The 60,430-nt window shown below is 39.9% G+C and overlaps 1 protein-coding gene across 1 annotated transcript; it reads right to left on the bottom strand.

Moving 5' to 3' along the window:
* Positions 1–1,296: 1,296 nt before the first annotated feature.
* On the bottom strand, positions 1,297–53,266 carry LOC119721873 (laminin subunit beta-1-like). The gene is made up of 29 exons (XM_038191807.1): positions 52,969–53,266; positions 48,262–48,717; positions 37,437–37,996; positions 36,722–36,985; positions 33,078–33,198; positions 32,107–32,295; positions 30,755–30,934; positions 28,142–28,251; positions 26,449–26,670; positions 25,686–25,844; positions 24,500–24,627; positions 24,004–24,124; positions 22,802–22,994; positions 21,548–21,691; positions 20,535–20,766; positions 19,616–19,779; positions 17,876–18,100; positions 16,521–16,741; positions 15,353–15,449; positions 13,564–13,752; positions 12,081–12,261; positions 11,271–11,455; positions 10,428–10,663; positions 9,129–9,308; positions 8,006–8,237; positions 7,146–7,408; positions 6,058–6,234; positions 4,011–4,167; positions 1,297–2,937 (listed from the first exon to the last, which is right to left on the bottom strand). Exons 2-29 carry the CDS (start codon positions 48,305–48,307, stop codon positions 2,795–2,797), a joined length of 5,319 nt encoding a protein of 1,772 aa, XP_038047735.1. The 5' UTR covers positions 48,308–48,717; positions 52,969–53,266; the 3' UTR covers positions 1,297–2,794.
* Positions 53,267–60,430: the final 7,164 nt, after the last annotated feature.

Below are 60,430 nucleotides of genomic sequence, written 5' to 3'. Positions count from 1 at the left end.
TCATATCCCAAAGTGAAAGCAAACGATACTAGAGCACCTTGTCAAAAACAACATAATTTGATTACATAAGTTTACTAATTGTAAATTGTATTCAAAGGTTAGAATAGGACGACTTGTTCACCGTTGAGCACTGGGATAAATTCACACTCCCTAATGTTTGAATTTGCTTGGGTTAAACAACAAATACATGTATATATAATGACAAAACACAGAGATTGAATTCGCTTCTGACCACCTACCTAGAATCAGAGTTGTAACGAGTCACTGATTTTTGTGACTCGAGTCGAGTCGAGTCATTTTAAAGAAGTGACTCGAGTCGAGTCCAGTCATTAGGTGGAGAAGGTCGAGTCGAGTCGAGTCGAGTCACAGTGTGTAGTCGAGTCGAGTCAAGTATTTAACTCGAGTCAATTCGAATCTCAAATATTTGAACACTATACAATAAATACACAGAGAAAGTCATTTTTGGCTTTTTAATTTTACATTCCGGCTACTTCATTTGGCGACACCACATTTGACTTTTAATGAAAATAAAAAACGGGGTGCCAGCTGATCGCCATTCAACTAATGGGGACACTGATCAAACCATGTATAGATTATTCGCGAACATTCTAACGCGACGTGAACAAAAACCGGCACCGGCGTAAGTCACTGCAAATATTTTTCACCAAGTTTTGCTTTTATATTTGGGACTAGAGTCTTATTAGCCTTCCTCAAGTCGAGTCGAGTCATTCTGATGAGGGACTTGAGTCGAGTCGAGTCATTTGCTCGCAGTGACTCGAGTCGAGTCGAGTCATTTGCCCTTAGGGACTCCAGTCGAGTCGAGTCACCAAAAAATGTGACTCGAGTCGGACTAGAGTCGAGTCATTGACTCGAGTCATTACAACTCTGCCTAGAATATACCAAAGTGTAATGGATACATACAATTCATTGTTAAACATACAAGCATTAAACATGCAAAGCGTTTACTTAAAACCCTAACTCCCTAGGATGATTTACTAGGAACCTTCCTCATCCCTACAAATTCCAACACCCTGTGCTATTAAACTGTGCACTAAACAGCCGGACTCCACCATTAGGGTTTTAAGTATAAGAGGAAATGAATTTTGAACAATTAATGTGTAACCCAAACAAATTTAAGCAAAAGTCAAAAGTAGCCTGACCAATTTCGAATATACTTTGCAGTTAAAAAAATACTCCTGTATTTATGGAGGGGGGATTTCTTATTTGTCAGAAACGATCCACAGTATAACAAAGCAAAGGAATATGTGAATTTTTCCCAGACCAACTTCTCATGTATTCAGAATATTTATACTGCTCATGCAAGTCCATTAAAAAAACAATTAATGTTTAATTACAACTTTGTTAAAAAAAATTCCCCACATACATACAAAATAGTAATCTACACCTCACTATAAAAATACTGCATAACAACTACTATAAATACTGCCCATTGGTTTCAGCCTATTAAACAAGACTAACATGATTGATCTTGCTACCTACAGCAGTATACCTGTCTTCTATGACCTGGTCTATGTCAACACACACATGTATTACTATCTGTGGTGTCTGGTTTTTGCTCTGTGACATTCACAGGATTTTTTTTTGTCCAAACATTTGCACCAGAATACATGGAATATGTAAAAAAAAAAAAAAAAAATCTTTCCTGACTGCCAATCCAAGTTATTGGTCTATCCTGTGTGTGTCTTTGTAGTGCCAATGCCAACAGATACAATTTCGAGGAATCATAAGTGGCATATTGAGGCATACATGAATGAACCTATCGCAATGGTTGTATTTCTCAAATGCAAGCAGATCTCCAAGAATATTTTCTTCACAAAGGCCAAATCTGAACGTCATGAAGACAAAGCCAAGGGATAATAAACAACAGGCATACTGCATGCACGTCACGGATTGTAATTGTAATAATATCAATAGTTAAAAAAACAAAACAAAGGCAGCTTCAGTTGTCTTTACACGATAGTAACAATATCAAACAACTAACGGGTTACATAAATACAATAAAAATGAGTACAGAAAATAGAAAACTATCCACTCACACCACTTTAAGAGTGATTAACAGCCAGAGCTAGAACTGTTGGGTAGTTGTTTATATACAACGGCGTAGTTCAGCAGATATAGAGTACAATGATCACTAGATGGCAGTGTTACTAGCAAGGTTGTGCAATGAGATATCTGATGAATTAGATCTAACACGATCAACATGCAGATAAATAAAAAGCAGGGTAAGTTACTTTTTTTGTGCATGACTTTGTGCACTCTCTTAAAGAAGATGGCCAAGTTTCCTTCAAACAGTACTGCAATGAAAGAGTTAGTGCAGAGTTTCTTTCCTGAAATGTCCTCTCTTACGAACCGCGGCTGAAACCCAATTCGCATGCGGTTTGTTACTGAGGTGAACAAGCAATTTTTAATGGAAGACTCCCAATGGAAGACATTAAAAAGCAACAGTTCATTAAATTTATGACTATTCTTCGTTTCAGATTCTTTGACTCAAAAGAGCGCTAATGTAAAGGTGATAAATTGAAAGTTTTGAATTCAAAAAGGGCCAAAGTGACGATCTGCCCACCAGCCCTGCCTACTAGCAAGAGGGTTACAATGGGGTTTTATCATTGCCTCAGTGACAAAAAAAGCTCTCTCTGTAACTGTTCTCGCTGTTTGTTTGTTTGTGTCTGGAACAAGTACCAGATGTTTAATGTTCAATTGTGTTTATGTGAAAGAAGCAAACCAAGTGGTGGGAAGAATCTGAACCGAGACCATGAAAGGCAGTTTGCCTTGACTAGGTTCCCTTGCATGTTCGGTAATATTCCGAGCGTTCTTGGATATGTTGTAGTAAGCCCATCATCCTCATGTTAAGGGCCTCAATCTCTGCTGATAGATCCACCATCGTGTTCTGGTTCAGCTCAAAGACACCTTGCATCCCTGCAGAAGTAACAAAATGAAATCTTTGAAAATGACCTAACTTCTATCTGAACAACCTGGGGAACTGGCACACACTGAAAACCACTGCACTGTGAACAAGTGATCCAAGATAGCTCTACCATGTTTACTGTGAGCCATTGCAAAAACTCACGCCTGAAAAAACAGACATGAATCATTGACATATGAATGCCCATTCTTGGTAAAGCTTGAAATAGAGATACGATTTTTTTTTTAAATGTAGGCTTGTTCCCTTTTTTGTTTAAAATAAATAAGACTAAAATATGTACTGCACAAGTTTAAGATTGTGATTTTGCCTCTGAATGTGATTTGAGAAGAGGTAACAATTTGAGAAATGCATAACCAAAACCTTACCAAGCAGGTTTTTTTATTTCACCTTCTTCACAAACTTCAAATGGGCATAGTTTGCCAAGGATAGTTCATTTATCAATTATTGACTGCTGTGATGGGGGATATGACGTTTTGAAAACCCGAGGGGCGCATAGCACCCGAGGTGAAGCTATGCGCCCCGAGGGTGTTGAAAACGTCATATCCCACATCACAGCAGTCAACAATTGTTTTGTTATACCTCTGTCTTGGATTCTTTGGATTTTGATGTAAAAATCACGAAAACAAACGGCAGTAAACACAACAATCATGATAATCTAACGGCAACTCACATGCATGTCGCGTGCTCAGCTGATCGTCTGGCTAGTTCGCTGTTCCCAATCATGCGTGAAAACATGGTGGAAATAGCATGGGTACCAACGATACAAGCGTTTCACACCATACATACCGTACGTACAAAGTCATAGCACACTCCCTGTGGGATATTGTGTATTTGATATCCCATATGGAGTGTGCCATGACTTTTTATAAACACAACACGGGATCTTTCTAGGCCAATGAAAATACAGTATTCAAGACAGAGGTATAACAATTCCAAATATTACACTGTCACTGTTAAGTGTCTGTTTTAACAGAATGCAAGACATTGAGGGTCCCATTTCTAAGCCACACAGCACCATCAACAGATTATGCAAAAAGTAATGGCAAGATTCTTAGTGACGACTTACTGTTGAGATCCTCCAGCTGACTACTGACTCTCTCCTGGAATTCTACGGCCTCATCCTTCAGCATCTCTGCTTTAGCCTTAGCATCGCTGGCCTCCTTGGATTTGGTCATGACTTGGTCCGATGTCTGGTTGAATTTGGTTTCCAGCTCACCAACACTCTATCGTCAGCAGTGGATTGAACATGAGAACAAGTTCAGTTTCATTTTGATGTTAATAAAACAAACTTATTTTCGTATATATTTCAAGCACACCCCTTGTCCATCCCGGCAGAGTCCCTTGCAGACTCAAGCTAATCCCCTTCAGTAAACCAACTTATCCAATCTTGTACCTCAGCTACCCCTCACCTTTCCCACTTCATACCTCTTTTCTATAAGCTCAGATGACCCAGAGTGTACCAAACACATTTTTACTCTTTACCCCCCCCCCATATCCCCACTCACACATTTTCATATCAAATTTTACCCTTTTCCACCCATACTTAGGGGTCATTCAAAATTTTTGATATTTTTAAATTTAGATTTTTGTTCCAAATTGTTTTGACCCACCCACCCACCCACCCAATTTTCAATCTTAAAATATTGATTTTCCATTCAATAAGAAACGTAATGAATGTCCAGTTCAGTGACGGCGGAATGCAGCTGCAGTCCTCAGTCCGTAGTCAGTACCTTTGCAACAACACGGCCCACTGGCATTCCCGTACGTATAGGGAATCAACCTTGAAACACACGTAAAACTAGTCCATTATAAACGGTAATAATAAGTATCAGCTCGCTCTAAAAAGGCGTAAAAAGTTGTAATGACCCCATTATTCATGAAGATTATTCAGAAATTTCCGTCGTTTTTGATAGAAAAATAATTAAACTCTTAGCTCGCGCTTTCCAGACATGTGAGAGCTGCCATGTCCATTGCAAGCAGATATACCATGAGCATCCAGGCAGGTTGCCTAAGTAGTCTTGAACACAAGTAGGTTGTCGCGATTCGTAACCGACACTCGTGGCGGGTATTAAGGCAAAATGAACCTGGTATCCCGCTCCATTTGTACAGCGCACTGATTGTACGCATGCATGCCATAAGTCTAACTTCACTGGTCCCCATGCATAAGGTGCTCCGATGGACGTATACACAATACACGGTCCATTGTACATGTACCGGATGCATACTGTACCTGTACGGTACAGGCAAAGGGTTTACGAATCAGTCGGAACGCAGAGAGTTGAATTGGCAAGTCAAAAGAGCTATTTTCTATCTTTTTAATTGAAAAAAGTGAATTTCGATTAACAAAAAATTCAATAAATAAATTTGACCCACCCGTCCACATTTTCGATAAATTTTTTTAAAAACATCGACAATTTGAATGGCCCCTTATCCCTATTCCCAACTACATCAGATACCTTTTAAGCCTGTTTTATAGCCAAACCGATCCCTTGTTTACCTCAAGTTTACCTCACATGTACCTCATTTCATCCCCTTGTACACTCCTTAATAACCCATATGCGTAACCCCATCAGATAACCCTTTTTTTGCACCTGACCTCCTTGTGTACCCCAAGTTGTTACACAATTCTGTAAGCCCAGCTGTGGCTCCCTTCTGTAACCCAACTGGAACCCCCTTCTGTACCCCAAGTTGTTACCTGATTCTTTAACCCCAGCTGTGACCCCTTATGTAATCCCAGATGTGACCCAGTTCTGTACCCCAGCTGTAACCCCAAGCTGTGGCCCCCTTTTGTAACCCCATTCTGTAACCCAAGCTGTGACCACCTTCTGTACCCCAAGTTGTTACCCGATTCTTTAACCCCAGCTGTGACCCCCTTATGTAATCCCAGATGTGACCCAGTTCTGTACCCCCAGCTGTAACCCCAAGCTGTGACCCCCTTTTGTAACCCCATTCTGTAACCCAAGCTGTGACCACCTTCTGTACCCCAAGTTGTTACCTGATTCTTTAACCCCAGCTGTGACCCCTTTATGTAATCCCAGCTGTGACCCAGTTCTGTACCCCAAGCTGTGACCCCTTTCTATAACCCCAGCTGTGACCCCCTTCTCTCCACTGACCTGCACAGCTTGATCAGCATCAGCATCAGCATTATTAGCAAACTCGGAGGCTTCCCTGATTTTCTCTTCATTATCTGTGAATTTGCCTTGGACTCTCCTCAGTTGTTCCTCCATCTGGGTCAGTTTCTCTTCCAGCACATCAGCCTTATCAATGGCAGCAGTAGCCTCCGACTCAATCTGCAATAAAAAAAAAAACCCCAAATGCAGTCAACAAATAGAAACGAATGCAGTGACAATAAACAAGTTTATTTTATAAGATGCACATGTGACTTCAAGCCCAGTTGGTACTTCTCACAAATGCCCATAGTAACTTTGCAATCCAATAAACCTGTGACCCAATTTCACTAAGTTAGTGGCAAGCCCTTATAGCTACATTGTAATGGGGAAATGTGTCATGTGCCAGCTTTTAAAATATAATATGGACAAAGAAAATCACTATAATTGTCAATAGTTTTTGATTCCACCTAAAGATAACGGGTCACACACTGCAACTAGCTTAAAATGCAGTGCTTTCAATCAACATGAATACTCATTTTGGTCATTATTTGTCCCTTATTTAAAATAATCGGGGGAAAGGGCTATCCTTTAGTGGGGTGCTGTGGTTCAATGGTTACGGTGTTCGACTCGTGTGCCGTGGTACATGGGTTCGAATCCTGACTGTGGGAACATGGTGCTTGTGCTCTTGAGCAAGGCACTTTACCATTATTGCTTCGTCCTTCGGATGGGACGTAAAGCCGTAGGTCCCGTGTGCTGTGTATATGCACGTTAAAGAACCCAGTAACACTTATCGCTAAGAGAAGGGGTTTGCCCCGGTGTTTCTGGCAGTGGCTGCAATATGCGCCGCAGCACCTTGTAAACCCTTACACATGTTATAAGGCGCTACATAATGGGTCTCATATTTCTCATAAACTTTATTTACCTTTCTTTAACATGTTTAATAATAGACATATCTCCAGCGCCTTGAGTACCTAATAGTTGGTAGATACGTGCGCTGTATAAGACTCTGATATTAAGATTGCTACCATGCATAACAACTGTATCGTTACACTGCAGCCTCAATCAGTCAGGAATATAGACTTTGAACCAACCTGTAAAATGTTGTCATTGGCATCATTGATGTTGCCTGTGGCTTGATCGATAGCCTCGCTGGCTGTGTCCTGAGCTTGGGCAGCCTCGTCTAGTGCAGCCACTACACTCTCAGCCGATGCCAAGACGTCATCCGCAACCTCCCTGGCCTTATCTGCTCTCTCCTTGAGGCGTCTCACCATGTCCAGATCCTCCGCTGTGTCATTCAGGATCTGGTCAATGTTCTCAAGGGTGGCTACTGTGTCCTCAATCTGCTTGGCAAGATCTGCAAAGTCCATGCGAAGGGATTCAATTGCTTAACATTGAATCCTTTTGTAAATCCAGGTTCATTTTCCTGCCTAAAATCAACGTTGGAGAATACTTTTGTAGATGTTGGACTACAAAGCATTTGTCACGCGAGATCATTCCAGCTGATATGAAAAAAATGCCACCTATTATGGAAAGTGTTCCTATTTCCGTCTTCAACATAGACACTTATGACAATAACAAAAGGTGGATCCTAAAATATTTCTTGAATAGCTGTGGAAAGCTAAACAATGACAACAAATTTTTTAAAAACGTGAAAATATTTAGCAAGGCATTTATTATACAGATCAGATTGAACAGCAAGTTCCATGACTCAATCCTTACTTTACTATTGTTATAACTGTGACCATCTAACCGTATACATCCTTTTTGGTGGGAGAGGGAGAATAAAATAGCTTCCTTTTTTGCCTGCATTTATGTCAGTAATTTGTTTTTGCCTGGAAATACGGCGGAAATAGCCAATATTGAATTGCCTGCATTTGTTAAGATATTTTGTTTTATTCATCATTTTATTGATAATTTCATCTGGACATATAACAAACAAATACTTGCTGACCCTGTATTTCCTCGGGAGTGGATGAGATCTGTGTATCCAGAGCCATCCTGGCCACTTGCTGGATCTCAGCCGGAGTCACTCGCTTCTTATCGATGAAATCATTGATGGCTTGCAGTAAGCCAGTCAGGTTGGTTTGTGCACCTTGGGCATCATCTCTAGCCATAGCCGCTGCATCGTAGGCCATCTTGGCTAGGTCTAAGGCTTCCATGGCCTCCTGCTGCACACCGCCCATCTACAATCAAATAACACGGACAAATTTGTCAAACAAATGACACTATCTTGCATTTATTTTTTTCCAAAATTCAATAATTTATAACAATGAAACGTTAAAATTCATAGCCTATGGCTGTTTTTGGAGCTTCACAAATAAAATTATGACATAAAATTTACAACATAAAAATCTAGAATTATCTTTCATAATTATGCTAATATTGTGATTCACTTTCGCCAATTTCCTTGGTTATTATAACATTTTATAAACACAAAACTTACGTAGCTTGATCTGAGATAAAACTTAAAATTCTGAAGGCCAGAATGACAAAACTGGCCAAGTGAGATCTCGACAGCAGTTAACAATCTTGCATAATTTCAAGTTATCCAAAAACTTTTTATAAGAGTTAAACACTGACTTTGTGTGCAGCATCTTGCGTCATTCCGATTGTCTCTAACCAGTGGACTCTGTCCACAAGCACTCCTTCAGGGTTTACAAGGAATTACATGAGATTCTTACAGGCACTGCCCTTGTAAGACATTACAGGTTTTGTGCACAACTGGAATAAATGTTGAAATTAACAATGCACCATGCACTGCACCAACTATTAAAAAACTCTCATGCACAGAGCCCACAGGTCAGTCATATGGGTCTCTCTCAAATAGGTCTCTCATACAAGTCTCTCTCACTTCTTACAGATTGCCACGTGCATCGGCATTTACGCGTCAAATTTTCGTGACGCACGTAGGCTGCGCCTTATTTTTAAGGAATTTTAAGTAACACACGAGCGTGTTTAGAACATTTTGCACACTGTGTGCACACACACCTGATGGCGTTGAACACGCAGCTGTAATTTTCCTAGAAAGAAGGCATCCTACGAGAGCTATCCATTGATTCAGCCATTCTACTCACCTCTGCTAGAGTGCCATCTGCCTGCTCTTTCTTCTTCTGGAATTTGTCGTTAGCCTGAGTCGCTCGGTCCAAGGCCACCTCAGACATTGAGATAGAGCCCTCACAGCCCAGACCTCCACAGAAGTCGCAACCAGCCCCACCGCATCCCCCACTGCAGGTGTCACCACGTCCACCACACACCTACAACAGAACAAGCACAAAACCATTACAAATATCCGTTTCTGATTCTGTAAGCAAAACATCAGAACATAAGCTGTACGCAAAAAGTCATTGCATGAAAGCTTATGATGCAATATTCCTGTTCAAAAAAATGAGAACGATGATGAGACAATTTTTAAACACAGCAACCACCATTACGCCATTCAATCACAACTTTAGTTGAGAATCAAGATTATTTTAGTTTTTAGAGGAGATAGTTAGGAAAACTGAAGATCATCTTTAAATTAAAATGCCTTCAAACCAAACTTGTTCCGCCAGTTGAGTACGGGCTGCATCCTGAATATTTTGGCGATTGCTAGTGTACAAATATTGAGTGGCTCAGCGTGGAATTTTTCCAGTTCACTCGGCTTCGCCTCGTGAAATGGAAAAGTCCAGATTTTACCTTGCGATAATATTCCTCCCATTTCACAATTTAAAGCTACTCAATATTTGTTTTATATAACTGACATATAGATCCTTGTCATTTGATATATTTGAACTTTTATTTCAATAAAAACTAGAGGAAAATGTATTTCTCTCTTCCAACCACCCCTTTACGAAAATGTTTGAACCCAACGCTGTAGTGCTGGCTCTTTGGAACAATACGCACTACGCGCAACGCTGAACGCGCACACCAGCATGCATTTGCACACAAATACCGAGTCATGGAACAAGAATGATCCTAACTGTTCAATAGTATTTCCCATTCCCCATGGGTGGATAGTACTTTTTGAGCCGCGGCGTGAATGGGAGCAAAAACGAATGTCACGTGATGCGAGTTCCACCAATCAAATGACAAGGATCTGTATGTCGGTTATATAACACAAGTTTGTGAGAAGTGACTTCAGCTGCTTCACATAGGCATATGTGTAATTACATGCTGTAGCCAAGTAATTTGAACACAGCCATATTCCTCAACCTGATTGACTAAATCCTCAATAACTGATCATTTAAATTCAGCTTACTTTCCCATTCAGTTCCCCTAGCCTCGTCATCTACCTCCAAATCCATTCCTGAATTTCAGTTTACTAACTTCTGAATTAATTCTCCCTAGCTGTCCATTCAAATCCCACTGCCCATTCAACTTCAAATTCTCCTTACCTGTTCATTCAGTTCTCCCAGCCTAGCCTCCAATCCAGTCAGTTGATTATCAACTCCTCGCAGCCTGTCTTGATATTCCTGTTGTTTCTGGGCCAGTTCTCTCTCCCTCTCTTGCATGATTCTCTCCACCTCATCCCTGATGACGCTGGATTCAGAGACCACTCCGTCAGCTGCGTTGACTTTTGCCTGGGCAGCTTGGGACTTATTGCGGCTTTCTAAGATACTCTTGAAGGCCCCTGCAGTTACAGTAACAAGTTTGAAATCATCATTTGGTTTGATCTAATATTTCCATTATTTTACTTTTGATTATTTGTCGGATCCCACAAGGTCATAACTATTTTTGTTCAGCTATGAACATATGATTCTGGGATTAATGTTTGAAGGTACTCAAGGTTCGGTGTTCATTTTCATTTGAATACAATACAAATTGTCAGAATAAATAGCACTCCACACTAATGACGTCAATTTTCCTCTGCGCTGTACTTGCGCATACCTCAGATGCTAGACAAACTTTCAAACAATCACGCGCGCACGTGCATGCACATCTGGCCGCATACATCCACATAGAATTGGTGTTGCAAGCGTGCGCGTAATCTTCACACAAGAAGTTTGTACAGCATGCGTGTCTGAGATCCGGGTACTTGCTTCTATTTTTATCCTTTCTGCTGAGTGCTATTGCGAAAAAGATATTAAAAACATCCAGATTCCTTCCATCCAGAGGTTGACACAGTGAGGTCACTAATAAGTGGAAGTTTGCACTGACACTACATGACACTCTTGTAAATTCTTTTCACATTCTGTCTCTGCAAGACTCCATTTATCTCAATTGTTTCGCCCACTCACCTTCCACGTTGGAGGATTCTATGATGACAATCTCATCCTTGAGATCTTCAGCATCTAGTTTCAGATCTAACACCTCAGCTTCCAAGGCATCTAGCTCACGGTTAGCTCGGAAGTTTTCGACTCCTGTTTGTCCGAGATCTTTGTTCACAGTGTCCAGCTTCCGTGCAAGGTCATCCAGATCGGCCCTGGACATATAAATATACTCAATAAATTGGGTTGTGTCCTTTAATTAGCACTACATACTCAGTGCTGGCTGTGAGTCCTCAAAAATTTACAAGCTTATTGGAGTGGGACTCGAACCCACAAACTCCCATCAGGAGGCCATCAAGTAGTCTGAGTATCACCTGTTGTCCACGAAGCCCAGTCTCCGGTCTGATATATATCTTAGCATGCAAATTTATGCGACCCTGCGCGCCAGCCAATCGGAGTCAACTTTACTAAACCGTGACGTCATTTCATTCTGAAATCTGGACTAAACTTTTGATTGGTCAATACAACAACGTCAAGACAACAACGACATAGATCTATAAAAACTAGACAAGCTTAGGGCGGCGTACACGTATCAAGTAACATAATAAAGAGTGCGTGACAGCAGCCTTTCAATTTACAGCATATTATTGTCGTGTCTAGGTGATGTCTATGATGCAACAACGGGTGAATGACCGAAGACCCGATATAGAAAGTGCCTGCTGATTGGTCAAAATATAGAGGTCAGGAGGTGATTGTCTTGCAGAATTAATCAGCGAATCTGATCAGATATCACAGACTAGTCAACAAGTAGCAATCTTGGACAATTCTTGCTCAACCTACCTGACTTGATCCAGGTCATTATGCAGCGCGTCCACGTCATCTTCAGACACGCTAGGGTCAGTCAGCAGTGACTCCACCTGCTGTAGTTTACCCTCCAGACGATTGAACTCATCATCATAGGCAGCTGTGGCTCCTGTTGATTTGATATTACGAGCTCGCTCCAGCAGTTCCTCAGTTTGCACTGTAAACATCATAATTATTTCAACTTCATGAACAACAAACACATGTAAAATGTCAAAGTTAGATTCTTTGCAACTCCGCAAAAATAAACTTACATCTACAGCAGCTTTTGTACCAAAAATACCTTAGTTTTTCAATATTCAACTACAATTCTGCCTAGACAGGCAACCAAGTTCAGGAATATTGTTCCCAAACTTTGCAACTATCATTTTCTGATTTCTATCTATACCTTTGATTCTGCAAATCCATGTACAATTACTTGCATCCAATTTTTTGACAATTCGTCAATAACCCTCAAAGGAGCTTTTTTCTTCATTCTTTTTCAGGAACATACCTGTTTGGCCTCAGGATCAGTAATCCTGAGAATTTGTTGAAGTGGAAAGAATTTAACAAAGACTAATGAATAAACTTCAAACAAACAAACAAACCAACACTAACTGATAAAAAGAAGTGGCTTTCTGGAGGCATACCATTACTTTGCAAAATATTTGACCTACATCAGGGCATAAACACTCTGGTAACCTGAAGTTATAGACAGCGGTACCCAATATTAACTGCTGTTGGATTATGGATACACTTTTGTAGTCATATCAAGTGAAATTAGTGCAACATTTAACCCTTTCATGCCCACATTGTTTATTGACAAAGCTCTCCCAAGGACCAAATTGTTTGCTCAGTCATGCGGAAATCACTAGAGCGTGAACAAAATGAGCACGAGTCAAAAACTCACTTTTTTCAACGCAGATTTTCATTGCCAAGGAGTGATTAAAATCATAAATGTTGTGTGTAAAGTTTGTTCCTTGAACCTTACTCTTTTATGTGATGTAAAAATGAAGTCCATACGTGCAAATATAAGAAAGTTATGCCTTTTTGTTCATCTGGTCCCAATTATCAAACTGCAAGCCATTTCACCACATGACCAAATGGCACTCCATACCTCAAATTGTGCGTGGATACTTCTGAAGCACTTTTCTCATTTTTTTGTATGGTAACACTATGAATAAACCACACCAATAGAAAGATCCGAAAACACTCTTTCAGCTGGTATATAGTTGATGTATGGGCGGCCAAACATATCAACATGCCGCCTTTCTGAAAAGTAGTAAATATATCTGTGTTGAGGGTGTTTTGTGTGTGGTTTCCTGGTCGACTAAAGTCGCCCATGGGAACCAGCAGGGGGCTACTTCTTGTCGACAAAAGTCGCCCATGGTAAGGAAAGGGTTAAGGGGGAAAAAACGGTTGGTCAAAAAAAAAAATCCATTTATCCTTAATGATTTCTTTCCAAGGATAGTTTGTGTTTTACCTCTGAGAGCATTGATAATTTCATCCCAGTCATCAAAGCATTCTCCACAGGGTTCACAGTTAGGCACCTCGCCTGTGGTACCATGAGCGCATCTATCACAGTACTTGCCAGTCACCCCTGGCCGACACACACAGGATCCATCACCGTTACACTGGAGGCTTTCTGACCCTTGAGCGTCACACTGACATCCTGTGTAATCAAAAGGTCAAACGTTTAAGGATCCATGCAATGAAGTGTTCTTAGGAAAATATTTTGAGCAAGTTTCTACTCTTCTTAAATGTGTGCAAAATCTTTGACATCCCTTTCTGGTTACTTTATTGCAAAGTGCACTTCTTTAGACATTTAAAATTCGCCATGCTTTTCTGGACAACTGTTGGCGCTGTTGCTGTGATGTCATTTCAGGAAGACATTGTTCAATTTATGCGTTTTCTGTTAAAACTGTGAACCCAAAAATTTGCTCATTGAAAACATCTGTGAGAAAAGTTTGCTCATTGGCTTACTGCCATGTATGGACACAACAACGAATCACCAAAGAAAAGAAAATCTGCAACAGCAAAGTATCCAAAATTCTGGCAACTTTTGGTGCTGAAATAGCTGTAACATTGAGGTTTCTGCCTGAAATGACATCACAATTTTTTTCACCAAAATACCCTTGAAAATGGCAAAATGAAAATTGAAACTAGGGTTAATGAGACACAAAGGTGCACTTTCTAGGATTGCATTAAAAAATATTACATGGGCCCTTTAAAGGTTGTTTGGCAATCAAGGGAATCCACTTTACAGGGCGAGTCCAAAAAACGAAACCCAAATGTTGGGACCATTGTTTTAGAGAAGTTCTGCATGTAGCACTTTCAAAATCTAGGATATGAAAGCCCAATTCATAAACTTTCTTTTAATACGAGTATCATTCAAATCGCTCATGTACTTTTCAAGTTAAGGAGTTTTAAACACAACCACCGTTTTAAAGTTCTGTCCACAGATCACAAAAAAGTGTGTGTTCTTTCAGCAAAACGAAAACAATTCACACACATCCTTATGTGATTTGTTTTCGTTTTGCTGAAAGAACACTGAACTTTTTGTGATCCGTGGACAGAACCTTAAAACGGCGGTTGTGTTTAAAACTCCGTAATTTGAAAAGTACATGAGTGATTTGACTGATTTTTGTACTAAAAGAAAGCTTGTGAAATGGGCTTTCGTATCCTAGATTTTGAAAGTGCTACATGCAGAACTTCCCTAACACAATGGTCCTGACATTTGGGTTTCATTTTTTTTTACTCACCCTGTATATGCATGCTCCTCAGTTCTAATACTCCACGTGTCAGGTTACAAATAAACTTACACCCATCCATTGGTAGGCATTTACAAAGTCTGTGTATAAGTACCTTCTCATAGGTAACAAGAAGAAGGAAAAAAGTCAATGCAGAGCACTACTCTGGTGACTGAAGAAATAAGAACACTATCTCCTCAGTATAGGCCACACGTCACCCTCTTAATTCACACACAGAGCCCATAAACAAAGTAATGCTCTTTGCTTTCAAAGGGCTTAGCTTTATTCTGTAGGGCTACTAAGCAACTACATCTTCTGATTGGTACTTCATTTAATAAACGTGCTGGGCAAGAATCAGCTGGGAACCAGCTAACAGATGTACAAATCAAACAGATTGCTTTTCAAAAGTCCAATATATCTGTGCTCACAAAGGTTGTGTGTTTAGATGTTCCGAAAATCAGCCCCAATTTCAAATGCCTTAAGTACAGCCCTTGAGAGAATATTCATCTGAGTTTGACTTACGTTCACATCCAACCAACGGATCACCAAAGAAGAGACTTTCACATTCACAGCAGGTACGGCCACCAAAGCCAGGTTGGCATGTGCACTGGCCGGTGAACTGAAGACAAAGAGACCAAAAAAAAAATGGAAGCGATTGTTTCTTATATTTTACAGGATTACAGATTTAATAATTTGGCCAACTGTGCTCTGGTTCATGCAAACAAGTGCTGTTTACTACCTTGTAAGCAGGGGTGAGATTGGGGGGAAATGAAAATCCATGAGATAATTGGCAGAGGGTCTATTTGCCTAAAGGTACCGCTTAAAATACCAGTTTTTGTGATTTGGGATTTACAAAAACCTTTTAACTTGATATTAGTTTTTTGGTCAAATCTCAGGAATTCTGGAAAATTGTAACAACTTTCACCACCGTGTAAGATCTGCAAAATGTGAAATGACTTCACAAAGAATTCACATGTATTTTACAACAGCATTAGCAAGGACTTCAGTGGTCTAAAAATGGATGTGTGATGTCACCTGTCAAGCAAGGACTACAGAATGGGGTTCTGAACCAAGCAAGGCATGGTGTCCATGAGCAAGATACTCTACCACAGTATGAACTGCCAGTATGTGCACAAATTTACCCTCAGCTATACAAAGTGCAAGACATTCCTATTACTGAAGGACACTGAAATACAATTTGTGTTGTGGGCTCAGGCTCATGTACATTCTTTTTACGGAAAAACGTTTCGGACTTTGGTTGAAACTACTGTCACGCATGTTTCACACACTATGCAGGCATAATCCAATACAGACATGTGATGGCTCCAGTGAGTCGGTCACAGGAATATCTACAGATTCAGCACAGAGTCTATTCAATGGTCATCCATGAATACAGTGTTGCCGACTTAGGCTGAATGCAGTTCACAACATACTCACTGGAAACCGAGAAACAATTTTTGGACCAAAGAAAACCAATCCTGTCATTTCAAGGTTTAAAAAAAGGCTTGCAACTGGGAATTTAGAAAAAAACGAGGAAAATTCCAAACCATACAAAACTTTGTACAGTATTTTTCAATTTGTAATGGCATTCATGAGAAGTAAAAAAAACGAGGAAACCAGCTGATCCGAGAAAAAGTTGCATGCCTGTAAAACCGGTAAAACGTTGTGGCGGCTTTTATTTGTTTCTTACCTCATTACACTGTGTAGAAAGGGAGCCATATTGACAGCAATCACAGGCCTCACACCCTGCACCACTAGCTAGCTTCCAATGGTCTGGGGCACACTGGTCACAGGTCTGTCCAACAACGTTAGGCAGGCATGGGCACTTGCCAGTCACACGGTCACACACGCCACAGTTGTTGTTCAGATCACAGATACTCAGATCAGTACCAAGGAAATTACAGTCACAAGCTAGGAAAATCAAAAACAGCTCCATTATTTGTGACAAAAAAATTTAAATTCAGTTTTGAGAAAAGGTCAAATTAATCTTTGGGAACATTTAACTCTTTCAGTGCCAAACTCGTACATGTACGAGGTATATTTGTAAGTACAAAAGCGCCAACCTCGTACATGTACGAGGTAATGTTCGTGCTTAAAATCGCCAAACCTCGTACATGTACGAGGTAGAGTAAACATGTTATCAAAAGGGGGCGCTCTCGCTCTTTCTAATGGTACCATTTTCATGCATGTACGACCTGTATTTATTTTTATATTTGAGTTCTTGTTGAGGGCGTCACACTGAGTTTCGACTTGTTGACAAAATGGCGGCGCCCATAAACCGAACTCGCGTGTTATCTCCAGAGAAAATCAGTGTATTTTTTCGCCGATTTGGAGAGGGAAAGGGATTACTTTTCTGATGCAGAATAATCCATGGATATTTCAGAACTGGATGGTGAGTCAGAAGACGAACATTGGGATACCGATACAATTGATAATGATGGTGCTAAAAGTGACAATCATGACAATATTTATGATAATGAACAGAGTTTGTATGAGGAGGGGTATCAGACGCGACACACGTATATTCTACAAAAGTGCAGAATTCCCCTGTGTTCAGGAGAGTGTTTCAGGGTTTATTACTAGGTGCATGACTAATATTGACTTTTGAAGGTAACAAGAATAAACCAGAGAGCAAGATACAATAAGTTTGGTGATTACAACTTATTTACTTTTTTTTTATAGAATTTTGAATAATAAAAAAAAAAGCTCGAAGTTGGGCACTTCAGGTTTAAACTTTTGAAATGTCGCGGGCACTGAAAGAGTTAATAATTTACAAGAATTGGAATGACGTTGTAAAATGATCATTGTATTAGGAGTTCTGTGTTCTTGGTTTTTCTAATAGACTGGCATTTTGTTTAAACCAATCAAAATTTTTAAATATTCCATTATTGAAAAACTTATGTTCTGTATTAATTGACAAGTCTTCCTGAAATTAAAAAATAAACTAAGTTGAACTGAAAAATAAAAAGCATTTTGTTATTAAGAATGTACTCTTGCAAGACTAGGAATAAACGATTGATCATGGTTTAATTAATGTTGACTTACGTCTGCAGGTTCGCAGTAAGGCATCGCCATAGTAATTTGGTGCGCATTCATCACAATTGAATCCAGCCGTATCATACAGACAACGCAAGCACTGGCCTGTAGTTGCATCACAGTTGCCCGGTGTGAGTGGGTTGGTGTTGCCATTGCAATTACACAAGTTACAACTACCCCCAGGTACTGACGGGTAACCATAGTAGTTGTTGTCACACTGGTCACAACGTATGCCTGATGGGAAACAAAAGTATGTTTACCTTTTGTGTGGAATGTAAGGTAAAGGTAAAGGGGGCAAACCTGTGTTCACAGGAACGGAGTGCTCTTCTCTCTTTCGAAGCGATTGGGCCAGACTCGAGTCAATGAAATGCTGCTGTGGGGGGATCGCCACACCTCCTCCACAGCGAGTCTGTTACCTTCCCAGCATTGAATAATGCCGGTACCCATTTAACACCTGGGTTGAGAGGAGTAATTGAGGTAAAGCGCCTTACTCAAGGGCACAACACGCATGGTCACAGCAGGGCTCAAACCCACAATCTCACGATCATGAATCCTATGCTCTACCATTAGACCACCGTTAGACCACCGTTAGACCACATGTAAATGTCCATGAATGTGGAAAAAGTGACAATTACTTGAAATTTTGATACATATACCTTTGATGTTATTTTGTATCTTTAATGTCTTTAAATTAATCCTTTGTACAAAACACTTACCCAACTCGATTATATTTAAGAGTCTTTGGTTCAACTATGAACAGTTTGCATTTGAAAACCTACATGTATAACAAAATGGCGTGTGACACAGGAAGTGAAAAAAATTTTGTATGTTTTTCTCTTCAAGTGAATTTAAACATAAATCTGTATGAAAAAATGCGTTAAAAGTTAAATTATTAAACCATCAGCATCTCCGCAAAAAAATATGAAATTTTGTCCACACAGTAATCGACCTGACATTTAGGGCAATACAGTGAGTAAACAGGCCAGATGGATTTGGGCAGTGCACTCATAAGCTTGGCAGTTTTAGGGTAGCACAGTGAGTATAAGGCTGGGTGTTTGTGGCAGTGTAGTGAGTATTAGGCCAGGTGGCTTTAAATACGCTGGGTGATTTAGGGATGTACAGTAAGGAACAGTCTACATGGTTTTAAACAGTTGAAAGACATAGTCCATCATTTGTAATTTGTGCATTTTGTTCGTTTGAAGCAACAAAAGTGTTCAAAATCTAATGAAGGATACTGAACAACTAACCTGATGAAGTTTCAGCTCAGCTTCAGCTGTATATTCCGAGAAAAACAGCATTCTAGGATCTCAATTTCAAATCAAAAGTTGCTAAATCATGTTTTGAATTGTTTTGAATTGCAGCTTTACACGATGTCGCGCACTGATCCGACGAATTATAGCAACCGCGCGCGCCTGTGCCTCGTGCCAATGCTTGCGCGCGCTGCGCCGAATAACAAAACGATCTTTCGTTGATTTCTTCAAAATGAGAGCTTGCCAGAAAGAATAATTTCACAGGGAGTTTAGTCCCCTTATTATCTTTCAACCAGTATGTTTTTCAACAATAATTACGCCAGTTACTTTTTGGGATAGCTGCAAATGATGGACTCCAGCTTTAATATGAAGGGTTTTTTTTTGCAGTACAGTGAGTTATAAACTTAGGAAGTACAGTAATGTAGACAAGTGCATTTTTGGTGATACAGTAATGAACCGGTTTGGGGGCAGTAAAGTAACTGAGAAGGTTCAGACCTACCTGTGTATCCTTCCTCACAGATACAGACCACAGTCTGAATGGTCTGATCAATGTAGCAGGTATCAGCAAACTGATGACCACTGCCTTCACCTCCAGGGCACATACAGGGCTGACAAGGCAGATTGGAGGTCAGGGTAGGATCACCGTAATAACCATCTTCACACCTGCACACAACATCACACAAACCGAAATATATCAAGAAGTCAAACTCATTTGAACAGTATTCAAGATATCACTTTTAAAGAGGTTGTGGAATGCTCGAAGACATTTCCGTCATTTTTCGGGTATATGTAGCCTAAGGTGTGATGAAATAAAAACGACTATTGTTTCTGTCATGAAATGAGTACGAAAGGTACTTTTGAGAGCTGTTTTTCAAGTCCTGTCATGCCTGTTTCGACCCGAACGTGCAATTTGTGTAAAAGTCGTCCTTGCGGGCAGCAAACAAAACACAGTAAATCGTGATGTAATAAACAGGACTCCCGAAGCAGAGTAGCATAAACGAGTCCTGTTTATTACGTCACGATTTACTGTGTTTTGTTTGCTACCCGCAACGACGACTTTTACACAAATTGCACGTTCGGGTCGAAACAGGACCTGAAAAATAGCTCTCAAAAGTACCCTTTGTACTCATTTCATGACAGAAACAATAGTCGTTTTTATTTCATCACACCTTAGGCTACATATACCCCAAAAATGACGGAAATGTCTTCGAGCATTCCACAACCTCTTTAACAAACTGCTTGTTACTGACACTGAATTTTGGCAATATGATTCACTAGCCCTGTGCAAAGCTTGTAAGATGTGTTTCTAGTTATCAAAAAACAGAATGGTTAACATGAGCGTTAGTCTCTGTTAGATGTGAAGAAGTTTTCTAGATATCTATGGCAGTTGATCTTTTTTTTGAAATGGAGGATTTTACCTTTCGCAGTAATGGCCGACAGTGGAATCCTGGCAATCTTCACATGATCCTGTACGACTGTTGCAGGTAGGGGCGTGGCCGTTACACTCACAGCGTAGGCAGTTGGGGAAATTCCAGAAGCCAGGAGCACACTGATCACAGGCTCGGCCGTAAGTGTTAGGTATGCAGGCACACTGGCCATTGAAGGGATCACAGAAGTTGTCGAGTGAGCCACGCCCATCACATTCACAGGCTATGGGAGAGGGTTGGAAAAGGACTGTTCTCAAATGGTTCATGGAGTCTTGTTACACCGTGCCAGAGATTTGGATGCTATAAAGCATTTTGGTTTCACATGCTACATTTAATAATTGTTGACTGCTGTGATGTGGCACATGGCATTTTGAACTAAGCCAAGGGTGCTACATGCGCCCAAAGGGGGTTAAGAACGACAAATCCAAAATCACAGCAGTCAACCATCATTTTGTTATACCGTGCCATGAACTACAAAAGTAGTAAATTACATCACCACATCATATGTATGCACACTACATACATGTGTGCGTGCAAGGTAGCTTAATATATGAAGTGTTGCAACACAATGTATATGAGGTAATATACATGTATATACAATGTGGTGTATATGAGGTAAACCGTCATTTTAATAGACTAGAAAAGTGACTGTTTTAAACCAATGAAATTACAGTATCCAAGACATGATATAACAATTGATGGTATGGCATCACAGAGGGTATCAAATTCAAGAAAACGTAGTTGATGACACACTGAAAACATCAGAAATAATTTTTTATTTTGTTTGCTTGATGCATTAAATAACTGTTCTAATGGAGAAATGTCTTTATGAACTTGATAAAAAATCTTCCTTGGTCGACAATGGTTTGTGATAAATTATATAATAAACAAAGCCATCTGCTCCTCGGTAATAATAATTAATTGATGTAGAGTGGCTTGCTCGAGGACACACACATTGTGATTCCTTGTGGAGTTCTCACCATGCACTACATACATGTACTCACCTGAGCATCCATTGGGTCCAAAGCCGTAGGTCCCTGGAGCGCATTGGTCACAGCGACGACCTATGACATTGGCCTTGCATTCACACTGACCACCAAACTCATCACAGATTGAGCTCTTAGAGCCAATGGGATCACAGTCACAAGCTGAAAAAGAAAGAGGGTTTGAAAGAACACTAAACTATTGTGAGATCTTTACTTGTAATCCTTACAGAATACAATGCCTGTCTAAAGCCCCTGTCACACAGTAGCGAACAGAGCTAACTTATGCCTAATGTACTGAACATTTTTTTCGAAATTTGGCAAAGTCCAGATATGCTCAAATTCTCGGTAAAAATCTTCTTTTTTTTTAGCAAACTCCTGACGTATAAGACGAATGCCCAACAAATGAGGAACGAATGCAAAGCGTATAACTAGCGTCCATAGTAACGAATGACAACACATGCGTAGCCTCCATCCAATGAATGCTGAACGTACGCAACGAATGGCCAACGTATGCCTAGCGTGCTGCGGCCGGTCACATGACGTGTCTCTGCTAACCCATAAATACGCTCTCCAAGTCCCCGTTGTCACATTCGTTAGCCATTCGTTGATGACAAACTTTACGTATACATTGGGCATTGGCTATATGACAAAGATCATTGGGTTGGACATATTATGTCCGAACAGCAGACAACGAAGCAACCTACACCCAACGTGCGAAACATTCACACAGCGAATGCTCAGCGTATTGATCACTACGTTGTCGCCCGCTCAAAATTTTGAACATGTTAAACAATTTTCCTACACCCCAGCGCACCGCTGCGAACCCCTACGAACCGCTAACGAATACAACTTATGCCAAACGTGTCTTGAACGAATGACAACTTACACAAACGTACACCCAAATTTCCAAAAAACGTCAGGCACACGTTAGCTCTATTCGCAACAGTGTGACAGGGCCTTATATAAGGTCTTGTGTCCCGTGTATATGATTTCATTTTAAATTGTGTAGCTTTCTTCTAATCAGTCCTGGATACAGACCTTTTGCTACATCACAACTGTACTTTTTTGCCAACAGTTGCATAAATTGGTCATACGAAATGGTGCTCAATGTTTGTAAACAAAGAGAGGTCTATACATTAACTCATGTGGTTACTGTAATCATACAATACGCTATCCCAATAGGTAAACATAATATCCCCGTGTGGTACAGTGCTTTGAACAAAGGCACTAACATCAATCCCACTCCATAATAAGAGCTGTAGAGTAGCTTACCCATGGCACCGTCAAACATCAACGCTGACATACTGAACATGAGTTCTCTGCAGATATCAGAGAGAGGAGCATGAATGGCTGATAGGTGGGCCTCACCACAGCGATAATACTCCCACTGCTCACGCCGGTTCTCCTTGATGTTATCACTGCCGCTGAACATGTCAAAGTTGGTGTTTCGCGGGATGAGTACCACCTACAGGGAACCAGTCAACATGAAATTCGGTTGGTAATTGAAGTAGTTTAAGCATTCCCTTTGGTCAACCATGTGGGCCTCATGATAAAAGATATTTAAAGCTTCTGAATGTTTACTAAAAATATTTCAAATGTTTGGGTTATTTCACATTTCTGGCTTACAAAAAATCCATGTCTTTACACGTACAGAGAAATGTTGATGAACCCTGTTTGTTTACACCAGACGTTGGCAGCTATTTTTTTTGTAAAGCATATAAAGCTATATTTGGTAAAGCAGCCATCAAAGCAATCAAATGAGCCAAAGTTGTCATCATCAGATTAACGCAACCTTTAATGCATATCAAGCACACAGGGTACTTTCATTGGTCGCCATGAAAACACTCAAAAGAGACACCAAGTGATTGGCCCAATGAGGCGACCAATCCAGGTGACCAATTAAAGCGCCCTGTGATTGGTCTGTCTGATGCTAGCCATGAGCTCGTCTGGTACCCTGTTTCCACTGTCCTTCTGAATCCAATATTTTTAGGGGACCCAGGAAACAGTCTAGCCAGGAGCCATGCACAAGTCAATTGTTCCTGAATTCAATATGGTAGCCTCAAAATGGCGAGTGCAACAAGGATATTTCCGAATTGAAGGTGAAATTTCTCTTTTCTTCCCAAAGGAATGTGAACATAACCACCATCATTTGTATTTTCAGGGGCGCATAAGGCAGTTTGAAGACTGTTTTTTGGGTGAAATCTGAAGATTTTGATTGGGGGTACGAGTGAAAATGGTAAAAAAAAAATTATTGGTAAATGCGATAGGGCTATAAATCTCGGACTCTACTATCGCCCGACCATGTCCAATTGCTAAAAAAGGCAATTCGTAGAGTCCTAGTTACTCAGACTAAGCCTAGTGCAGATCCATAACTATTCAGAACAGCAGAGTTTATTACAACAAAGTTTTACATGTACAATACCATTTTGTATCAGCATGATGGCTGTCTGCACATTTTGTCAATCAATCCTTACCGAATCTAGCAGAATCTGGGCATTGGGGTTGGATACTCCGCCTCCAAAGCTGTTGAAATCCACATCAATCAGGTACATCTTGCCTTTCTCAAGACAGAAGGTGGAGGCCAGAAGGCGATATCTGACATTAAAAGGGAAAGAAAAATAATAATACAAAGATAATCAGGCAATTCTATACAGACAGAGCAAATCCATTTTTGGTCCGACATACATGGTAAAGGTTGGAAAATATGCGCAGTCTGAACGTAAATTCATGTAATAGATCCACAATTAATTTGAATTGTAACGTGATCACATTTGGAGCATCATCGCAATTGCCTAACCTCCAGACAGATTCTTGCTCCCATTCTTTCAAAATCTTTCACATAATGGGGGAATGAAGAACATGCTTATAATAAATCTCACGTTACCCTCAAATCTAGCTAAAACCTCTTTTACTGAGCTATGCTGAGCTATCTCTCTCCCAACCTGACGTTATATATCACCGGTTCCTTACCTATTGCCTGATGGTAAACTGGTGGCCAGCAAGTCATCCTGGGGGATAGTGTTACCACAAATACTCTGTGTAGGAATCTCGCCTGGACGCGTCAAACTGATACGAACATCTTCCCAAGTCCCTGCAACCTGAAGACGGATCATTGGAAAATCTTCATGATCAGTTTAAACAAAAGCGACAATATCCATGCCACCCGCTTAAAAATATCAACATGTATATTATCTTATTCTTTATTTTTCTTTTACCATAACAAATTAACCAAAGCCCTCATGAATACGACCTCCAATCAATGTAATATTATCTGTTGATTCGTGTGGATCTGCATAATAAGTCCTTTAGTTCAAGCTGTTGGATTCCGATGATTATGCAGGCTTCACACTTGTTGGATTCCGTAAGATGCTTGCAAGAAAGCAGGGGTTAGGGAAGCTTAGGGGTTAGGGTGAAGGGATCTTGGGCTTTACCAGTGAATAGTGAGTACAATGACTCTTAAAGGGCCTTTCACATTATATGCGCTCTCATAGGAGACCTTACGGCAACCAAAAACATTCAATAAATTTGACAATTGCAGCAAGGACGCAAGAAAATGACAATTTTCTGTATAAAGTGGCCAGAAAATAGCTCAAGCTACGCTCATACTGTGCTCATCCAGTGCTTACGATGCGCTCAACTCGTTCTCTATGCGCCCCTGTCAAGCCCAATTACTCGATCTAGTCGCTGCCGCTGCGCTGCCACTGCGCTCACACTACGCTCGCTGTTGATACGTCCTAGTAGCTCGCGTCGCGCTCTCTATCCGACCAAAATATGCTCACGTGACGTCACTTGTGCTGTATAAATACCACGACAAAACGGTCAATCCGCAGTCCAGTTTCAAATTTATTCGAGTAGTTTATCGCAGTCGAATTACTTTCTCATGGAGACAGCATCGACTGCCGTGAGGTGTTGCGATTGTTTTGAGCATGTTCAAAAATTTCTGCGCTCATTGGAGACCATATGGACCCTCTGGCGCCCATCTGGCGACCTATGTAGTTGTCGCTGCGATCTAGTAGCTGTTGTTGCACCCCAGCCATTTTTCAAGGACACAGTGAGAGCGCATATATGATTGCAGACAGTCTGACAGGGCCTTCAACGACCAATCAAACCTCTGACCATTAACAAATGATCCTAAAAAATACTGATGTTGATTTACCAATGGTTCATAGCGTAGTACAATCTCATAATCACCAGACACAGGGATGTTGTCAACCACAATTTGGATTTGGCCGCCTTCACTGATGCGCAGGAATCCAGAACCAGTCCAACTGATGTAGGAGTTCTCATCACGGATTCGAGTTTCAAGTTGCACAGACTAAATACATGGATAAATAAAAAGCTCTATCAAGCAGATTTTTAGGCAGATAAAAGAACTTTTGGAATCAGATATGGAGGCAAATTTTTTTTTGTGTGTAAACTGTTAGCAATAATGACTTTGAACAAACACTACGGAACTGCCAATTGTCCTTCAATGTCTTATTTTTTGTCTACTCCAAGTTGTCTTGTTGTATGGTCTCAAAGCTAGATTTTTTTTTATCCAACTTTAAAAGGAGAAACATAGATTTAGTGCACCAAATTCCTCAACAAGTTGTGCTTTGGAAATATTGGAGAATTATTTCAGCTGAAGGGCACACACAATTCTTCTCAGCAAGTCTTTCTGATACGCAAGCCTAAGTTGGGGACAAACTTCATGGTTCTACTTCCTGTACGCCAAGAACCTTTGCCGACTTTGACATAAACGTTTGTACTATAAATGTTGAGCATATCTTGTAAGTTAGCATCAAAATTTTGCATCCTTAAATTCTGCGCTTACAAGTCAGCATTCAATTTATATGCTGGCATTTTGTGTTACAAACACAAAATTATACAATAAGCAGAGTCATGAAATTCAGGGCATGAAGGCGGGAACAATGACTTACATCAATCGTCAGGACTCTGGACAGCTCCGCTTCATACATGAAGTAATCCATGAAGGTATAGAAGTAGCCAGACTCCACCTGGTTGCACTGCCTGCCGGTGATATGAGGTCGGCAATAGCACTGCCCAGTCTCACGGTTACAGCTACTGTTATAGGAACCGCCAGGATCACAGTAACAGTACTTGCAACCATAGACCTCCTCACTCAGTCCATAGTAACCATCCTGTAACAACACAACATACAGAGGGTTAGAATAGGTCTCATTACACAACAGGGAAATAAGTGAATGCTCTCCATTCTCGGAGGGTGACTGAGCAAATAGAAACCTCCAATTACAGAGGTTGCACCAAAGATCTACAAAGTAACTGGTCAATTCAGCTGGGTTTTTTTACTAAGAGAATAAATGTGTGCTTGGGAGGTGTTAAACACTATGTTTAAGACCGGTTGGAGTCTGGAATGCTGATATTATCGGTATTCCGGACTCCAACCAGTCTTAAACATAGTGTTTAATATCGACCAAGCACATATTTATTCCCATTGATAAATACCCTTTTGATCAAAATATCAAAACTTTTTGGGCCCAAAAGTCAAAACAAGTCAAAAATTAAAAATTCCCAATGATTTTGTTCTACAATTTTACTTTCTGTTTTTCGAAGCGCACCTCTATATAATGGAGAGTCCAGATCGCGAGTAAGACACAAACAACTCCTTTTATGGGGATTGGCGCTAACTGTGGCAAGTGCGTTGTGAATTTAAGGACTTTGAAATACTGACTCACTGGTAGTATTGCGCATGCTTACGGGATTCCAAAGCACTGAATTTCATAGGAGTCCAAATTTCACGTGACACTGCAAAAGTGTTTAAGACCAGCCAGCCATGTCTTTATCATCTGTTTAAGACCGGCCACATAACGGGCTCTAGATAAACTGTCTTAAGTTTTTATGAATATATTTTATATTTTGCTAACCAAGACACTGTGCAGAGCGATTTTTCTTTCTAAACAACTTTACAGACTTATATCCAGAAAACAATCCAAATTCTGAATGCAGTACTTTTTCTCAGTGATTGCTCTAACACTGTTGCACTCATCTGTAAATTTCCGGTACTTTCTCAATACTTGAAAAGATACAATTATATCACCGACAGTTCATAAAAATGAAAACATATACATTGTATGTATTTAGAAAACATGACCATTTCTGTCTAATACTAAAGTTTCAAGGAGAGTTACCCCTTCTCCTCAGGCCCATAACAGAGTTTGTGCCAAAAGTAGTGCCACATGTAAGCAAAGGTTGTTTATGCTGCAGCGAATGATATCAACTGATTTGCTTTTTAATTCTTCCTGCCTTTTCAGACAGAAATCTCGTACAGGAAGGTACGTCAATTCCGAATTCAAACAGTACCAGACAATTAAAAAAGGTTTGTTATGCTTTGTGGTCATGTCTCATTCTATAAAAAAAAAAAAAAAACCTAAAAGGATGTGTGCAATACCACCAATGGTAAGGGCAATTTCACATTAACACTTTCGTTTACGAAGATTCCTGCATAAAACAGTGTATGGCTGATATCCCGGATCAATTACACAACGAAAAATATCAGCAAAATGTCAGCAAAAATATCAATGAAATAGCAAGCAGGCACAAGGTTAAGTTAACCACAATAAAACACTAAATTTAGCACTGATTTCTACTCACATAACACCGATCACAGTTTCTTCCAGTGACGTATCGCTTACAGATGCAGTTGCCTGTCTGTTTGTCACAGCCTCTATTACCTTCTGTGCCCAGGGTGTTGCAAGTACACGCTATAAACAAACAAATTATATGGGAAAATGTATTCAGTCGACCAGAAGAAAAGATTTATGATTGTAAAAGCTGCCATTGGATGAGTTCCAGGCCTTTAAACATGAACAGCACAATGCAACTCATTAAAGTTTGTTCAGACCTCTTATTTCATTCATTTGGCAGGCTTTACAAAGTGAGTGACTTCCAAATCCAGATAGCTGTCTTCATGGAAATTGTTAAACATTGTACATAAATTGTTCAACAGATGTGGGTTTTTCAATGGACAGTTCAAACCACAGAGGAAGTGGGTTTAAAAGTGTGCTATTCATACAACAGAAATGTTGCTCATACATGTACATGCACATGTACATCTAAGCATACATGTACATGTAGGTTTAGGAGATCTTTTCGAAAATCCCTTTTAATATTTTTCCATCTCAAGCTAAGCATACACGAAATCTCTCCCTAGCCAAATAAATAAATTCCACAGTCCTGCCCTTGGCTTGACAATGCTACGGGTCAGCTAGGATGGGTGCCAATGACATCACACCATGGCTACTGCTTGTTATGATACCTCAGCTGCTGACCATATGAGTAAGGTCAAAGGTCATACAAGGCCACATGCCATTTTCACTCCCAAACTTTTAATTAACCCTAACCCACTTAACTCCTCCAAAATTCTCCTGGCGGTTTTGGAGGATTCTAGAGGATTGAGGATGAATGGTGATTGAATCAAATGAGGATTCTGGAGGATTGAGGATGAATGGTGATTGAAGCACATGAGGATTTTGGAGGATTGAGGATGAATGGTGATTGAAGCACAAGAGGATTTTGGAGGATTGAGGATGAATGCATTTTGAGGCAGGACTGTCTGATGATTTTGAAGGATTTGGCGTTGGTTATCCTTCATTTAAACACGAGTGCAAAGTTTTGGGATGAGGAGGATTTTGGAGGATTGAGGATGAATGCATTTTATCGCAGGACTGTCTGACAATTTTGAAAAATTTAGGTGGAGTTGCAAAATTTTGGAAAATTTTGGAGGATTTTGGAGGATAAATTGAGGATGGTTGTAAGCAACAAGGGCCTAGGGGGTTAGGGTTAACCTTTTACTTAATTATTAGATTCATTGTTTTGTAATTTTTTTGTAAATGAATTTTTTTTCAATAAACCAAATCCAGAGAAGAGTTTACAAGGTCTTTTCGAATTAAAAAAATATTAAACAAAAGAATGGGAAAGTCATGTAATGTCACGATCCACTGTCACACCACTCCAAATTGAATTCACACTTGAACCGGGTGTACATTTAGAATAAACAATATTAATAAATACTGAAAAATGAATACAAACAAGATATCAGTACAAACAAAAGGGTCCACAAACTAATGCCGACGAAATGAATTACAAAGTTAAACATAATTCCATAGAGTCCAAATTCAAATTAAAAACATATCTCGGAACGTGTCAACATTAACATGGACTTATTAGTCTCACTGATTATATGACATTTCATAGTCATTATCAACATGCAGAGTAGAAATTAAAGGGAAAATACAACATTTGCATACATCGAAAAATAAAACTACCAAGTTTTTACGAAATACACAACAGGATGTTGGTAAATGACAGTCTAAAGCATCCTGTAAAATTATGGCACCTGGTGTGAAGTCAGTTTCAAGAAAATGGTTATTTTGTATATATTTCCAACGGTGGTCGGCCGACCACCGTTGGAAAAACCTAACTATTTTTCAACTACTGTTCCAAATGTACCATTATTTTTTCAGTCCAAATTTTGTTTGCTATTGGTTGCATGTTCTGAATGGGTGCAGGCCAGCTAGACTGGTTCCCTTATCGTACAATTTTCCGGCATCTATAAATTAATCCATTTAATCTTCAGTGGGGTCAGGGAACCAGACTACTCGAACATTTTTGTTTTTCTTAGTTTTTCCAGCATTTTCCAACACAAAACTTCAAACATGTCAGTGTAACAATAATTTGATATATTATACTAACCCCTCAAATAGTTCATTTCTGAAAATTAAAGCAAATGCCAATGATGTACATTCCCTTTAACTATAAAGTGACACTTAGCAGTTATTTGTATTAAACACCCATAAGGGCAAAAAAAAAAGTCTCCGGTTTCTGGTATGGAGCTTGCCCAAAAAGTGGTGCGGCGACGCGGCTTTTTTTTTTTTTTAACTGATTTTTTTGCTTCAAATGTCGGCTGATGACTGCAAATGGTGCCCGACTAAACTTAGTGCAAATATATGGGAGTCCAGAGAGGTCACATAAAGCTTATTCTCGACCATAACCCAATCTAAAAACACGTTAAAATTGTGCAGCAGCAGGATTCCAGTCAAACCAGTGAGTTTGGCGGTTTTGAGACATCATCTTTCATTGAAAAAAAAGCTTTTTCATTTTGCCGACGCGCATGGCTACGGCGACGCGCGCGCATACCAGAAACCGGAGACTTTTTTTTTTTGGCCTAAGCATTTTCTAAGGATTTTATAATGACTAAATGTTTACCTTGACATCCATCGGGGTTCTCAGCTCTGAGGCTCCAGTATCCATTTTGGCAGGTATCACAGCGTACTCCCGTGGTATAGCGCTTACAGATACAGCGACCAGCTATCAGGTTGTTAGCAGGGTCTGTGTGACTCTCACACTCACCACCATTCTCTGAACCAGCTGGGTCACAGTCACATGCTAAGGGATGGGAATATCACCAACAAAGTTCATCTTGAAAGTAAGCGCAGGACTTAAGGCCGAGTTTTAAGGAACATGACAATTTTCTCATTACATGTACATGCACTTCCGCTTAGTCAGTCAGGCATGGGTCAACTGGGGCTTAAATTGCTACAGCCTTCCTGCCTTAAAATATGCCATCTTATATCAATAGTTTCAGCCATTTTTACACCAGCGCTATTTTAGAGATTTTATCCTCAATTTAGCCTATTTTCTGGGAAGCATCTACATTGTATGCTTTATCATAGCAGCCCTTCCACTGCTGTCGATACAAATACAACATAATCATTCTGTATGGCAAATCCTTGTTACAGTAAAACATGGTCAAGTTGTAACATAGGGGCCAGAAGGTTTTCCTCAAGGCACAAATAAGTGGTAAAACAAATAAATGTTTGAAATTGAAGTGCGTGTACATACATTAAGCATTTAGGAAATAAAGTGCTTTTCAGTATGTAAGTCACATAGGAGTAAATACATCCTATCAGCACGGCCTGATGTTCTTCTTCGTATGACGACATTGGATCATATACATGTAGTGACTACAAGGTATCATTAGTCACATTCCAAACTTCTCAGATTACATATTTTCTTACTGAACCAGCACACGGTCAGCCGCTGAATTACATGTATGAGAAGGCATATCAACAAAATGAGAACTGGTCCACAAATATTTGCAAGCTGACAAATCTTTTTTTTCCTGTATTTTGAGTTTAATACATTTCTGAATGCACAAGTTCGTTTTTAACAATAAAATATGGCGTTCTTGTATAATGTACATTTTATTACAAGTACACTTTAAAGACCACAGTGATAAGTCTCAACACATCTTTTCACCTGATTGTATTAAAAGTGAACTGAAAGGTCCAATCACTGTTATTGTACGACATCATATATGTATGCAATTTAATGAGACAGAGCAATGAAGCATGGGACAAATACATCAACACCAATTCTCTCTGATCAACTATTTCTTGCATTAAACGCAGTGTTTGCATTTCACACAGGTACATTTGACGTCTGGTCTACTCCTGTTGAACATGTTGAAAGCCAAAGCCTACTGGCTTTAGCACGATGGCAAATATCACGGATCACAGTGAGTAGTTTCCCATTTGAAATTGATTCAGGATACTTACGGACACAGATGTTAGGATCCCGTATGTCCCTGTCAGGGTTCATGTAGAAGAATGGCTTGCACTGCTCACAGTTCCTCCCCATGGTGTTGTGCTGGCAATCATCACAGACCCCACCGCTGGCACCGTTGGTGATCTCAAAGACGGCAGCGTCAAAATGGCAACGATTGGTGTGGCTGTTACAATTGCAGCCTAGCACCAGGAGAAATGGGATGGACAATGGTTAAAATGGTTGGTTTGCTCCGAATACATAATATACATGTACAAAGATCTAGTCGGAGTGTGGATAGTAATACATGTAGGTGGATTAAGACATCACAAGCACAAGGCCCAATTATGGTCAGACATACATGTAAACCAGGACATTTTCAAACCGTATACCAAAACAGCTTTGTTCAATCAAAGTTTTTTACTGCAAGTGTAATAGAGAACTCAAACTTTCGATCAAGCAGGGTGGTGTCTAAATTCATCCTGTGTGTACAATACAAACTCAATTTTTGGAACAAGGTATCAAACTGCAAAAATACCAAATACCTGAAGTTAGAGGTCAGAGGTTTTAATTGGAAACCCAGAATGGGATTGAACCCAAATCAAGATAGACAATGAATTTGTCTCAAGAATGGCCCTTAGTACTTAGCCAAAAGCAATCTGATTGAGGAAAATCTGATGTTCCATTGGAAGAATACTACAAAAATTTGTTCAGGTTTTCAAAATCACTAATGAGAAAAATATTTTTGTGCAGCTGAAATTTTTGTACAAATTGTGGTACAATACTGTCTTTCTTTCAATTTGAAAATTTTGCACAGCGGTTCAAACTTTTGCATGAAATTGACTTTTGTCATGCATGACGAATCAGACTGATTTTTCTCAGAATGTTTTAAGCAACAAATGAGCTTGGGTTTCAGGGTTAGATACAAATAATGAATAAAACTAGCCTGGGTGCAAACAGAACGACAAGGCACAGACAAACTTACGTTTACACTCATTGGGTTGTGCATGCGTAGCTGGCCGCCAGGGCTGGTCATTGTAGAATTCTTGGCATCTCTCACAGTTGTTCCCCTCTGTGTTGTGACCGCAGAGACATTTCCCTTGGACCTGAAGGAAAAGGATCAGATAGCTATGTAAGAGCTGTGGGATAATGCTTCACCTGAATGGACACAGTATCAATGATCCAAGTTATCACCAAGTACATGTTTTTTTATTCAGGCTAAAGAAATACTCCACATGGTCCTCCAAAAGCGAACTCTGGCTTTGTTTTTGGGGCCTCTACATATTTGCCCCCAAAATGTCTCTTGATTAAAAAAATATGCAGGATAATATGAAATAAGGTATTATAAATAACATGTTAAGAATATATTCTTGAATTTAAAAAGAGAGATTTCCACCCCAAAAATTTGAAATACATGTAACATAAGCTTATTCAAATTTCAAATCTTGTTTGATTTTGATTTGAAGGTCCTGTAAATCAGGGAAACATTCTAATGCAACACAGGACAAGCTCAGGACGTAAGTCCATCCCACCAGTTTCTCAATTTTCTTTTTTCATCAATTTGTGATGCCATCTTCACAACCATCTAGGGTGATCATGAAACTGTGCATACAGCATGTGTTTCAGAGCATTATTTTACTGCCCACATACTGTGTAACCAGAATGACCTAGCCATGGCCAAGTTTGTATACATTGAACTGTCAGTGTGTTTTGACAACAGAGGGATGCCAGATTTGGGGTAAGAATATTCTACAAGATATTTAGAATGACTGGCATATTTGCCAGTACACAGGCATTTGGATAAAATCAATCAAGTGGCGTAACTTACACATATCAAATGGTGATTAACAGTTGCCCCAAATCTTGAATTTTTTAGCAACACAGCAAAATATCAGAGCACTGCTACATATACATGTATGCATACTGTACAATTTCTGCTTAAAGCTGCAGTCCATCATTTGCAGCTATCCAAAAAGTAACTGACGTAATTATTGTTGAAAAACATACTTGGTTGAAAGACAGTCAGGGAACTTGGCTCCCTGTGAAATTAATTTGTTATAGCACGCTGTCATTTTGAAGAAATCAACGAAAGAAGGCTTTAGACGCATCGATGGAAATTTTCGTTAGTAGTTCGTTTTTTTTTTATTCCACGATGCGTGCACAAGCGTTGACACGACAAACACGCAAATATGTGCTACCGGTAGCTGTCAACACATGCTACATGGTAAGAGATGGTAACAACACACAGGATGATTGCTTACATGTACATGTATACCATCAAGTTTTAATTGTGTACCTACATGTACATTGTACTTTGATTGACAGAAACCAGATCATTTCATACATGTAATTACTACATGTATCAGGGCATGCTGGAGTAATTTACAGAATAGGCTGGTAAACCATTTTTGGGATCCCAGCAGAGAGAATACATGTAGTTCTGAAGCAGAAGAGAAGTCTGGTGAATGTTGATGTTTAATAGGAGACTGGAAAGCCACAGCATCTATAATGACTGGGATTTACAATTTATGTACCAGTATTACGCATATTTTTCAAAGGAAAAACTGAAACAGACTTCAGTTCAACTGCATCTCGCTGTTTGAAAGACATGAATGGCACTCTACCAAATGAGCTATCTAGACGCCATAAATCTATGTTTGAAGCTTGTCCTACAATGTATTTTCATTCTTCTTTTTGACTTAAATGTACCGGTATGTTCAATTGTGTAAGCCATAAAGAGAGCTCATACCTGTACATGAAATATGTCAAACAAAACTACCCTTTCAACTTATCAAACCTTCAAGGCAACATTATTTTCAGGAGAGGAAGTGGGTGAGAATCCTGACAGGAAATTTCTTTTAAATATGTGGAATTAGAAGTTCAAGAATGCACCAATCCTGTTTCCATTATTACCACTACATTTTTGTAAAAGTCAACGTCAACCCACCAAGACATTTGTAAATATTTTTATAACATGTGTAAATCGTACAGAAAAACAACCTGATATCAGTATCAGGCCCATATACACTCAACACAATATCAGATACACGTGTAAAATTGGTGGTCTTTCAGCCAAAAGTTAAATCAGCCATGCAACTGGAAAGCCACAAAAACAGAGGAAACTCCAAGACTACAGACACTTTGTGCAGACTTTTTCAATTTTTAATTTCAGACAAGAATTTAAAATAAAGAGCAGGAAATCAGCTGATCAAAGGATTGGATGCATGCCCCTATAGGCCTAACTGCGGTAATATGTGAAATACAAGTTATAACAATTGTATTAACCTTAAAGGGTTTTTGATTCATTTTTTGCATAGATTCAGCAATCAGGCCTCTCAATTCCCAGTTGAGTTCTTAGCATGTAGAAACTTAATACATTGCTCTATGAGTGAATTCCAGCATTCTTCAGATCAATGATATCTATTTACATCAGCCTGTCAATAGAGTGTAAATCTCAAGCGTTGCAGGAGAAAAAAAACCCCTAAAATCAGGTCACTGTAGGAGACGTGCAATAAATCAGATATATTGCAGTTTACCTACAGGCACCAGTGATATGGGAATATTTGACATACTGAAGGCTTGTGTCCCCTCAGTAACACTACAGATAGGCCTCACATGTGAATGTAGAGTTGTATATAAGTCATACAGTTAATCTTTGTCAATCTTTCTACTCTATTCAACTTTTTGGCGATTGTTAAGCACTATATTTTTTAAAGTAGCACTATTGCAACAAAATTGCAACAATATTACATGTACAACACTATTGCAACTAAACCTGCTACTCAAGATTGCAGGTCAGGAGCCACCTAAGTTACTCATCTCCATCATTCTTAATTTGACTGCTCTAAATGGGAGCTTTGGTTGACTGAGGTTGCCGAATGCTAAAACCAAGAACTCAACAGATGTATTTTGATCAGTGGTCACATGGCATGTATTGTTTCTGACAAGCACAGCTGAAACTACAAAACAAACAAATTGGAGGTCTGCAAACAACCTACAGGAAAATTGGTCCTGCACAAGCCACACCATCCAGGATGAACCCCAAAATTTGAAAAACCTCTGTTGCAGTAGTGAGAATCTAACACTGCTTTTGGTTTGGACCTGGGTTTGAGAGGTTCTACCCAGGCACAAAATCCAAAATCTAGAGTTACATTTGTAACTCGTAAACAAACCTGTGCAAACGGGGAAAGTATATTTTGCTTATTTGTGTGTGAAAGGGTAGGCCTACAGTTCTGCTCATGGTAGACCATAATTCAGCCTTCGGGCTGCCATGTGTGTTTAAAATGAAATAAATAAACCATAAATAATAATAATTGATTTCAACATGCGTAACTCTGAGAATCGAGCATCAGAGTGAAGAGTTCTGCGGATTGCAGGGGAGTATCCTGATTAATCTAATTGTCACTATTACCCCTAATCCCTCATGATCCTGAACACTAAATCCACAAAGGTTTTGGAGGATTTTTAATGATTTAGGATTTGAATAATTGACAAAGACAGAGCCCAGGCTCACAGGCCCCTTGAAGTTGAAGTATGAAGAATTCCCCATCGGTTATTGCATGGTGAAGGATTTTGGAGTGTACAGGAAGGCTCCTGGCTAAAGTACACCTTATTACCACGACAACTCACCATTCCTTCCTTGAAGGTTACTCCCTCTGCTGGGACGCAGCTGGTAGCGTGCCCGTAGCAGTGACAGCTTCCCCTGACCACCATGTCATAGATAGCATAGTAGTACTTCTCTCGGATCTCTTCCCGGTTGTCCAGCTCGATGTCACCTAGGGTGTGGAGCTCGGTGAAGTTGATCCGCAGATTAGTGATCTTGATCATGTCCTGTACATCATCACTGTATGGATTGTCAATGCGGATGTTGGGTGGCAGGACACGGAAGATAACCTGGGGGAAAAAGAAATTAGAATTAGAATTATAATCACAACAGAATGCATGATCACGGTTTTATCAAAAGGACCTTTCACACTGTCCAAAATCTCCATGTTAAATCCAGGTCCAGCATGTAGAGTGCGAGAACCCCTTTTTACACTACATGTACATACGTGTATGTACAATGTAGCAAGAATCAAACGCAGCTTCTACACAGATCCTGGCACTCTACATTAAATCCAACCCTGGTCGGTACCGGGGTTGAGAGGCTCTACCAGGGTAGAAAATCCAAAATCTACAGCCATCCCAGGGTGAATGTGAACAGTATGCCTTTGTCTACCTGTATCTGATAAGATTGGGTTTTGCTTTACATGTATGTGGACCAATTGATTTCTACATGGGTAGAGGACACAGTAGTGTGAAAACGCCTTATGCGAGGAGGAAGTCCCAACTATTTTCTACATACCTCTCCTTCAGTGGATGGTTCCACAGCTGAGTACCGGTTCTCACAAATGACATCATTAATGTTATATAACGGAGCTGTAGAGATACCAGGAAAAGACTCCTCACAGTCATAGGCAAAGTACCGATAAACGCTCCAAGTCCGACCAAAGTCAGCGGACCTCTCAATGACAAGAGCCCTGGGCCTGAAGGTCTTGAAGGTCATAATCAGATGGGTGAAGTGGAAGATGGCCTCCAGGTCAAAGCGAAGTGAAACTCCCTGCACGCCATTCTCGGACTGCCACCACATCTTCTTACGATCCTCGCCCTGGAAGGTGGTGACAATGTTCTCAATCTGGTGGCTGAGTTCATTCACGCCTTTCTCATAGGGGGTCCGTGAGTCGCAGTAAAAGCACTTTTTAACATCCTGCAGATGGCTGACGATGCAGTAGCGTTCCACCCTTCTGGAGCCACATGTGGAGCTGGTGGAGAGTCTGTCTTCGCGGCCAATGAGCAGGTTACCAGTGTAGCAACTGCCTTCTTCACATGACGATGCTGGTACCTGCTGCCCAACTACAGCTGACACTGTAAGCAACAAACACAACCATAATATGTATTATAAAACAATCAGCAAGCAACACTCAACTGACAACTACAAATATACTGAACAAGACCCATGCTATGGGTAAGACCCCTGCTTGTATATCATGAATGTGTTTGTCATTCAGAATGCTACTTCAGTATGGGCCAAGTTGCCAACTGATGTTTTTACATACTTTTGTACATTCAAGCCTCAGCTTGGTTTCCCAGCTTACAGTATAGAAACTGTTGCAACATCACAGAATATTCCTACAGGGTAAAGCACATGCAGCACAGAAGAACAAGTAATCAAAATATTGTATTGTACATGTACATTGTAAGCACTGAGTTGTGTAAATCGAGGACACACATGTGCAACGTCATTCGTATATCGAGGTCAGAAACCAAATTGAGGACTCCTCAGTTGGAAAACGTGTACAAAACCAATGAGAGCTGTTGTGAAAATGTACAAACAAGGAAAAAGGAAGAGGAACAAAAGAAAATCCTTGATTTACACCATAAACAAATGTGGGTGTATGGGTTTATGTGTCACTCTTAAAGGTTTTACGTGCAGTACATGTAATACTGAACATGTATACATGTACCTTCATAATTTTTTTAAAATGTTTTCTTAAATGCTAAAACAAGTTGTTATCATTGATATAATGGACAATTGAAACATTAAAAATACACACAAATTTACACATTATACAAATATAAATTCATAACCATGCCTTGCAATTATTCAATTATCTTGTTTTTGTTGTTAAGCATAAAATTATATACAACCTATTCAGGATTTTTGGTTGACCCTTCTAAATACAGGTAGGTCAAACCAAACTTAACAATATGAAGCATGATTCATAAACAACAAATCGCAAGCAACCCCCCAACAAAAGTGGCCCCAAAAAGTTAACTCTGTTGTGTTGTTTGTGTGTTTAAATACTCGCCTGAGGTGCGACTTAACACAGCAGAACCTTACACAGTATCTGTGAATATATCTCTCAGCATTTAGACTTCCCAGGGTGTACAGTTTACAGTTACTGCTCCAGTTTTTTTGTTATTCATCATTATAAAGGTTGTTCATGGGGTGCTGTGTGTGGATAAAACTCCCCTCAATAGAATAACTCCCTGGATGTGCTGTGTTCAGCTCAGTGGTCGATGTTTATACATCAGAGATTCTATTGTCCTGCATTGATTCTGGTGTTTGCAATGGTTAAACATCCCTTTGTGGGATAATAATAAAAACCGAGTTGTAAAAACTCCTGGAAAGAATGTAGGAAGTTACTTCACTGCAGGGGCCAGTGTATGGGATACATGTACATGTACATGTACATGTAGGTATGGGATAGGTTTGGGATGAATGGGGCAGCAGACAGTTGGACGATTTCAAACACTATCAAGGAATGTCGGCCTATAGATTTTTAGGCTGGAAAGGCAACATGGAATGTTGACTAGGATAAATTACATACATTGTACATATCACAAGGAAAATGCTGGCAATAGTAATGGGAGGTATTGTAGTGTACAAAACAAGAACTGTACATAATGGGAAGTCAAAAATGTTACAAAATACTCCAACACAAGCTGAGGGCACCTGCTTGGGATTCTTTGTTCAGCCGTATACATCATGTACAATTTGCATGCAAAGGGAACATGAGGGGGCCATCAGTGAAAACTACTGTACATGTTATCCTTGTTCTACGGGCTCCGTGCACCAATAAAAGAGGGCGCGTTTTTACCACTTTTGAAAGCTCCATGGACGGACAACGTGAGGGTCCAGTACTGTAAGCACCAAGTAGACAAGACTTCCTGAATGTGCCAAAGCTATTAGCCACAGCGTCTTTGCATGAGCAACAGGCGTCGCCGGCGCATATACACTCTAATTTAACTTGCGATGGTCTCCCAGACTAATCCATGCCCCCAATAATTTTGGATCATTCAAAATACGCGGTGGATGGACCAGGAACCAGTCTAGGTCTCCCCCAACTCTCCTTTTCTGGTTTTTGAAGGAGTACCGTACATGTACTTGTGCACGGAGCCCATTGGGTGCAGCTCATTATGGAAAACTGGTTTCAGAAAATACACTGGTTGGTAATAATATTTATAGTGACAACACTTGCACGGTGCCCTGAGGTTAGGTAATGGTGTGAAACCATGTGATGGTGTGACGGTAAATATGTTTCTCGCATTTACCACAAATCATAACAAAAAGTATACAACTTTTTTTTTTTTCAATACAACCAAATGAAAGCTGATCATCAAATGAAACTATGCTTAACCTACATGTAAGATGCAAAACCTTTGAGCAATCTTTTATCAATTAAAATCTTGAATTTTCACTGCAATCAACTTGTACCGACCTTATAAAGTACATGTAAATTCAGAACAGCTCCCACGATTTGATTTCATGCATGAGCTGCATGGCTTTCATCTCAAAATAGCTCAGGGTTAGGGGACAGGCATCTGACCAGAAACTGATACATGTATGACAGACAGAGGGCCTGTCTGTGGCAAAGGTATGCACATGTACTGTACGTTGTAGTTGTGTAGTCCAATGATTTGATATCCTACAGCAAACATGATGGATTCGTAATGTGATCCTGAAGACAAGATTCATGTTCCAGATATGATCATTAATGTTTCAGATATGAATGACCTTACACAAATGCTCACCAAACCTAACCCTCTCAGATTCCTACAAGAGTCATTTAGAGCTGGGAATAGAGGTTCTGGATGATTCTGCAGGATTCAGGAAGGTACAGCTCAGCAAATACAAAAGACCTGATACCCTTTGAAAGTTTCTTTACAAAGATCACGCCATCAGTTTCCTACACAGTGCCAGATACAGGGAGGTTCCTGGCCAAAATGCAAGAGTTAGGGTTACTAAATCAGTGCAGGCTAAACACATGGGGGCCATGCAATGGTATTTATATCCACACACCAACCTACATGTACATGTAGCATCAAAACTTGACCACGTATTAACTTGTGTTACCTGGCCCAATGTCCCAGGTCTTTGAAGTTCAGTTCATAATTCTTAAAAGAAGAACTTTCTTCATGGAATTTTCTATGCTTTAAGTACAGTCGACTCTCGTTAAAGGTACATGTATAGTCCATCATTTGTAATTTGTGCAATTTTGTTCGTTTGAAGCCACAAAAGTGTGTAATTTGTGCATTTTTGTTCTTTGAAGCTACAAAAGTGTTAAAAATCTAAAGAAGGGTACTGAACAACTAACCTGATGAAGTTGCAGCTCAGCTTTAGCTCTATATTTTGAGATAAACAACATTCTATGATCTCCATTTCAAATCAAAACTTGCTGAATCATGTTTTGAATTGGGCCTGAATTCAGCGTCCGAGACACGTTCTCACTGAGCCGAATGCAGCTACGCGATGTCGCGCACTGATCCGGCGAATTATAGCAGCCGCGCGCGTGTGCGTCGTGTCAACGCTTGTGCGCGCTTCGCCGAATAAAAAAACGAACTACTAACGTAAATTTCCAACGGTGCGTCTCAAGACGCACCGTTGGAAAGGCCTTCTTTCGTTGATTTCTTCAAAACGACAGCTTGCTACTAGAGAGAATAATTTCACAGAGAGTTAAGTCCCCTTACTATCTTTCAAACGAGTATGTTTGTCAACAATAATTACGTCAGTTATTTTTTGGATAGTTGCAAATGATGGACTATAGCTTTAATAAAAACTCGTTCGGACCTAGCCAAATTGTTTGTTAATATCAGAATTTTTTTTGTAACAGGAACGTCAGTCCCATTCATTGTGCACATAAACGCACAGTCGGGACCAAGTCTTTATGTTTGCTATAACCAGAATTTGTATTAACAGTGTTTGTACTAACGATCGAGAGTCGACTGTATTTGTGACTATTCCTTTTGACATTTTCCACTTTGTGTGTATTTTTTCTAATACCTCAGACATTATAAAAACAAGCATCGAATATTTCAATAAATATCAAATTTAACTATCAGAAAGGAAAGAGGAGAAACAAAAATAAGCAGTTCACAGATATGACTTCCTCAGTGGTTTCCGTTAATAGATACCATGGCCTTCTGACCAGACACTTCCACATTGGTGAAGGCCATTTAATTACACATTGTGTCAGTGCTAAATTGACCACATGACCAATTGGATAAGAACAGGAGCCCTTTCTTTGAGTATGGTAAAACAATCTCCTGTCATTGACTCTGCACCTCTGTTGTACCTATACATGTACAAATGTATTTAGTCGGTAGTCTTTTGGAAGTCCTCTAAAAAAAAGTTTTTGACATGGTGTTTTTCTTTACTAACATTGATGGGCTCTATTCGTGAAATAAAAAGATACATGTAGTAACCTGACCTGAGGGAAATTAAAATTTACAGATACACTGTGCATTTGCTGGCTCAAAAGTGAACTTACCAGTAGATGTTCACACAGTGGGAATCAGTGAACCGTACACGGTACACTGAAGAAGGTACATACGTGTACATGTACATGTAGGGTTTAGCCAAACAAGGGCTAATGGGAACCCACATTTCATCCCAGAAAAGGTTGGAAAACTTGTTATCTTGTCTGCATGTGACAGGGCACCTCAAAGGTGTATGAAGCTCACACGCTTGTAACCATCATTGCATTTCGCCAGCCGATAGTCCACTTTTTTTGGGTACCTTTGACTGATTGACTTACTGACTGACTGTTATTTATAATTCATAAATACCCAAGACCATTTATGCATTCCTATTGGTCGAGAGACCGTCACAGGGCCGGTCTTAAACAGATGATGAAGACATGGCTAGCTGGTATTGAACACTTTTCCAGTGTCACATGAAATTTGGACTCCCATGAAATCCGGTGCCTTTTACGTTTCATTGGTTGAACGTCCAAATTCCCCACGTACATGTATGCATGCGCAATACTACTGTACTTCAGTGAATCATTATTTCATAGTCCGATATTCACACTACACCAGCCCAGCTGCGTTTTGCGCGACATCGCGCAGTACACGCGACCATGGAGGTGGAATGCGTGACGCGCACGCAATTGTCAGAGGGGTGTTTCGTAAAACATGAAGTAAAATTGTTGAACAAAATGGTTTATAACGTCTAGTTTTTTACTTGTTTTGATTTTTGGACGGAAAAGATTTGGTTTTTTGACCAAACAGGTATTTATGAATGGGAATAAATAGGCCTATGTCTTCTGTCGGTATTAAACACTCTGTTTAAAACCGGTGTGAGTCTGGATGGGTGATAATTACCCTCGGCTTCGCCTTGGGAAATTATCCTCGGCTTCGCCTTGGGAAATTATCACCCATCCAGACTCACACCGGTTTTAAACAGAGTGTTATAATACATGTACCTCCTGAACACACATTTATTCCCTTATTGAATTTGTTGGCTGGTGAAGAGAGTCGGCAGTGCTTTTGTATATGGTTACCCTGTACATGTAATACTGACTAAAACTGGTCCAATCTAGACGCATGGATAGATTTCCAGTGAATAGCCAATTTGCCCTCCTAAATCAATGGACTAGAATATGTTGTGGTGTCTGGCACCACCAGCCTTACTAGGATTGCCTTGTCTTGTTTCAATCTGCCATTGCCAAAGAATGTGTGTACGGTTCGTACCACATGTAAATGTATGAACATTTCAAGAACCAAGTCAGAGAAGCTGATTCCGTTGCTTAATTTTGTCAGGGAAGCAACACTTCCAGACCCCCTGAGTATGGTGAGCATTCACACAAGTGTTCCCATGCCTTCCATATCAGGTGTGCACAATATGACCTTTATCACAAAGCGATTTCATTCCAATAAATTCCACAATACAGACAGGAAATGATAACAGTAGGAATTGCTTTGTTGGAGACAAAAATCCTGATCTGCGCTTCATGACGGAGAAAGGGGGCCCGGTCACAATACAACAGCCATCTTTTTTGATAAATGAAATGAAGTATATCAAATCAGTACTATTTGGATGAGAATTGATTTTAAAAAAAAAATTGCTACTTGGATATTTGGTTGCTGATTCCAATATTTGAATATATACAGTATATTCGTCACAGTGTTACAAGTTTGCTGGTATAAAGGCTTGCCTTGAATCAAGGTCCGATACGATCAAAATTTAAGGAAAGTGATGAACATCAAACTTGCAAGGAAATACACAAAATGTACAACAAGAATAATGTATGATGTACACACACAAAAGCTCAAAGAGAAAGTTTGCTTAATCTGTCAGAGGAGAGTTTGCAGATCTTATTTGGAATAAAGATTACAGACCAAAACACACATGTAGGAGATGTGGACAATTTAACATTCATGCGGGAGATTAAAAGCAGCATTATAGGCAAATGCACTCAATGACCAAAACCAGAGTATTGTTTATTTCCATCATGGAAGAAGGAATAGGGCAAACCCATGTACATGTATACAGTGTGTGGTGTACCAGTATGTGAAAAAAAACTTAACCCCATCCGAGAAACAGACCATACCAATGTGTGAGAACCTACAGGTACAGACATGTAATGTAGTATTTCACCATCAAAACTGAAATTAAATTTGATATGCATGGCATGTCCTTCTCTTAACTGGTAGTTTACTGTTCCCAGATTGTGCCAAATTATGCCTGACAATTCAACGTGTGAACTTAAAGGGACTGCACCTCTTATATTGTACTTCTTACACTTGCAAAACATGATTTTGAATGAAACTTCTTATGTTTTATAAAGAAACCAAAGATTTTATGGTACAAAATGTAAAAGTACATGTACTTGTATATCAACACAAATTTAATTCAGCCAAATACCAATCCTTGTTGATGTACAGCACCAATTTCCAGTTATGGTCATCTTGTCGGTGTATTTTAATTTTGAAATGCTTCATGTTCATCCAATCATCCCAGATCCAAAATCTTTGTTTATGAAACTGATGCCAATTTGCAGTCTTCAGCAGTCCCCCTTCATTTGACTTGAAATGAACTGAGCAGTGAGATTTCCCAAGCACTTGAGAGAGCCTGGAGACAGCCCTTTAACACGAGAGTTTCGACTGGTAACCTTTGGTTGACCTCAGTGGCTCCCGCACCCTATCAAGACGCCAATTCCAATGATGCAAGCTGATCGCTGGGAGAGGTCTGTGGGAATTCTTACACACATAGGTTTTGGCATATAAAAAAAAAAAGTAAACATATTTGAACTGGTTCAATGTAAAGTTTCTATAACTTTCGTATTTCTCTCACTTACAGTACGAAACTTGGCTTGTAAGGTTAACCTACATGGTACATGTAAATGTACTTGTTATATTTTTCTTGTTCAAAGTGTTTACACTACAACAAAGGAAAAGATACTCCACATACAAATTTATTTTCCCTACACTGCAGAAAGACAGTTAAGTTTCTGTACATTTGGTGTTTCAGATTTTTAGTACTTTCCAAATACTGACAAACTACCAAGAAAGGCTGATACATACATGTACATGTTCGTGTTCATGTATGACCGTACGGCGTAAGGCGTAAGGTCACATCCAACTGAATCCATAGATCTTAAAATCAAGTGATTATTGGTCCATAGATCTTAAAATCAAGTGATTTTTGGTTATTGGATTCAGCAGCTTTATTCAACAAAACAGTTTTTCTGAAGTTGATAAATTCTGCTGATATTAGAAAGGTGGTTAGATGTTCCTGTATATTGTGACCGACATAAAACTGCATTATTGTAGTTCAATTAATTTCTTAGAAGTTTTTCTCAAACTTTTCACCACAAATTTGTATTCACACAAGACAAGCAGATTCATATGCCTTAAGTGCCATTTACTTCTGCAATGCATTAGCAGATGCAATTTTCACCCAAATCATTCCATTCATTTGACAAAAAACCACATTTGCACTGACCTCACAAGGACACATCATGGGTAACAGTGCAACACCCCAAGCCATTTCCTGCATGTGAAACTAATTAATTCAATTAAGTAGTACCACAGGCAAGGCAGGTACATGTTATTATGTACATTGTAGATTGACCCACAAGATCCCCTAGGGCACGCTTTTGTTTTCAGTAGTATAGAAAGCACCAAACATTTTGAATGTTTTCCTTCAATTCACCAATGACTCTGCACCTTTTGAAGTTTTTCCCCCTTCAATTTTTTTACACTGACAAGCAAACAAAAAATTAACAGGATTGCATACTATACATGTGCATATGTTTTGCATGTATGTTTTAAATAACAAGAGAGTCAGATTGCACAGTGATATGTGTCCAGGCTTCCACCTCAGAGTCTGTGACGCAGGTGAATTGGGTTTTCAGTCACTACCAGATTCTTTGGGCTCCCCAATAAATCTCAGGTATTGCTTTCCACCTACGGTACATGCAAGGGGGTGTTCCCCCCCCCCCCCCCCTCCCCGAAAAGCAAAACCCAAAAAAAAACACCCCAAAAAAGAAGAAAAAAATAAGAGAAAATGAAAAGACAAAGAGGCACAAAGTCATATCGGTGTACATTAAAATGGGTTGGGGGAGGAAGCAAATTGTCCATGGCGTGCCCCCCTCTAAAACTGATAAATCGAGAATATGTTGAGAAATACAGCAATTTTCTGGGGGAAAATATGTTTTGCCCCCCTCTAGAAAAAATCCTGGCGACGCCCATGGCCATTTACACCTTTGAGAAATCCCTTCAAAAAGAAAAACAAACAAAAAGCCAAGCAAACACATTAAACAAAACAAAGCAAACAAAAAAATTCGTAACAAATGATGTGTTCATTACACATTACCAGGCTCAGACAAAAGTAATTATGTACAGTAGTCAACATCTCCCACACAAAATACCAGAGCATCACCGTCCCCCACCCCCTCCAAGAGTACAGAAAGCTGCACTTACAATGTACACATGTACAATGTAGTAAACAACATAAGTTAGCAATAGGATTTCAGCCCAGTTGCCGAGTTGTACTTGTAGAACAAGACCTGAAAGTATGACATCACACTTTTGGAATTCATTCCAGACCACAACTGTTTGGCAACCAGCTTTTCTGGCTGGATAGTACAGTGACAGTGTATAGCCTACCGGGTACCTCAGTTCAGGGACAGGTTTTAAATGTATGTGGTGTCCCACAAACCACAATTCTTACACTGTTGTGTTTACCAAGGAGCTCTAAATAAAAGATAGTCTAAACAAAGTGTACATGTACCAGATCAGATTGCTGCTCCATGGAGCACTGGCAAAACAAAAACAATTCTTCTACTAGGTACTGACCTGTATACCATTTCAGACAAATGATCAAAACAAAAATTGTAAAGAGAAAACTGAAGCACAAGTTTACACATGTCCAAAACAATAAAAAAAAATTTGCTTTAACAGTGAAAATACAAATTGCTGTTTTTCATGTCAATGGATGGACTTAAACAGTTCAGACGTTTCCTTATTTAGTTCTCTAAATATCCAAGCTTTTGTCTTCTCACAAATTTGTTTTTTTAGTTTAACAGCATACATACATGTATGTGTAGTTTAAATTAATTGCTGCATCATAGACATTTTATTCAAATGTCATATAATTCTGGATGACAATTAAGTTCACTGCCGTACTGGCAGTCAAAATCTAACTTGCCAAAATAGAATAGTTTGTATTTGAATACTGTTTTTAAACAACTCTTGTTTATGTACAAAATGTACATCACACGTCATATTCCAGACAGGGCTCTGGAGTGCTCTGAAATGTGCAAAACTAAATCAGGCCCACTTTACTCGCAGTTTAGCCAGCAAATTTCTCCAAAAATTCCACTGGAGCAAAGAAGATGTCCTCAGTATGTCACCAACCAAGTTTGCAGACTGAATTCAATTTTTAAAGGAGACTTTTCTTCAATATTTTGCACATGAGAGGGAAGTCAAGTGATTTCAAAATGGGGCTAAATACTAGACTGGTACATGTCCAACCATGGTCCAACTATTTGAAAAGACTGTTCTCTTCATTCAGTGTGGTGGCTTGACTATGGCGAAATGTGTAGTAAATTGAGACTAGTGCCCGCTTCATGCCACATGTTTCTTAAACATTTTTGGCATGGTTGATTGATGCAGTACTGAAGCTGTATTGGATTGGTTGTTTTAGGTGCCAGTCTAGTTTCTTGTTTTACATGTTTTCAATACCTTAAGTTTTGGGACTCTCATACACAGTATTGAGAGTCCCAAATTTTCGGACTAGTCATATATTTATGGACTTACTAACAAGGTAAGATATTAATATGCAAACAAATCAGTATAACGACTACACATGCAGTTAACTTTGGTCTATAATGGCTACTCACCAATGGTTAGCAAGAACACAGCACATAATCCTGTCCAGTGATGCATTTTTATTGAGTCCAGTAAAATCCCATCAACTAACGGAAATGTGCCCGGCTGACTGCAATGCACCACTGAATCCAATTCCCTGCCCTTTGAAAGAAATTTGGCAATAACTTCCGCTCAAGTGGATTCCAGGGTGATGAATGGGGCTAGCAGAGCATGTGGAGAAAGCTTGTCAAAAACAGGCTCAGCCACTCCACGAATCACAGTTCTCTTTGGGTGATGGCTAAAAACCTACTCCTGTCCACTCACTAATCCACAATGACAAGCCCACTGGCCAGGGCAGGCACGTTGTCTCAGCTACCTAGGTTCCTTTTTTTGTCGCTGACCTCGGTTCAACCTGTCGCAAGTTCACCGGTCCAGTGTCTTTTCCTGGTTCCAAGAGCTAGGTTCTGACAACTGCCTAACCACAAGGGCTGTGAAAAGATAGAGACACAACCAGAGTGAATGTCAATAAATGCAGTCTGAGGAATATCCTGTCATTTGTAAGAGGAAAATGTCTGGTTTTTACCGACTGTTTAGTTAATCTTTGTTGATAAGACAATGGAGCAAAACTTTTTTTGGTGTGCTAATTGAGAGAACACACAAGCAGAACACTGTACCGGGGTATCAGAAAAACATCAATCTCCTAACAAAAAAAACCAAAAAAACACGAATTTAATGATACATGTGCTTCATTACAGACAAAAATTCCCTCAGTCCCCCCCCCCCAAAAAAAATTAATCCTGGAAACAAATTTCAAGTAAAGAGGCTGTACAATGAACAGAGGTAACCAATGTGTAGGCCTACATGTACATGCTGGATGCCTAGCTACCGGTAAGTGTATGCACTATCATTTCTTTTGGGGGGGGGGGGCAAAAACCACCCAGTGACTCAATTCTCCAATTTCATAAAGCATCAATTGCTAACTTGGATCCTACATTATCCTCCATAGTCGAAATCATGGTATAGTGTATGCCCTCATACCATTGCCCTCAACCCTTCAAAATCCTCCACTTGTGCAAAATAGATTTAGGAGGAATTAGGAAGGATAGAGTTAATAATGTTGTGAAGTATACTGTTTTTCCATTCAAAGTAGTGCTCTGCCCCCCCCCCCCCAAGGATTATAGTTTCTTGCAGTAAGCAATGACTCGATTAACCATGATTGAGACGACACATCTAGTGTGACAACTCTACTACTTGCGCAGAAGTGATTAAACTGTCATTGCCGAACATCCTGTCTAGAGATTACGTGTAGGTCTTTGCCGGTTGCAAATACATATCACAAGACATAGGGGGCCTACTGTAGCCATAGTACTGAAAACCAGGTGTTTTTTTGTCCACCATATTGAAACAAATCAAGATTGATGAAAGAACCGCCGCTTTTGTGTGAATATTAAGAAGCAAATTTCACCAGAAGGACTCACAGCAGAGTTGTAATTATAATTTAAAAATGTGATGCTTGGGCGAGTAAACCTGCACGCCGAATATCAGGCCAAATGATTCAAACGAAAACATTCCATCAAAAACGCTGTTAGTGGTCCAAAGAGTGCTTACATGTAGGATTATAGACCCAAAAGTGGCCCGACTGGCAAAATATATTACAAAAAAATTCCAATTTATTTGAAAAATTGCAGCTACTCCTCCTGGATTTCATAGTGCATCATAAAACAGCCATCTTGCTTCAAGCCCATTTCCCGAAATACAACCGGCGCACGAGTGGTTGTGGTAATCAGAAGCTACCATGAGCTTCAAATTGCTTCGCGTCGGAATGGTCAGACCCCTTCATGTTTTGGGCTGGCAACAAGATCAAACTGCTAGCATTGTGTTGTACATAACTTAGTTGGCTCCACATGCACAGGTTTTTTTGTGTGTGTACATATTTGAGTAGCATCATGGACATGATGGAGGGAGGAATACCCAAGATTCCTCTTTTTATCTTTATCAACCTGATTGGATTCTAATTTTGAGTGGAGCCTTTGCTGAATAAATGACCAATCTGTTGTGTTTGGTGTTTACTTGATACATTCATTAAAAAATGAAAATATCGGCCCTAAAAGTGAAAACCTAGCACCTAACTCATACGACCCGTCCCAGCTCTATTGGTGAATCTCCCACATCATGAGCCTAGAGCAGGGTACAGAGCCTTACGCGGCCCGCCTACGGGCAATTTACATGCTGGGGCCATAACCCAGGCGTGTCATGCTTCATGTGTGCAAGCGAATGTTGCCTTATGCGGCCTGCAAGAAGGGGGATTCTTTTCATCATATTTGCAAATTTGGAACGATTCCACCCTTCTTTGTTTGATGCATAATACGCTAGTACATGTATGTCAAGAAGTACCAGACAGAGTTCGGCGCTGGTGTTGCCGTGTTTACAGGGGTAGTCCAGTAAATTGGCCACATTTATCAATGGGTCTAAAGTGAGAGGTCAAGTTTTGGCAAAATATTTCACTTTTGATTGCGCTTTTTCAGTTTCCATAAATTGAGATGCTAGCCACAACTTTACAAAGGCCTTTTTCGAGGGTGATTTGGAAAGAATGTTGCATTCTGATGCCTCTTCTGTCATCACATTATCTCAATGAAGTTCAGTCATTGCAAAGTTTTTGATAAGACATGAAGGTGGGACTGAGAAACATTTCCAATTTTGTCAGAAAATACTCCGAAAATGCTCTTTACTCTCTATAGACTTTGTACACAGCCAAAGAAGTGGCGTCTGGGGCTGTATTCACAAAACGACTTAAGTCATCAAAACGTAAGCACCCCACTTAAATATGCAACTTAGACGAGTCTTAATATTTAAGCAGTATTCATGAAACATTTGAAATAAGTGCCCCTCTTATTTTTGTGACTTAAATCTAAGTCTGGTCAGACCCCGTCTCAAGTCAAGTCAAGTGGGGCACTAGGGTGTCATGGCGGCTATATTTCTGTCATTTGCTTTGTAATTTTTAGGCACAAAATTTGACTTTCTAGGGGCTAAAGGAAATCTTGTCAATTTCGAATTATTGTGAAAAGAAGCCAAGTTGAAGCTAATGTGTGACAGCCCTAGGATTGCAGTTCGTCGGCATTCAAAGGATATTTTCGATCACTTTGTTGATATTTAGGCGGGGCGGCGAGGGTGCAATTGGTGACCAATGGCATGCACTGTAACCACAGTGACTGGCGACTATAAACTAAAACTAACTGTCTTACCTTCCAGCATGTATGAGAGAATGCTAATAAATCAACATAACAATTTGTTTTACACTTGATACTAAATAAACGTTGGGAAATAACTGCAAGCACCATACGATGTGCATGACAAACTCATTGGACTTGGAAACTGCATCGCTGAATATCACACACGCATGATTATGTTAAGGAAATATGCACACATCTGGATCTGTATCATATAGTCAGCAAAGCATACCAGGGGAAAACATCTCACCAACTTAAAGAGAAGACAATGAGAAGAAATTATAGTTTTAGAGGTGCGAGGAAAAGCCCAGAAGATATTCTGGGGAAAACCCACGGATTCGGGTAGGGACTGAAAACCCAATCCACATATTGGCCCAGGCCAGATTCCAACCCAGGTCACAGCGCGGTGAAAGGCGAGGAAAGAACCGCTACGCCAACCTGACTCCCTGGATTGAACTGCGGCCAAGTAGGAATCGTTTATGACGTAAATGTGTTGTGCGTGAGCAAGAGTGATCGCTTAAGTTAAGTTGAGCACTAAGATAAGTGGGGTGCTTCTAGATCTTTCGTGAAAACCAAATTAAGCGCCCCACTTAAGTTGGCAGGGTGCTCAGATTTAAGTGTGACTTAAATATTTTCTTAAGTTTGAGTTTGTGAATACGGCCCATTACAAATAGTGGAGTCTTATTTCACATACAATGTAGTACGTGCTGTACGTCATACGTCCACGAGACTGCACATGCACAACTGCTGCGTACATTGTGTATGGAGGTCAAACCTTTCACGCTCCGGGCTCGGTAACTAAAGAAAATCAAACAATGGCCACTTCAGATTGTGTTTAAAGAATTCTTTCTGATTCGTCTCATGCCAATTTAATTGTCTAACTCTCCAAAAAAACACCCGCTTCCATGAAATCTTTAACTTCATGTGAGTTATGTGAATTGCCATGTTGTAGGCATGCACATGCGAGCATGGTGCCAGCATTGTGACCGACACGCTGTTAATGAACATTCTCAACGTTCTTCTCCAGCACCTGGTGACTTTTGCCACTTGAGAACGAGGTAGTTCAGGTCCTAACGAAGATAGTGGATGTTAATTTTATTGTTTTTAATTAAACTTAAACACCCGCTAGGCGCTAGAAGCAAATGAATGTACGGCATACACAGTATTGAGAATGAGAGTCCCAAATTTTCAGACTAGGTATCCCTACGCACGTGCAAAAGATAAACGTGCATGCTGCGAAAGTCATGTTCCATGGAACGACAAATAATCTGGATGTAGAAGTGACTTAGTAAAGTTGAATACATATATATTCATTTTGAGACTCGCACCCTAGACTAGTAGATGCATCCTAGTAAGTACTACTACCGGTAGGGGTGGTGCACCCAACATGCCACCTGAACAGGAGATCCAACAAAACAGGTAGGCCAGGGGAAAAATTGACAACTGTGATGGGTTGACTCTCAAAATATATAGAAATTAATTCATTATTATTATAAATACAGAATGCCTTACCAAATACAGCTGTGAACTGTGTGACTTCAATCGGCAAATTGTGCGACAACTGCTAATAAAAATCAGCAAAGTTTCAGCACTACCGCCTGAGTGAGCGGTGTCAACTAGCTGCACTGTACAGCACTGCTGGGCTATCCCTCCCGCGCCGCTGATCCCTAGTACAGTGCAGTGTGTATGCGCATACAGTGTATGGTACGTACGCGTGGTCCGAAGAATCTAGCTTGGAATACAGTCATTACAGCTGCATTGTTATACAGGGTCCGTTCTATTTTATGGCAGGAATGTTACACAAGGCTGGTCACCATGCTATTTGCACCAGGCCAGCGCACAAAAAAATACCGGAAGTCAGAAGAAAAGGACTGTGCCAAACTTTATATGGGGGTGTTTTTTATGTGCCCGAAAGTTTGTGCGAAAATGTACACAATGAAGCAACAGAGGGGGTAGTTGTAAATTAAGGTCCGATCACAGATCAGAATTAGTGGAGCTGCTAAGCGAAAAATCGTGCACTTTGTGGTAAAAGCATGAAATTTGGCATGTGGGGTCAAAATGGGCTAAAGATCGGGACCCATCCTGGATCTTGCCCATTTTGTGGGCGGAGCTTGATTTTTCAAAAAATGGGGTGCAAACAATACAAACTCATGAAAACTGTATTTAACATCAAATTTCTTTGTTTTTTAACGCTTTGAAATAAACTTAAACATAAAATAAGACATTCTAGCATTCTAACACCTGTTAATTTTCCACCCATTTTGTGGGCGTGGTCTAAATGGTAAAAGAGGCGGTATATATTAGCAGTTTGGTCCTAATATGGAAAACGTCATTCAGTTTGGTGGTAAAATTCTGAAAATTGGCATGTCCAATTGAAATGGGCGAACATAATTTTTTGAGGTGAACGCATCTTGGATCTTGCCCATTTGGGGGGCGGAGCTTGATTTTTCAAAAAGGGGAGTGCAAAAAAAGAAAACTCAGAAAACTGTATTTACATCCACTTTGTAAATTCTAACATTCTAACGTGTTATTTTCACCCTTTTGCGGGTGTGGCCTAAATATGTCAAGAGGCGGTACATTAGAGCAGCTTGATTCGAACGAGGGAAAATCATCATTTTTGCTGGTAAAAACACAACTTTTCTATCGGTTAACTATGTTTACCATACACTGTAAAGATAAGTTTAAACGGTTGCAAGACTAATTGTTGCCCTTTAGGGGTGGAGCTACATTTTAAAGTAGGCGGCTATATAAAAAAATCATATCTAAATTGTTATGATTGTCTACAAGTAACTTACACAGGGTGAGTCAAAAAAAGGAAACCCAAATGGCAGGACAATTTTTTTTAATGAAGTTCTGCATGTAGCACCTTCAAAATCAAGATATGAAAGCCCAATTTATAAGCTTTGTTTTAGTACAAGAGTCATTCAAATCACTTATGTACTTTGCAAGTTACAGAATTTTAAACACAAACACCGTCTTAAAAGTTCTGTCAGCAAAACGAAAACAATTCACATATAGGGGGATGCGCTGGAATTGTTTTCGTTTTGCTGAAAGAACACACACCATTTTTTGTGATACGTGGACAGAACTTTAACACAGTGGTTGTGTTTAAAATTCCGTAACTTGAAAAGTACATATGAGTGATTTGAATCATTCTTGTACTAAAAGAAAGCTTATGAATCGGCTTTCATATCCTAGATTGTGAAAGTACTACATGCAAAACGTTATTAAGAAAATGGTCCCGCCATTTGGGTTTCCTTTTTTGTTCACTCACCCTGTATACTTACAATGGCGGCATTTCCTAATTGTGCATGTATTATAAACACTATGGGGATCACAAGGAGAGGGAGGGGAATTAGGGGCGGCCCAATGAAGGATTTCTTGAAAGTGCTCTTCCAATATTGGGGGGGGGGGGGGGGGGGGCTAGCACGGTGGATCCAGAACTTTTTCAGGGAGGCGTGCTGAAATGTTGACCGGTTATTTTATTCCAGACAATTAGGCCTCCGAAAATCAATAGGTGGGGAGGGGGCATATGGAAAAGTTTCCTGGCTAAAGTCTCAAAAAATCAGTTGTGTGTCTATGTGACCTTCGGGACACGCCACGCGTGTACTGAATGGGTCAGTGCCCAATCATGCATTATGCATAACTCCTCTGTGTAGCAAGTATGCGTGTGGCCAGTACCGAAGAGTCCATTGTGACAAATGGGTAAACCACAACGCATAACTCCAATAAACAACAGGTGTTTACACAGGCCTACACATTGGAAACATCATCTTTCTCTATGGCAAAATACAGGACATAGTGAAAAACACAACAATGAAAATAAAGCAACCTGAAAGAAGATCTCACATGAATTTTAGTCATACGAAAATCCCAAATAAGTTACGGACACTGCTGGGCTTGCAATCATGCACTTGAATTGACCACGCTGCGCGCGTGCCGAATGGTATTCCCTATATAGTAATGGTATGGACCACCTTCACTGCAATTAACTTCTTCGACGAATTCCTTCAATTTCCTGTGGAAAAACCGTATAAGTTCATGTAGGATGAACACTGCATGTGGCAAAAACATAGTAAGTGCCAATTTCATTTCATATATTTCATATTTGTTCCGTTCAGAGAGCATAAAATACAGCAAATCCAGTCACATCCACCGCACGGCTAGCTAGAAGCAAGTCAGTGGACATGACGTCACGCGAATATTATGCTAATCCCAGCGCTAGGTCACGACGAATACCATTGGATAGCAGAACGATGGGCTTCAAGTTTTCTTTCATTCCGACGACATTTCTCAGCCAATCAAAACGAGTTTTACATATGATATGGGGAGGTAACTAACGCAGAAAATGCCGGAAAACCCGCTGTCATTGCGTAATGCATTGCCGAGTTACAGCTTCGCAAAGTCGCCCCATCTGATGCGTGAGGGTAAAACTGCGTGTGATTACACTGAAAAGGGCCGCTCTGGTCTCTCGTAAAAGCGTTTTTAGAAAGCTGGTCCGACGACATTGAATGCTCTATTCGAGTGAAATTTTGGGATTTCGTAGGAAAATATATAGAGATTGGAATGCCGGGCGACCCCGATTTATATGTTTTTTCGTTTGGCGACTAAAACCATTTTTTCACCGGTGGACCGGATTCGGAGCGACTGCGGCTAACCCGTTTTGTGCGTAACACGGAAACACGTCCATATCGGTGTAGCAAAAGAGACTACTTTTCCATATGGGGGGGGGGGGGTTCATGCCATATTTTCAATGGGGAGCGCCAATAAAATCCTAAAATCATTCACGCTATATTAACTAATGTACCCTTGTCACAGCTATTTCTTCTTTAGGGGGAGACCGTTCGCATGTACATCACAATCCATCTTTATGCTAATGCCCCCCCCCCCCAAGAACCTCGCCTGCGTCCATTCCTTGCAGTGTGTACTGTTGGATTTATATTAGATGGATGTTGGGACTTGGGGGAGTAAATAGTAATGTGCTACTGGCTGAAAAGGAGGGAATAATGTTGGGTTTTTTCGAGAAATTATGTAACTTCTTAAATAATGCGTTAGCAATGTCCAGTTTGCTGACGTCACGATCCTAAAACCTCACGAAGTCATTATGTTTTTCTATATAATATCTAAGGGTAAGTTTGGTAAAATTTGGATGAATGGTTTTTAAATTAAAAATAGTCTAACTTTCTTGGACGTGCTAGGGGTGCCCTTTCAGCCGTTTTTATGCCCCGCGGCGAAGCCGAAGGGGCATACTGTTTCTGCCTTGTCCCTCCGTGGGTGGGCGGGTGTGTGAGTGTGTCTTACATTCCCTATGTGGACTTGTGAACAAAAGATGTTCACATAATGCAGGTTGTGTTAACGTTATGTGGACTAAGCCGTGTCCACATAACGTTTTGCCCTTTCTGGAAAACAGGTTTAGAGGCATTTTTGGGTTAGGTTTATCCGTAGCAGAATGAAGAGAAACACTATAGGGAATCATAGAAAAAAAATTGGGTTGAAAGAGTTTTCACAGTTTAAGTAAAATTATTTTTTGTACCGAGTTTTCTTAACTACACGAAAACAAACGAATGTCCACACAAGGTATGTAACGTAAACCTGGCCGGGGTGCGCAGAATTATTTGCTTTATAATTTCAAGGTTGCCCCAACCCAGCCTTGTGAATGACAAGTGCATATTTGAAATCTGAAGCATTTACTCCTTTATATTCATACGAAACGTACAGATGGGAGTAATGCAAATGCCAGTATTTATTCATACGAACTACCGTATGGTATTATTTGTACTTTTTCGCGATTAACATTAATAAATGCAGTAATTTTTGCGCATAATTATGTGCTTTTATATTTTCAAGGTAGCCCCAACCCAACCTTGAAATATGACAAGTAAATATTTAAGATTTGTAGCATTTACTCCTTTTTATTCATAAGAAACGAAGTAAACGCTTATAGTGTAGCAATAGGCTTAAAGGTAAAAGTAATTATTTTCAGAATTTAGCAAACGGTTTTTAGTCAAAGTGTTGCTTAATTTTCATTCGTACAGATGCGAGTAAATGCTTCAAAATGGTAGCAAAAGCAAATGCCATGTTTTATTCATATACGAACATGGTATCATTTGTACTTTATGAACTTTAATAAATGCAGTATTTTTTTGCGCAGAAGTATTTTACTTTATAATTTCAAGGTTGCCCCAACCCGGCCTTGTAAATGACAAGTGCATATTTGAAATCTGAAGCATTTACTCCTTTATATTCATACGAAACGAAGTAAACGATAAATATTTTTTTTCTGGTAATGAAACCAAGGATCCTCAAAAGTGCATGCCCCAGGCACTGTAGCTCGCAAACCCCGGGAAAAAACGTAGAGAGAATTAAGACAATGAGAAGAAATTACAGTTTTAGAGGTGGGAGGAAAACCCCAGAAGAATAGTCTGGGGAAAACCCACGGAATCAGGTAGGGACTGAAAACCCATTCCACATTGTAGACCATGGGTGCCGATGCACAGCGCATTGTGCACGTAAACGGCATTGCGTTCGTCGCGTTTGATGCGCTTTTTTTGTATCTGTCCTCCAGCACGTGACCCTCCCCGATGCCGCTTTCCGTTTCGGTTATGATAGTTTTATTTTATGCAAACTTATAAACATGTAAAGCTTTACATTTTGCAGGTCATTTACTCAAGAGCAAATGGTTTTTAGTAAAAGTGTTTGCTTAATTTTCATTGATACTCATGCGAGTAAATGCTTCGAAAGTGGTAGAAAAAGCAAATGCCATGCTTTATTCATACAAACATATGGTATCATTTGTACTTTATGAACTTTAATAAATGCAGTAGTTTTTGCGCAGAATTATTTTGCTTTATAATTTCAAGGTTGCCCCAACCCAGCCTTGTAAATGACAAGTGCATATTTGAAATCTGAAGCATTTACTCCTTTTTATTCATACATAACGAAGAAAACGATTATTAGGCCAAAAAAGGCTCTGGTTTCTGGTATGCGCGCGCGTCGCCATAGCCATGCGCGTCGGCAATGTAAGATGATGTCTTTCAATGTAAGATGATGTCTCAAACCACCAAACTCACTGGATCGACTGGAATCCTGCTGCTGCACAATTTTAACGTGTTAGTTCTCATAAAGTTATTTCTCATGTCTAAGCTTATTTCAAGCATGAAGAAGAAAGGAAAATGGATGTTAAATACAGTTTTTCTGAGTTTTTTATTTTTTGCACTCCCCTTTTTGAAAAATCAAGCTCCGCCCCCCAAAATTGTGCAAGATCCAAGATGTGTTCACCTCTTAAAATTATTTTCAGCCCATTTTAACTAGACCTGCCAATTTTCAGGATTTTACTACCAATCCGAATAATGTTTTCTATATTAGAGCCAAACTGCTAATATATACCGCCTCTTTTGTACATTTAGGCCACGCCTACAAAATGGGTGGAAATTAACTGGTGTTCGAAAGCTAGAATGTTATATTTTATGTTTAAGTTTATTTCAAACCATAGAAAAACAAGGAAAATGGATGTTAAATACAGTTTTCATGAGTTTGTATTGTTTGCACCCCCTTTTAAAAAAAATCAAGCTCCGCCCCCAAATGGGCAAGATCCAGGATGGGTCCCGATCTTAAAATGAATTCTAGCCCATTGGGACCCCACCTGCCAAATTTCATGCTTTTACCACAAAGTGCAAGATTTGGGCCAAAAATGGACCTAAGCAGCTCCACTAAATATCGTTGATGTCCCGTGGCCTTACACGTGGCGCGGCGGCCCTAGCCTTTCGCCAAAGCCATCGTGGCTTTAACCGGCATTATTAAGACGGAGCGGAGCCACCGTTTTCAATTAATGTCAATTTTCTGCTTCAGACATTTGATTTTGGTTACTTTGACAACTTTCTCGGCGCCCCGAAAGTGGACAACTCGCAATCCCAAAGTTCCACCCCGGGTAACATTCCCAGATCATGATGGGCCCATTATTGACTGGGCAACGGATGTCGTTTGGGGAAAAAATCGCGCCCGGCTTGACTGCGATATTGTTTTTAATCAGAGTATCCAGAGTATTTCTTTGTGATTATATTCATCCCCAGAATTCAGCCTACCAAACAATAAGTTAACCCTCCCCTTCTAAGATTTTTTTTAAATTGGAACCTGGACCAAACGTTTTTTTTTCGTACCACCCGACTACGTTATTGTTTCCATTCCAAGTGTCCAGCCTATCCTAAAATAAATATGAATGCCCCTTCTCTAAGCATTTTTTTCTCATCGGAGCCTGCGCCAGATGAGTTTTATAAGTCCGATAATAGTTATATACCTCCCCACCCCCCCCCCCCCCTCATTGGAATGCCTAGTTTTGTGTCGTCAGGCACGCATTGTTACCTTTTGCGAAATCTTTTTGCAGATGTAAAGTTACATTCCATCAACAATTGTCTATTGTGATCGGGTAGCACAGTACAAGATATGTCAATTGTCTGACTACACACGCGGGACAGGTGATACTCTGAATAATAAGCAATTGGCTCCATTGTTTCCTTCCCAGTTTCACGCTGCATAGCGTTTCCTGCTGATACCGGTTCCCGAGTTTCGCCGACATAGATCTTTCCGTGTTTGCGTGGAATATTTTTATCTTGAATTTGGTATTAATATAACCTTGCTCTTTCATTATACCCGGTGTAATGATGGCTAATATTCTTGCCGGTAAGTTTTTGTCGTAATTATATGCTTTTGTTGATGTTTTAGTTAGTCTTTGACAAACAACCTGCACGAATGCGCCACTCCACATCGCGGGAAACGCCATCTTGGATTTGAATAATAAATCAATCATCTACACATGTGCTTATCCCTTCGACCTATTGGAAGGATTTTACAGTGTCATGATTATCCTTAGTTTTATTCAGGCGGTCTTATTTTTCATTGAACTTTGTATCCATTTATTAATGTATATTGTATATTTGGGCGATCGTGTAGTGTTGGGCCCCTGTTTTGTTTTGATTAA

This window comes from Patiria miniata, unplaced genomic scaffold, assembly GCF_015706575.1.
Source record: "Patiria miniata isolate m_02_andy unplaced genomic scaffold, ASM1570657v1 HiC_scaffold_14, whole genome shotgun sequence".
NCBI lineage: Eukaryota > Metazoa > Echinodermata > Asteroidea > Valvatida > Asterinidae > Patiria > Patiria miniata.
Note: the sequence above shows the minus strand (reverse complement) of the source record. Positions and strands in the feature narration are given on the sequence as shown.

Coding starts and splice junctions, on each gene's coding strand:
- LOC119721873 (XM_038191807.1), bottom strand. CDS start 48,307: ATGCATCACTGGACAGGATTATGTGCTGTGTTCTTGCTAACCATTG. Junction 37,997..48,261: donor TGTGTTCTTGCTAACCATTG/GTGAGTAGCCAT, acceptor TGTTGCTTACAG/TGTCAGCTGTAGTTGGGCAG. Junction 10,664..11,270: donor AGAATCCTCCAACGTGGAAG/GTGAGTGGGCGA, acceptor CTGTAACTGCAG/GGGCCTTCAAGAGTATCTTA.